The 72,089-nt window shown below is 42.5% G+C and overlaps 1 protein-coding gene, 1 non-coding gene and 1 pseudogene across 2 annotated transcripts; all 3 read left to right on the top strand.

Annotated features, from left to right (window-relative positions):
* The first annotated feature begins 16,447 nt into the window (after nucleotides 1–16,447).
* On the top strand, nucleotides 16,448–66,720 carry LOC145390713 (band 7 protein AGAP004871-like). Its single transcript, XM_080265506.1, has 7 exons — nucleotides 16,448–16,694; nucleotides 17,213–17,268; nucleotides 21,424–21,490; nucleotides 25,916–25,963; nucleotides 29,353–29,524; nucleotides 49,051–49,211; nucleotides 66,614–66,720. Exons 1-7 carry the CDS (start codon nucleotides 16,448–16,450, stop codon nucleotides 66,718–66,720), a joined length of 858 nt encoding a protein of 285 aa, XP_080121632.1.
* On the top strand, nucleotides 30,745–30,863 carry LOC145390806 (5S ribosomal RNA). The gene has a single exon (XR_013895720.1). It is a non-coding gene; the product is annotated as a 5S ribosomal RNA (ribosomal RNA).
* LOC145390760 (uncharacterized) lies at nucleotides 43,387–43,952 on the top strand (annotated as a pseudogene).
* Nucleotides 66,721–72,089: the final 5,369 nt, after the last annotated feature.

Genomic DNA, 72,089 nt, shown 5'->3' with positions numbered 1-72,089 from the left:
GAACGTGCCCTTTGTTTGGACTAACGACCAGTCACAGGCTTTCCAAAAGCTAAAGACAGCTCTTGTAAATGCCCCTGTTCTAGCATTCCCTGATTATACCACACCCTTCCTTCTCTGCACAGACGCCTCAGGCACTGGACTTAGTGCCATTTTGATGCAACGCGATGAAGCATCAAGGAAGTGCGTAATAGCGTATGCTAGTCGCACCCTTACAACCGCTGAACGTAACTACAGTGTCACAGATCTTGAAGCACTAGTGGTAGTCTAGTCTTTGAAACATTTCAGAGATATAGTCTATGGTTATCCAGTGCATATCCAAACAGACCACCTTCCACTATGTGATTTGTTCAAGAACCGCAACCTAACAGGTAGGCTAGCTAGATGGTCCGTCATCATCCAGGACTTCAATCCCACTTTTCAATATGTACCAGGCATGTTGAATGTAGTTGCAGACGCACTCTCACGTCACGTAGCAGCAGCTATAACATCACTGCAGCCCGAAGTAACTGAAAACACTACACTAACGTCAGAAGTTGTTTGAAACTTTCAGCGCCAAGACCCCATATGGTCCAAAGTCATTTATTTCCTAGAATCTGGCGATGCCTCGACCTTACCTACTCTGCCAGTATCACTAGATGAGTTCATGCTAGATGATGATCTCTTGTACAGGAAAACACTACTAACAGGCAAAGACATGCCCAATCGCAAAGTATGCCAACTTGTCCCCACTGCCCTGATACCAACGGTTCTTCACGTTGTTCATAATACCCCTCAAGCTTCCCATCCAGGTAAAGACCGATGCTTGCGCCAAACACGTCTCAAGTACTATTGGCCAACCATGAACCGCGATATCAATGCCCACTGTGACTCTTGCCTCTCCTGCCACCGCCACAAAGGATCAGCCGGCTTACCTGCACCGCTCTTACAATACCCAATCCTGTCACGACCATGGGAAACTTTCTCAATCGATCTCTTAAAACTACGTCTCACGGAATCCGGCGCTGAGTACTTGTTCGTAGCGGTCGACCACTTCTCCTGCTACTGTGTCCTCATACCCTCTCTGACAAGACCGCGAAGAGCATTGCACGTGCCTTTGTAGATCACGTAATTTGCCCATTCAGTACCCCTCATACCATTCTTACTGACAACGGTACAGAGTTCAACAATAGCCTTCTAGATGAGATCTGTCACTGCTTTCATATCAGTAAGTGCAATGTCGTGCCTAACCATCCAGCTTCCAATGGCCTTGTAGAACGCCACAATCGAAAAATCTTAGAGTGCCTTAGACATCTAGGCTCCCATAGTTCGTCCTGGGATGACTGGGTTCCCCAAGTGGCATCCTCAATCAATAGCTCCATCAATGCATCCATTGCCGAATCTCCCTTCTTCGTCCTCTTTGGTTTTGACAAGGACCTCCCATACTCTCTCTTATCCTCAAAGCCAGAACCCATCTACAACATGGATGATTATGTTAAACTAAAATTGGCCAACTTCCAGACAATCCACCAGTATGTCCAATCCACTTTGGCTTTCTCTCAGGAGGACATGCTGCAGCGCCAACATAAGTCCGCCTCTCCTATCACTATCAATGTAGGCGATCTTGTCTTTGCTCATTCCCATACGCGTTCCTCTAAGTTGGATGACAAATTTACAGGGCCCCACCGCGTCCTCACTCAACAAGGCAACAAATTTCACCTCCAGGACCTGTCCACTAAGGACACCAGATGGATCCACGTCGATGACTTAAAGTGAGCACCTCGTGGTCTCGTGTTGGAAGAGTCACTTACACAACCTCCTGACCCCCCTTCCCCTCCAAACATCCCTCAGTCTACTCCATCTCCACCTATCCCTCAGTGTCCTTCATCTCCACCTACACCTACTCATTCATCACCCACTCAATATCGGTCCAAACTGCGCTCTGCCCATCAACCTCTTCAAGGCCTCTCCCATTAACTCTACCCTGATTTGCTAGGTACGATGTTAGCGGTCTACCTGCTGGCAGTGCTGACCCTCCTGGGGTCTGGGTCGGGTCAGGACGATGGTGGAGTACGTCCTGGGGCCTTGGTCGGCTCAGGAGGCGAGGTAATGCTTATCGAAGATGTAGCCTCCTTGCACTACGATCTTGCGCCCCTGGCCGACGTAGCCATTGCCCTACCTGCCTACGCACACCAGCTCCACGGAATCAAGACCCATCTCACGGCCATCATGGGGACACACAACCCAAATCAGTATCTCTATAACCTTTTCCTACCACTCTCCTGGCAATTGCAATACATAAGTAACAAATTCACTGAGCTCAATGACACATTTTCCATTCAGACACCCGTTGGTCGTTCTCGTGTGAAACGAGGTCTCTTCGACTTCGGAGGTGAGATTCTGAGTGGCTTGTTTGGCGTTGCTACAGCCTGTGACATTACTGGCATCAAATCTGATCTCGCTTATTTAGCTTCAGCCCTAGAATCCCAATGCCGAGTCATCAAAATCCAACACACTATGTTACAGAAGATTACGGCCCACCTAAATGAAGTCACGTCCACTCTAAACAACTTCACTGATATCTTACAACGACATCTTTCAGATCTCAACGTTATCTCTCAGTTCTTCTACCTCAAACTCAACATGGATAATCTCCAACTGGCCATTGACTCTCTCCTGTCTCAAGTCTCTACCTTGGTTCGTATCCTGGTCGATGCTATCAATGGACGTGTCACTGCTGACTTAGTACCTGTCTCAGCTCTCCGTTCTGTCCTGGAATGGGCTCACTCCACCTTCAGTCTATCCCCAGTCCTCCCCTACTCCTCCCTCGAATATTATTATCCTGTTCTTGGAGCCACTCTTCTCACCAAATACGTCATCAACCATATTCCTCTCAGTTCTGGCATAACCTTTAACCTTTTCCACATCATTCCCTTCCCTTTCCACCTCAACAACTCCTTGTTACAAGTATCTGTTCCTTCCAAATATTTCCTCCTCCCCCATGATCATCTTTCAGTTGCCTTCCTTTCTTCCACAGACCTCCAGAAATGTTCCTCCCTTACTCCGACCTCTTGTCTCTGTGCTGCCCATCTTTTCGCCATCTTCCCTAGCACCGCAACACCGTGTGAGTCTGCTTTAGCTCGCAACCATTCCATCTACTCTGCCTGTTCCTTTGTACCAGCTCCTGAACTCCCGGTCCACCATGCTCACTTCAACCATGTCCAGTACTTCTTCTTTGCTGTTCCCATCTCTGTCACAATCATGTGTCCTGGTTCTTCGGTTCGATCCGTCCCCACTAGTGGTCTCTACAAAGCACCAGACTATTGTACCGTCAGATCAGAGTCCGTCATCACTTACGCCACTCGCTGTCACCAAGCTGTCCGTAAACACTCCTATGACATCTTTCAGCCAATCGACATGCCTTTAACCCTACCATCTGCCAACATTACCATCACCTCCCCTAACTTGCGCGTGCTAACATTCCTCAATGACAGTGACTTCATTATGGATCAATTTTCTCTGGCCTTCAGCCATTCATGGGTTCATCCAACAGTTGTGTTTCCCCCTGTGGTTATCGCTTTCATAGGTTTTCTACTCATCATATGTGCAGTGCATTGTTGTGTCAGGAAAATGGAACGCCGACTCCAAGAAATCAGAGTCGCTACAGGCATAGTACGCCCTACACACGACGTAGAAACTCCGTGTACAAACAGCTAGTTAAGGAGTTTATTACGAGCTCACAACAAAATAGTCTGCCCTTCTTGAGTGTCTGCTCTGAACTGACGCAGTAGCGCCGTCTTCCCAGGCTTGGGCTCTGAGAAAGCGTGCTAGGTCAGCAAGTTTAGTGGGGGCATGTATGCACTGGGGGGGGGGGGCATATATACATCGGGGGTAGACATATTGTAGGAGGTGGGTACAGTAAAAATACCTTAGAATTGGGTCTACTTTTATGGTCAAGGGTAAAAAAATTGAATTTCTCAGTATTTCTATGAGTGCCCGGTAAATGGTTAATTGACGCTACATACTAATTACCCTCTTGCACTCTCCTCACACACACACACACACACACACACACACACACACACACACACAGCATCTGTCAAAAACACTTTACTAGGCTCAAAGACTCAAAGAATAAAACCAGCTTCAGTACACTCAGCATCAAACACCTCAGAACGTTCAGTACAAGACACCATACCGAACAGAATAACAAAGGCAAAGAGATTAAATTTCCACATATAAATTCCACTCGACATAACCTGATTATAAACACCACCGCTAAGCATGCATGAACACTCCCACACAAACCCAAAGTGACTGTAAGAAGATTTTGTAGCTGTTATTTTTCCACCATAGTCTCCATGTCATCAGAGTTGTACAGAGAGAAGTAGCATAGTTTGCTCTCACTTGAGTCCTTAAACCACTTACCAAAGCCATAACAACACCACTAATCCACAAAATCGTCTACACCCATTTCTTAAAATAGTGATGTGAACAGTTTGAAATTTTCGCTATCTATTTCTTTTATCAGTATACCGTACTTCTACAGCTCTTCTGTGTACTGCCTTTCTTTCGTTCCTTACTTTAAGTCTGGAGCCTCAGGTACACCAGGTGGTAGGATGAGAGGTGGCTTTTAGGTTTGGTCCTCACCCACACCACCACCGACAGGTAACTACATTCTAGCAAGAGTAAGTAGGCGACAGTGAGAGGGTTCTTCACAAGGGAACTTGAAGAGATTGTCTTTTTTTTTATTTTTTTATTTATGACCTCTAGCAGACAGTGTTTGTGTGGGGGATGGGTATTTTGCGAGAGTGAGAGATTTCGATACTTAATGCGGACTCTAGCTGACAGTGAAAAGGTGTGTTATTATTTGACAATAGAGGATTCTCAGAGAAACTTAAGATATTGTCACTACTTGTAGCCTCTAACTGACACACTTAGTGAAGTGGTGATTATTCTGCGAGTGAGAAGTTTCATAAGAGAAATTGCACTCATTGCCGCCTCTTGTAAATAATGTCAATGATTAGGAGCAAAGAACAACGTACAGAGAAGTATTGTTGCTAATATACTTTACTGTCGTGCGGTACTTCCACAGAAAATATCCAACTTAACTCTTATCATGGCAGCATTGGATAAACAAAAATTCACTTTAACTTCTTTCATGACAATACAAGATACTTGGCACAACACAAGATTCTTGGCCATTTTTCATCACAGAATGTGAACAAAGTAAGTTTTGAATTTTCGTTTGGCTAATGAGAAGGTATAATTTAAACACAAAGTACTGATTATCTACTGAACATATGTAAACCCACTGTACATAATTATTTCACCAGGAACAGAGAATGAAGTCATCTATCTATCTATCTATAGCCCGACGCCCTAATCCCGCAAAGGGTGGCCGTAGACAAAACGCCTCCAAGTCGCTCTGTCACCCACCATTTGACTACCCTCCCCCTAACTCACCCCCCCTCCCTCATATACTTCTCAACTCCATCCCTCCACCTCATCCTCGGTCTCCCCTTCCCTCTCCCTCCCTCCACCTCACCTACATACACCCTCATAGTCAGTCTTTCGTTCTCCATTCTCTCCACATGTCCAAACCACCTCAGTGTATTTCTCCTAATCTTCTCAACCACATCCACATCCACCCCACAACGTTCCTTCACTTCTTCATTAGTCAACCTGTCCCTCCACGTCACTCCACATGCTCCTCTCAAGTAGCTCATTTCCACTGCTCTCACTGTTGACTTGTTCCCCTCTTGCAAGGTCCATCCCTCACTTCCATACGTCAGGGTAGGGATCACAATACAATAATGCAGTGACTTCTTAACTTCCATACTCACCTCCCTATTTCTCATCACTGCTTTCAGTGAACCAACAACCTTCCTTCCCTGCTGTACCCTTTCACGCACTTCATCCCCCAAGGTTCCATCCTTACTCATCACACTACCCAAGTACTTGAATGCATTCGCACTCTCAATATCCTCACCATCCAACCTCACTGTACATTCTGTGACTTCATTCCTCTCAAACACCATAACTTTACTTTTGTTTACATTAACTTTCAGCTTCCTCCTCCTACGCACTGTCCCAAATTCATTCACCAAACCTTGCAACTCCCATTCATCTTCACTCAACAATACTGTATCATCAGCAAACAGCAACACCGGAATCTTCCAAATCTCACCTCATTCATTAGAGCCACCCCCACATCCACTGCCCTACCCTGCACCTCCTTTACAACCCCATCCATGGCTTCGGCTTTCCTGTCATTCTCTGACTAAATATATCTGTGCTGTTTACTTATCCCCTAATTCTATTGACTATCAAAAATTCGTCGACTATCTTACTTCTACGATGGAACAAATTCTATCCATTTCTGCTTTCTCTGAAATCTCCATTCTAGGAGATTTCAATGTTCACCACCACCTTTGGCTCTCCTCTCCTTTCACTGATCCACCTAGTGAACAAGCCTACATCTTTTCTATCCTTAATGACCTAGAGCAGCTTGTACAGCACCCTACCCGTATCCCAGACCGCCTTGGAGAGAGCTCCAACATACTTGACCTCTTCTTTACAACTAATCCTTCTGCTTCCACTGTTAATCTTTTCTCTCTGTTGGGCTCCTCCGATCACAACCTTATCACCTTATCCTGTCCTATCACTCCGGTATGGCCTGTGGACCCTCCAGGGAAACGTCGTCTGTGGTATTTTGGAGCCGCGGATTGGGAGGCCCTCAGGCAATACTTCTTTGATTTTCTGTGGAATGATTATTGCTTCCATGGCCGGGAGCCATCTGAGTGTGCCTTGCGCATTACGGAGGTTATTCTCTCAGGCATGGAAGCATACATTCCTCTCTCATATCCTTTGACTAATGCAAGAAAGCCATGGTTTAATCATGCTTGTTCTCATGCTGTCCACAACAAGGAGAGGGCCTACAAAAGGTACCGGAGCCAACCCACCCCTGAATCACATCATCTTTACGTTTCTGCCCAGAATCGTGCTAAGTCTGTTCTACGCTCTGCTAAAAACAATTTCATCCGTACTAAATGCTCTCAACTCTCCAACTCGAATTCTTCCCGCTCCTTCTGGCACCTTGCCAAAAACCTTTCTAACAACTTTACCTCATCATCCTTCCCTCCTCTTTTCTACTCTGATGGTTCTGTAGCTATTTCTTCTACTGATAAAGCAGCTCTCTTTGCATAGACTTTCTCCTCCAATTCCACCTTAGACGATTCCAGTGCTGTTCCTCCATCACTTCCTGCCTCTGACTTCCTCATGGCTGACATTAAAATTTCTTCAACTGATGTATTTTCTACCATCACTGGCCTCAATACTATCAAGGCATACGGGCCTGATGGAGTCCCACCTGTTGTTCTCAAGAACTGTGCTTCCGTGCTTACACCCTGCCTAGGCAAACTCTTTCGCCTGTGTCTGTCAACTTGTACCTTTCCTTCTTGCTGGAAGTTTGCTCTCATTCAGCCAGTCCCAAAGAAGGGTGACCACTCCCAACCCTCCAACTATTGTCCAATTGCTTTAACATCCTGTATTTTAAAAGTTTTCGAGTCAATTCTCAATAGAAAAGTATTAAGGCATCTTTACTATCACAACCTTCTTTCTGATCGTCAGTACGGGTTCCGTCAGGGACGCTCCACTGGCGATCTTCTCACCTACCTTTCAGACTCCTGGTCATCCTCCTTTCGGGACTTTGGCGAAAGCTTTGCTATTGCACTTGACATCTCAAAGGCTTTCGATCGAGTCTGGCATTAATCTTTAATTTCCAAACTGCCCTCTTACGATTTCTATCCTTCTATCTGTGCCTTCATCTCTAGCTTCCTTTCTGGTCGTTCTATAGCCGCTGTTGTAGACGGCCATCGTTCTTCTCCTAGATCTATCAACAGTGGTGTTCCTCAGGGCTCTGTCCTATCACCAACTCTCTTCCTTTTATTCATCAATGACCTTCTAACCTGTACATCTAACCCTATCCACTCATACGCTGATGACTCTACCCTTTACCTTTCCATTCGGTTCCCGTAATGCCCATCTCAGCAGTTACTTCAACAGGCAAGGGATGAGGCTATGGCACACCTAATGTCTGACTTGGCTCGTATCTTTGACTGGGGTAAAAATAATCTGGTTGTTTTTAATGCATCTAAGACTCAGTTCTTACACCTATCAACCCGTCAAAATCTTCCACAGGTATACCCACTAATGTTTAATAATATTCAGCTTAATCATTCATCATCATTGAACATGCTTGGGGTTTCATTTACTCGGGACTTATCTTGGAAAGATCATATTACATCTCTTGTAAAATCTGCTTCCAAGAGATTGGGTGTGCTAAGCCGACTCCGTTCTTTCTTTACCCCTGCACAATTGTTGACTCTATACAGGGGTTTTATCCGCCCCTGTGTGGAGTACAACTCTCACGTGTGGGGAGGCTCCCCACATACAGCTCTTCTCAATAGGGTGGAGTCAAAGGCTTTTCGTCTCATTAACTCTCCTCCTCTTACTGACTCCCTTCAACCTCTGTCTCTTCGCCGCACTGTTGCATCTTTATCTCTTTTCTATCGCTACTTTAATGGTCGCTGCTCCTCTGAACTGTCTGCATGCATTCCTCCACCTTTACGACGGGCGCGTAGCACCCGTCTAGCAGCAAACTCTCATCCCTTTTCTGTCCGACTCTCTAGTGCAAGAGTGAACCGTTACTCCCAGTCCTTCATTTATGCAACAGGTCAACTTTGGAACTGTCTCACTCTGTCTGTATTTCCTGCTGCCTATGATCTCCAATCTTTCAAACGCAGTGTGTCCAGGCATCTCAAAATGATCGGATCTTGAATTTGGCTCTCTCTTGTATTTTGTTTTTCTCTTGGAGGGAACTGTTATTGCGGGCTCATGTCCTTTGGTTCCTTCTTTCTCGCATAAAAAAAAAATTATATATATATATATATATATATAGATAGATAGATAGATAGATATAGATATATATTAAACAGCCATGGAGACATCACACAACCCTGTTTCAGTCCCACACTGAGATCAAAGAACTCACTCAGCTCACCATCCACTCGCACCGTAGCCCTAGCTCCTTCTACATACTCTTCACAGCATTCAACAATTTCTCATCCACTCCATATATTCTTAATACCTTCCACATACCTTGCCTGAAGTCATACTTTTAGTAAATACATTTTGCCGATATTTCCGATGGTATATGCAGCTCATCACATCTGTTTAAGCTAACCAGAATAGATGCAACTACTAATCTTAAATTAATGAAGTCGTCTGGCGGTTGGAGGAACAAAACAATGTCGATTTCCCTTCTCCTGAATGAATTAACTGACAATATGAACCAAATATATGTTCTTCAGCTAACTAATGCACTGAATTTTACTTTCTTTGCAGTTATTAGGATAATGCATAACTTTACTGCCATTCGAAAAAGATGCATTTTGTAATGGTGAATTAAGTGGAATATCGAAGTACATGAGATGAGACTACTTATGCAGATTTTCTTTCTTTCTCTTTGTCTGCATTTCCTTTGTACATTTTTCTTATTTTTCTGGCTACATTCTTCTTCCTTTGTATCAGTCCTGTTACCACTCTTAACTAAGTTCTCTCTTATTAAAGATTTGCTAACTCTTATCCAAAGCAACTGTTAGGCAACCTAAATACCACACATTAACGATTATATCAACAATGAACTATGAAGGTATAAAACTCTACGCAAAAATCGCTAGCAACGAAAATCGCACTGATGTTTAGTGAGCCAGGTGTAAATAATACTACGCCTCACAAAGCTGAAAGAACATGAACCACACGTATGAAATACAACTCTCTCGACCACAACAGATCAAAGATATAGTGTCTGTGAATAATTTACAGTAACTGGTGTTAACCTCTTTTGGTTGGACGAAATATTGCTTCTTTCATTCTTGCTACCTTTACTCAGCTTAGATAAGAAATTTGGAACTATGAAGGTTAGATATAGCGTCTACTAGCTTCTTCATTACTAGGGTACCCTCCTAAGCTGAACAGAACCGATTAGAGGTGGTAAGAATACACCAGTACGTCACCTGATTAAAGGGGTTAAGATATATAGCGTATAGCTCGGCTAGAGAGAAGAAGAGAGAATTTTAAGGGGGGGAGTGGCTTCTCTCATAGCAGCCAGCCCTGGAGACGCCCCCTGTCAAAGGACGTCCCCCTGCCGCCACATCTAGCCTGAGAACCTTGTCAACCTACCTTCAGTGCTCATGACCGGAGACCCTTAGTCGCACTCTGTGGCCGGGCAACAGTTATAGAAGAAACATTTCAAATAAAGTACAAACGCAAAGTATCTTCCAAAAGTGATGCAAAATGGATTGGAACTGTGTTGCCGACTGCGCCACATATTGCGACCTAGTGCCTTGCAGTCCCGGCACTGACGGGGTCAACGCGTGCCGTGATCAGGGACCTGGAGCCTTGGGTGCCGGTTCAATAAGGGTCAAATTAAAGTCGGCAATGATATAAACCATAATTGCCTCTTAATTACCAAACAACCTGAAACTAATTGAAGAGGTTCCTACGGCTCTGAATTACTAATCACGTCACATTAGAAGCCGAAGGACTAAGAAGGTAAGTGGTGCCTGATATAATATTCTGTGTGTGTTTATTTCATATTACCTTTTCGCTCACTATTTTTATTTCCTCATAAACAAAACACCCTGGCTGCTACATGTTTGTTTATATACACCTGAATGAGCCTCTGCCGACAAGTTTTCCCGCAGGTTTTTAACGAAGAACCTCCCGCATTTAACTGCTTCCTTTATGCATATGTGTGTGTGTGTGCGTGAGTGTGTGTTTGTTCTTCCAATGCAGGTGGTGTTGATGGATGTGGACCCCGATGGTTAAGGGGTATAAAGGTAAAAACATTACAAACCCACATGGCTGTAAGTTAAACGTGTCATTTGTTTTGTCTCAAGGTTAAATATAAAAAATGATTTTTTTTTACTGTTAATGATGAGTCTTGAATTTCACACAGATAAACTCTTGTTATTGCTATGATTCCTTGTCCAAAAAAGTATTTTCACTTTTCGACCATTGAGAATTTCAGTATTAACTTAGGGAGTAATTGCATTTAAATTGGATTATCTTCTTTTTCACTTTCATTGGAATAATCATAATTGTTCATAACTAATCATTGCACATAACATTAGGGGTACATTTAACTCGAATTAAGATCTTTCTATCTTTTCCACCTTCACTCCAGTCATGATGGCTTGTCATGATTAATTATTTCACACAATATCACTATAGATCAAGCAGTAACAGTGACCCAGTTCTTATCAATAATCGGACGGAACTATTACCCTTTGTCACAAAACCCCGTCAACCGGAGCATGTTTTTTTCCTATTTTTCTTGCTACTTCTCAGATAATCTGATTGAGCTTTCGGGGACAAAAAGTGAGAAGATTAAAGATATCATTTTCAATCCCTTCACTGTCAGAGGTGTTCCCCAAGGTTTAAAAAAAAATCGTCTGGAGGTAGGAAGAAAAAGTAAGAGGTGTTCTAGGGGTGAAGGAATAAACACCAGCTAAAGCATCAGTAATATCTTCAGTCAACTACGAGTCTCAACATATCCACTCTCGCACAACAACCCTTGCTAAAAAAATATATATATATATATATATATATATATATATATATATATATATATATATATATATATATATATATATATATATATATATACAGTATATATATATATATATATATATATATATATATATATATATATATATATATATATATATATATATATATATATATATATATATATTTTGCCAATAACAATACATTTCCCTCTTCAGTATCACAAGCAAAATCTTAACACTATCAGTCTGATGACCTCTTTGGTTAATTTATTCTTGTTTCTGCCAAATGATTTTACTCGACTATGAACAGGCCTATATATATATATATATATATATACAGAAATGACAATGATTAGGTGGATGTGCAGTGCGTCCCTGCGTCCAAGGCCTGGAGGGGCTGGGTTTACAATGGAAGAGTTGAGAGGTAGGATGGGACTGGACTGTATTGGTGTTGTGATGAGGAGAGGTAGATTGAGGTGGTTTGGACATGTGGAGAGGATGGGGGATGATAGTTGGGTGGGGAAGGTGAGAAGTGTTAATATTGGGGGTGGGGTTGTGAGGGGTAGACCGAGAAAGACATGGGACGAGGTCATTAAGTGTGACCTTAGGGTTAAGGGACTGAGCAGGGAGGCTGCAATGGATCGTGCAGCATGGAGAGCCGCCATTAGGTGACCAAGGCCGACACATGCAAGCATGTTGGAGCCTTTAAAAACGAAACGAAAACGATTCATTCATTCATTCATTGCCAGAATCCATGTATCCCAAACGGGGTGGCCAAGGGCTTAGAATTAATTGTTTTACAGGGAGGGGCACTAATCCTCCACCAGCCCCACTTGACACGTATATATATATATATATATATATATATATATATATATATATATATACAATCTGGCCGCACAATAGGGTGTTACTACTACTGTGCGGCCATGTTGTGTTAGGAAGAATACTGCCACCGTTTTCCTTGCGTGTCGTACAAGGCGACCGAAAGGGGAGGGGTGAGGGGTCAAGGGACCCCCTCCTCTGTTTTTAGTTCCTAAAAAGAGACAGGCCAGAGAAAGGGATGGGGGATTGAGTTATCCCTGTACCCTGAAGATTGGATCTACGAATGTGCGTGGATGTAGTACGATTGAGGCTAAAAGGGAGGAGATTGGAACAATATTTGTGAGAAGAAAGTGGGATGTGTTAGTTTTGAGTGAAACGAAGATGAAAGGAGTCTATGTTTGGAAGTGTGATTGGAAGATTGATAGGTGTTGACAGAGGAAGGGCAAGAGAAGGTGTGGTCTTGTTAGTGAGTCCGGATGTACAGCAGTCTGTGACTGAATGGAAGGAGGTGTCATCGAGACTGATGTGAGTGAAAGCAAAATTTGAAAGTGAGTTGTGGGTTTTTGTGAGTGCATATGGGCCTGATAGTGAAAGGGATGAAGAAGAGAGGAAGTCTTTCTGGAATGATGTTGAGTGTCTGCAAAGTTTTGGAGCGAATGCGAATATGGTAATGATGGGAGATCTGAATGCTAGAGAGGGAAATGTAGCAGCTGAAAGTTCAGTTGGTATGCATGGTGTGCCTGGAAGAAATGAAAATAGGGAACGAATGATGGGGATGTGCATTAAGCGAGGGATGGTAATTGGAAATACGTTGTTTGAGAAGAAAGATATTTATAAGTATACATGGGTTAGACAGGAGGGTGAAAGGGTTGTTGACAGAGCATTGATGGGCTATGTGGTTGTGTCCAGGGATGATTGTTGGATGTGAGAGTTCTGAGAGGGGAGGGTGGAGGTATGTCTGACCACTACCTGGTGGAGGGAAAGTTAAGAGTAGGTAAGAGATGGGTGAGAGCTAGGAGAGTTAGGTGTGGCAGGGAGGTTTTGAAAGTGCATGAGTTGGATAAAAGAGAGAAAATGATAGAGTATCAGGAGAAATTGAAAGATGAGTGGAAAGCAGTGAAAGATCAGGAAAATGGCAGTGTGGAGGAGGAATGGCAGTTGTTTAAGAGTACTATGGTGGGGCATGCGGAAGAGGTGTGTGGTGTGAGACGAGTGGGTGGTGCTTTAAGGAAAGGAAGTGACTGGTGGTGCGAGGAAGTAAGTATGGCTGTGGCTGAGAAGAGAGGTGTGGCTGCAGAGGAAGGATGAGGTGTCATATGAGATGTATAAGGAAAAGAGGAATAGGGCGAGAAGGGCTGTGCGTGATGCTAAAATGGCAGAAGATGAGAGGTGGGGTAGGCGGTTGACTGAGAATTTTCAACAGAATAAGAAAAAGCTTTGGAAGGAGGTGAAAAGGGTGCAAAAGAGAAAGTCCAGGAAGGAAGAGGAAGTAAAAGCACAGGATGGAAGGATGTTAACTGAGATGGATGCAGTAAGGAAGATATGGGTGGAGTATTTTGAAAGATTGTTAAATATAGAGGAGGAAAGGAGGCTGAGATTGTGGCAGATGGAAGGGTGCAAGGAATAAATGTGTTGGGAGAGTTGAATGATTCTTTGATCACGAAGGAGGAAGTGTAGGAGGCAGTAAAGGAGATGAATACAGGGAAAGCTGCAGGTGTGGATGGGTGTGCTGTGGAATGCCTGAAGGGTAGTGGAGCGACTATTGTTGACTGGTTAGTAAGATTGTTGAATGTGTGCTTTGTGAGAGGTATGGTGCCAGTTGAGTGGGCAAGTGCTTGTGTGGTCCCACTGTTTAAAGGTAAGGATGATAAGTATGAATGTACTAGCTTTAGGGGTATAAGTCTGTTGAGTGATGTAGGTAAAATGTATGATAGAGTGTTCATTAAGAGAGTTAGAGAGGGTACAGAGGGAGTGATTGGTGATGAGCTGTGTGGCTTTAGGAGAGGGAGGGGATGTGTGGATCAGCTGTTTGCTGTGAGACAAGTGTGTGAAAAGTATTTAGCCAAAGGCAAGGATGTGTTTTGGGTGTTCATGGATTTAGAGAAGGCATATGATTAAATTGATAGGGAGGCTTTGTGGACTCTTTTAGAATTGTTTGGACTTGATGGCAGGTTACTAAAAGAAGTGAAAAACTTTTATGTACTGTGAGCGATTGGTTTCCCGTGAGAATGGGGCTGCGGCAGGGATCTGTGATGTCGCCTTGGTTGTTTAATATTTATATGGATGGTGTTGTGAAGGAAGTGAATGCAAGAGTGTTAGGTGGAGGTCTGAGTCTGGTGAATGTTGATAGTAGAGAGTGGAATCTGAAGCAGCTACTGTTTGCAGATGATACTGCACTGGTGGCTGATTCAAAGGAGAGATTAAGACAGTTGATAGAGGAGTTTGAAAGGGTGTGTGAAAGGAGGAAATTTAAAGTAAATGAGAATAAGAATAAAGTGATGAAGTGTGTGAGGTTGGTAGATGGTAGGAGGATGAATATGGTTTTGAATGCTGAGCTGCTTAAGGAGGTAGAGTGTTTTAAGTATTTAGGGTTACATGTTGGTGTGGATGGAAGAATAGATGCAGAAATGAAGTTTAGAATGAATGAAGTAGGAAAGGTGCTGGGAGGAATGAAAAAAGTGCTTAGGTGTCGTTCACTTAGAATGGATGTAAAGAGAAGGCTGTATGAGGGTGTTGTGGTACAGACCACGTTATATGGGGCTGAAACATGGAATATGGATGTAGCAGAGAGGAGAAGTTTGAATGTAATGGAGATGAGGTGTCAGAGGGGTATGTGTGGAGTGACGCGTATGGATCGAGTGAGAAATGACGTGCCAAGGAGAACTGGAGTTGTTCAGGAGATGACTGATCGAGTTGAGCAGAGGGTGTTGCAATGGTTTGGGCATATGGAGAGAATGGATAATGAGCGATTGTTGAAAAAGATAATTAGGTCTGATGTGAGAGATGTAAAGCTGAGAAGAAGACCACAAATAGGATGGATGGACAGTGTCAAGAGAGTGTTGGATGAGAGAGGGATGTCTGTTGAGCAAGGAAGAGTGGCTGTGCATGACAGAAATGAATGGAGAGAAATTGTGAATGAATAAATGATGATGCAGCCCTGAGGGGATAATCTCCCACATTTGTCTGATCAGCTGATCAAGTCACGTGCAGGTAAGGGGATGGGTCTATTATGATGTGGTAGGGGTAAACCAGCTCTGCTGTCAGGCCCTGCTGCAGATGTCACTGATTGCACTGCGCAATTGACCCTCGTGCGGTGTGGTGCAGTGAGGATCTTTCCCTTCTCCACTTTGGGGCTAAGATGCGAATGAATATGTTTGAGTGGATGAGTAAATTGGGAGTGTGTCGTCCCGTCTCGGCTACCTCCCTTTCCTTGGGGGAAGCAGCCTAGGTATGTATCTTCATCACCATGATCATCATCATCATCATCCGGACCTCCTTTCCCACCCATTGAAGGCAATTCTTTGCTCTTGCAACCATCTGGCAATTTTATTCAGTTTAAGGAAAGACGCCTTATGGCGAAGCAGTCCGTTATACATCCCACTGATATCTTTGTTATGAGAGATCAACATTTAGCTGAATAAAATTGTATGGCAGTGATGACAGTGATGATGGGTGTCATTGAACTGAATGGATTAGCTCTCTCCATGTTCAAGAACACATTCTGTCACATCAGGAACTGGACCTCTCACTGACATAACCCGGGGCGTCCCGTTGATGTATGGGTACGTCGCAACGTTTTGTCACAGCTAGTCCCATCGACATACTGGTACGTCGGGCAATTGCAAGGTTCATAATTTCCACAATTTTCAAGTATCGCCATTGATTTTGGGTACGTAGGGTCACGAGACCTTCCCCTACCTCCCACCAGGCAGGGACATTCGGCAACCCCGCACAACGCACGCTCACCCTCGGCTCGGTCACTCACCTGTTAGCAGGGACCCAGGTCAGGCATGGCGCACAGAGGTCTCTCAGAGGAGCAAATTCAAACCACCCTGGATGCCTTCACAGGTGACAGTGATTCGCCCCTCGATGACGAGGTGGCAGACAAGGATTGTGTCTTACTAGAGAAGGGGGAAAGTAGCAGCAGTGATGAGGAGGTCCCGTCCCCGAGGAAGCTGCGCTATGTCACATATCGTGCCACTAGAGAGGGCCAGCCTGCACCAAAACATCATGCAATAACCTCTCTGCAGCCCCTACGTGATGTGGAGCCTGAAACCGAGGATGAGGACTAGGACGAGGACGGAGCCATGGGACGTGCTGCCACGTGGTACTGCCACAAGATAATCACACTTCGCTGCCCCGAAAGCGCACAGCACGTCGTTCTGTCAGGGATGGGCCTAGTGTTTTACTTGGAGAGGGCGGAAGTGACATGGAGGGAGTGGGGAGTGAAATTGAAAGTGTTGAGACAGTCATTGAAAGTGAGAGTGGTGGGAGTGAGTCATTACTCTTCCATGGTGTTGTGAGGCAGCGAAGCGTATCACATGGGGCAGTGAGGTTGTGTGGTGAATCATGTGGTGTGGTGATGGAGCGGGGACGTGAGGAGGATCCACTCCCCAGGACATCTTATGCTCCTCAATATTCCCGGACTTCCTCCCCAAAGCCCCCTGATGTTCCCAAAGGCCGTAAGGGTAAGGGGGGGAAGGGTTAAGCCCGAGTGAAGAGGAGTGCAAGTGGGGAAGCCCTCTGCACTCCTCCTCCCCAACCTCCCCCACCAGCATCTCCTCCCCACCCCGATGAAGGCGACAATGGGGATGATGGGGGCGAGGGTTATGTGAGTTGGAATTGGGAAGATGGCAGTGATTTCTCTCCCATCATTCACCCCTTCACTGAGCAGGGACGCACTCGCTGCACAGCTCCTGGGATTCACCGTGGTTCCACCAGGCTGGATTTTTTCCACCTGTTCTTCGGTGAGGGTTTTGTGGAGCAGATTGTGGAATAAACCAACCGTTTTGCTAGCAGCCAGCGCCATGAGAGTGAACAACTGGGCACAAGGAGCAGGCATTTGATCATTTACGATTACCCTGTCTCCCTCACAGAGATGTTTTTATTTTTTGCCCTGGTACTTTTGATGGGTATTTTATGTAAAAACAGAATTCCGTCATACTGGACAATGGACCCTCTCATGCAGTCACCTATATTTGCCAAGATCATGAGCCGTAATTGGTTTCAGCAAATTCTTGGCCAGCTCCACTTTTAAGATGCTGATGATCCTGCCAGTGCAAATGACACTGATAAGATGAGGCGAATTAGGTTGGTTTTGGATCACCTATGGCAAACATTCCGTTCCTCATTTTATCCTGATAGAGACCTTGTCATAGACTAGAGTCTAGTGTTGTGGAGAGGCACTATTTACTTTCGCCAGTATATTCCCAGCAAAAGGCATCGTTTTGGGTTCAAGATCTTTGTTATGTGTGACTGTAGGACTGGTTATGTGCAAGACATAGTCTTGTACACCGGTGCACAGACAGACATAATAGAAGATCGGAGTACTGTACTGTCTGGAGCAGTGGTAAAGACAATGATTGAAGAGGGCCTTCATCGTGGTCATGCCCCCTACTTGGATTACTGGTACATTAGCCCTCTTCTCACTCGCTATCTATACCTGCATGACACGTGACTCTTTGGTACTGTCAAGGTGAGCCGGCGTAACATGGTCAAGGTGGGGCGGAAACTAGAAAAAAATGAGGTGGTCTTCTTCAAGGCTAACAACATCCTAGCTACAGTGTGGAACCACAACAGAGAAGTCTGCCTCTTGTCCACGGTTCACCCCCCACTGATGCACCATACAGAGTCCGTGGATTACCGCAGCGAGAGGAGGCACCGCATCTGGAAACCTGAGTGTGTGCTGGATTATAACATCAACATGCACCTGGTGGACCAGTCTACTCCATGATATCCACTGTCGAGTGTGCCAGGACCACGATGAAGTGGTACAAGAAGCTCTTCTTTCACCTGCTAGATATAACTGCCCTCAGTTGCCACCACCTGCACGCCATGACAACAGGAGTGCAGGAAACCTTTGAAGGGTTTGTGAGGGAGCTTGGCTGTGAGATTATAGCCCAGTATGCGGTCGAGAGGCCCCAACAACGCACATGCACTACCCCTACTGCCCAAACTCCCCTGACAAATTCTGCCTGCCATTTTCCCACTCCTATACCTCCCCAGCCAAATAGGCGTAGGCCCCAACGCAGGTGTCATGTGTGTGGTAATTCCCGTGTGAGACCCACCACTCAGAGAAAAGACACCCGCTATGAGTGCATTGAGTGTAACGTGGGTCTCTGCATTCACCCTTGTTTGAGTGAATATCACACCTTGATGCAGTACTAACATGGTGTGAATGCGATATGACGCTCATACTCAGGAAAAAATGGGACATACAGACGCTCAGTGTAAATATAAGGCCCGTAAATATGTAAATAATAGTATAAAGTGGAAAATTATTATCTAAGTGCCTAATTATATTCTAAGTCGAAACATTCCTAGCGAGTGTATATAGATGCGATATTCTGATGCTCAGTGTAATAAATAAGGCCCATAAATATGTAAATAGTAGTATAAAATGGAAACGGGTGTAATGTAAGTGGAAAATTATTATCTAAGTGCATAAATATATTCTAAGTCGAAACATTCTTAGTGAGTGTATATAGATGCGATATTCTGACGCTTTGTGTAATAAATAAGGGCCGTAAATATGTAAATAGTAGTATAAAGTGGAAACGGGTGTAATGTAAGTGGCGGGCGGAAATTCCCAGGGGAGTTTCGGCGGTAGGGGCAGTGCATGTGCATTGCTGGGGCCTCTCGACCGCAAACTTGGCTATTATCTCACTGTCAAGCTCCCTCACAAACCCTTCAAAGGTTTCCTGCACTCTGTTGTCATGGCGTGCAGGTGGTGGCAATTGAGGGCAGTTATACTGAACAGGTGAAAGAAGAGCTTCTTGTACCACTTAATTGTGGTCCTGGCACACTCGACAGTGGATATCATGGAGTCAGATTGGTCCACCACCTGTATGTTGATGTTATAATCCAGCACACACTCAGGTTTCCAGATGCGGCACCTTCTCTCGCTGCAGTAATCCACGGACTCTGTACGGTGCATCAATGGGGAATGAACCATGGACAAGAGGCAGACTTCTCTGTTGTGGTTCCACACTGTAGCTAAGAAGAAGACCACCTCATTTTTTTCTAGTTTCCGCCTCACCTTGACCATGTGACGCCGGCTCACCTTCAAGGTACCAGAGTCCCATGTCATGAAGGTGTAAATAACGAGTGAGAAGAGGGCCAGTGTACCAGTAATCCAGGTAGGGGATATGACCACGATGAAGGTACTCTTCAATCATTGTCTATATCACTGCTCCAGACAGTACAATACTCCGATCTTCTATTATGTCTGTCTGTGCACCGGTGTACAAGACTATGTCTTGCACATAACCAGTACTACAGTCACACATAACAAAGATCTTGAACCCAAAATGATGCCTTTTGCTGGGTATTTACTGGCGAAAGGAAATAGTGCCTCTCCACAACACGAGACTCTCGTCTATGACAAGGTCTCTATCGGGATAAAATGAGGAATGGAATGTTTGCGGTATGTGATCAAAAACCAACCTAATTCGCCTCATCTTATCAGTGTCATTTGCACTGGCAGGATCATCAGCATCTTAAAAGTGGAGCTGGCCAAGAATTTGCTGAAACCGATTACGGCTCATGATCTTGCAAAACGTAGGTGTCTGCATGAGAGGGTCCATTGTCCAGTATGATGGAAGTCTGTTTTTACATAAAATACCCATCAAAAGGACAAGGGCAAAAAATAAAAACATCTCTGTGAGGGAGACAGGGTAATCGTAAATGATCGAATGCCTGCTCCTTGTGCTCAGTCGTTCACTCTCACAGCGCTGGCTGCTAGCAAAATGGTTGGTTTGTTCCACAATCTGCTCCACAAAACCCTCACCGAAGAACAGGTGGAAAAAATCCAGCCTGGTGGAACCACAGTGAAACCCAGGAGCCGTGCAGCCAGTGCTCCCCTGCTCAGTGAAGAGGTGAATGATGGGAGAGAAATCACTGCCATCTTCCCAATTCCAACTCACATAATCCTCGCTCCCACCATCCCTATTGTCGCCTTCGTCGGGGTGGGGAGGAGATGCTGGTGGGGGAGGTTGGGGAGGAGGAATGCAGAGGGCTTTCCCACTCACACTCCTCTTCCCTCAGCCTTTACCCTTCCCCTTTCCCTTACCCTTACAGCCTTTGGGGAACATCAGGGGGCTGTGGGGAGGAAGTCTGGGAATACTGGGGAGCATAAGATGTGCTGGAGAGTGGCTCCTCCTCATCTCCCCGCTCCATCACCACACCACATGATTCACCACGCACCCTCACTACCCCACGTGATACGCTCCGCTGCCTCGCACCACCATGGAAGAGCGATGACTCATTCCCGCCACTCTCACTTTCAATAACCGCCCCTACACTTTCAATTTCACTCCCCACTCCCTCCACCCCACTTCCGCCCTCTCCAAATAAAACACTAGGCCCATACCTGATAGAACGACGTGATGTGGACTCAGGGCTGCTATGTGTGATTATCTCACGGCCGTACCACGTGGCAGCACGTCCCGCGGCTCCATCCTCATCCTCGTCCTCGGTTTCAGGCTCCACATCATATAGGGGCTGCAGAGAGGTTATTGCACAATATTTTGGTGCAGGCTGACCCTCTCTAGTGGCACGATATGTGACGTAGCGCCGTTTCCTCGGGGATGGGACCTCCTCATCACTGCTGCTACTTTCCTCCTTCTCTGGTAGGACGCAATCCTTGTCTGCCGCCTCGTCAATGAGGGGCGAATCACTGTTGCCTGTGAAGCTGTCCAGGGCGGCTTGAATTTGCTCCTCTGAGAGACCTCTGTGTGCCATGTCTGACCTTGGTCACTGCTAACAGGTGAATGACCGAGCCGAGGGTAAGCGTGGGTCACGCGGGGTCACCGAGTATCCCTGCCCAGTAGCAGGTAGGGGAAGGTCTTGCGACCCTACGTACCCAAAATCAAGCGTGAGATTTCAAAATTTTGCAAATTATGAACCTTGCAATTGCGCGACGTACAAGTACGTCAATGGGACTAGCTGTGACAAAACGTTGTGACATACCCATAGGTCGATGGGATGCCTCGGGTTATGTCAGTAAGAGATCCAGTTCCTAATGTGACAGACTGTGTTCCTGAGTGTGGAGGGAGCTAATCCTTTCAGTTCAATGACACCCATCTTCACTGTCGTCGCTGCCATACAATTTTATTTAGCTTAATGTTGGTCTCTCGTAACAAAAATATTAGTGGGATGTATTACAGACTGCTTCATTATGAGGCGACTTTCCTTAAACTGAATAAAATTGCCAGGTGGTTGCAAGAGCGAAGCATTGCCTTCAATGGGTGGGAAAGGAGGTCCGGATGATGATGATGATGGTGATGGTGATATATACCTAGGCTGCTTCCCCCAAGGAAAGGGAGATAACTGAGACAGGATGACACACTCCCAATTTACTCATCCACTCAATCATATTCATCCGCATCTTAGACCCAAAGGGGAGAAGGGACAGATCCTCACTGCACCACACCACATGAGGGTCAATTGCACAGTGCAATCAGTGACATCCGCAGCAGGGCCTGACAGCAGAGCTTGTTTACCCCTACCACATCATAATAGACCCATCCCCTTACCTGCACCTGACTTGATCAGCTGATCAGACAAATGTGGGAGATTATCATCTCAGGGCTGCATCATCATTTATTCATTCACAATTTTTCTCCATTCATTTCTGTCATGCACAGCCACTCTTCCTTGCTCAACAGACATCCCTCTCTCATCCAACACTCTCTTCACATTGTCCATCCATCCTATTTGTGGTCTTCTTCTCAGCTTTACATCTCTCACATCAGACCTAATTATCTTTTTCAACAATCGCTCATTATCCATTCTCTCCATATGCCCAAACCATCGCAACACCCTCTGCTCAACCCGATCAGCCATCTCCTAAACAGCTTCAGTTCTCCTTCGCACGTCATCATTTCTCACTTGATCCATACGCGTCACTCCACACATACCCCTCTGACACCTCATCTCCATTACATTCAAACTTTTCCTCTCTGCTACATCCATATTCCATGTTTCAGCCCCATATAACGTGGTCTGTACCACAACACCCTCATACAGCCTTCTCTTTACATCCATTCTAAGTGAACGATGCCTAAGCACTTTTTTCATTCCTCCCAGCACCTTTCCTACTTCATTCATTCTAAACTTCACTTCTGCATCTATTCTTCCATCCACAGCAACATGTGACCCTAAATACATAAAACACTCTACCTCCTCAAACAACTCAGCATTCAAAACTATATTCATCCTCCTACCATCTACCAACCTCATACATTTCATCATTTTACTCTTATTCTCATTTACTTTAAATTTCCTCCTTTCACACACCCTTTCAAACTCCTCTACCAACGGTTTAATCTCTCCTTTGAATCAGCCACCAGTGCAATATCATCTGCAAACAGCAGCTGCTTCAGACTCCACTCTCTACTATCAACATTCTCCAGACTCAGACCTACACCTAGCACTCTTGCATTCACCTCCCTCACAACACCATCCATATAAATATTAAACAACCAAGGTGACATCACAGATCCCTGCTGCAGCCCCACTCTCACGGGAAACCAATCGCTCACAGTACTTCCCACTCTTACACACGCTCTACTATTTACATAAAAACTTTTCACTTCTTTTAGTAACCTACCATGAAGTCCATACAACCCTAAAACAGTCCACAAAGCCTCCCTATCAATTCTATCATATGCCTTCTCTAAATCCATGAACGCCCAAATACATCCTTGCCTTTGGCTAAATACTTTTCACACACTTGTCTCACAGCAAACAGCTGATCCACACATCCCCTCCCTCTCCTAAAGCCACACAGCTCATCACCAATCACTCCCTCTGTACCCTCTCTAACTCTCTTAATTAACACTCTACCATACACTTTACCTACATCACTCAACAGACTTATACCCCTAAAGCTAGTACATTCATACTTATCATCCTTACCTTTAAACAGTGGGACCACACAAGCACTTGCCCAGTCAACTGGCACCATACCTCTCACAAAGCACACATTCATCAATCTTACTAACCAGTCAACAATAGTCACTCCACTACCCTTCAGGCATTCCACAGCACACCCATCCATACCTGCAGCTTTCCCTGTTTTCATCTCCTTTACTGCTTCCTACACTTCCTCCTTCTTGATCAAAGAATCATTCAACTCTCCCGACACATTCATTTCTTGCACCCATTCATCCGTCACAATCTCAGCCTCCTTTCCTCCTCTACATTTAACAATCTTTTAAAATACTCTACCCATCTCTTCCTTACTGCATCCATCTCAGTTAACATCCTTCCATCTTCTGCTTTTACTTGATCTTCCTTCCTGGACTCTCCCTTTTGCACCCTTTTCATCTCTTTCCAAAGCATTTTCTTATTCTGTTGAAAATTCTCAGTCTACCGCCTACCCCACCTCTCATCTGCTGCCACTTTAGCATCACGCACAGCCCGTCTCGCCCTATTCCTCTTTTCCTTATACCTCTCTTATGACACCTCATCCTTTCTCTGCAGCCACACCTCTCTTCTCAGCCACAGCCATACTTACTTCCTCGCACCACCAGTCACTTCCTTTCCTTAAAGCACCACCCACTCGTCTCACACCACACACCTCTTCCGCATGCCCCACCACAGTACTCTTAAACAACTGCCATTCCTCCTCCACACTGCCATTTTCCTGATCTTTCACTGCTTTCCACTCATCTTTCAATTTCTCCTGATACTCTATCATTTTCTCTCTTTTATCCAACTTATGCACTTTCAAAACCTCCCTGCCACACCTAACTCTCCTAGCTCTCACCCATCTCTTACCTACTCTTAACTTTCCCTCCACCAGGTAGTGGTCAGACATACCTCCACCCTCCCCTCTCAGAACTCTCACATCCAACAATCTTCCTATTACATTCCTGGACACAACCACATAGCCCATCAATGCTCTGTCAACAACCCTTTCACCCTCTTGTCTAACCCATGTATACTTATAAATATCTTTCTTCTCAAACAACGTATTTCCAGTTACCATCCCTCGCTCATTGCACATCCCTATCATTTGTTCCCCATTTTCATTTCTTCCAGGCACACCACGCATACCAACTGAACTTTTAACTGCTACATTTCCCACTCTAGCATTCAGATCTCCCATCATTATCACATTCGCATTAGCTCCAAAACTTTGCAGACACTCATCAACATCATTCCAGAAAGACTTCCTCTCTTCTTAATCCCTTTCACTACCAGGCCCATATGCACTCACAAAAACCCACAACTCACGTTCAAATTTCGCTTTCATCCACATCAGTCTCGCCGACACCTCCTTCCATTCAGTCACACACTGCTGTACTTCCGGACTCACTAACAAGGCCACACCTTCTCTTGCCCTTCCTCTGTCAACACCTATCAATCTTCCAATCACACTTCCAAACATAGCTCCTATCATCTTCGTTTCACTCAAAACTAACACATCCCACTTTCTTCTCACAAACATTCTCCCAATCTCCTCCCTTTTAGCCTCAATCGTACTACGTCCACGCACATTCATATACCCAATCTTCAGGGTACGGGGATAACTCAATCCCCCATCCCTTTCTCTGGCCTGTCTCTTTTTAGGAACTAAAAACAGAGGAGGGGGTCCCTAGTCCCCTCACCCCGCCCCTTTAGGTCGCCTTTTACGACACGCAAGGAAAACGGTGGCAGTATTAATCCTAACACAACCTGGCTGCACAGTAGTAGTAACACCCTATTGTGCGGCCAGATTGTGTATATATATATATATATATATATATATATATATATATATATCTATATCTATATCTATATCTATCTATATACCTAGGCTGCTTCCCCCAAGGAGAGGGAGGTAGCCGAGACAGGACGACTCACTCTCCATTTACTCATCCATTCAAACACATTCATTCGCATCTTAGCCCCAAAGGGGAGAACGGACAGATCCTCACCGCATCACACCGCACAAGGGTCAACTGCGCAATGCAAGCAGTGACATCCACAGCAGGGCCCGACAGCAGAACTGGTTTACCCCTGCCACATCATAACAGACCCATCCCCTTACCCGCACCTAACCTGACTAGCTGATCAGACCAAATGCGGGAGAATATCCCCTCAGGGCTGCGTCATCACTTATTCATTCACAATTTCTCTCCATTTATTTCTGTCACGCACAGCCACTCTTCCTTGCTCAACAGACATCCCTCTCGCATCCAGCTCTCTCTTCACACTGTCCATCCATCCTATTCGTGGTCTTCCTCTCAGTCTTACACCTCTCACATCAGATCTAGTTATCTTTTTCACCAATCGCTCATTATCCATTCTCTCCATATGCCCAAACCATTGCAACACCCTCTGCTCAACTCTACCAGCCATCTCCCGAACAACTCCAGTTCTCCTTCGCACTTCATCATTTCGCACTCGATCCATACGCGTCACTCCACACATACTCCTCAGACATCTCATCTCCATTACATTCAAACTTTTCATCTCTGCTACACCCATATTCCATGTTTCAGCCCCATATAACGCAGTCGGTACCACAACACCCTCATACAGCCTTCTCTTTACATCCATTCTAAGCGAACGACATTTAAACACTTTTTTCATTCCTCCCAGCACCTTTCCTACTTCATTTATTCTAAACTTCACTTCTGCATCTATTCTTCCATCCACAGCAACATGTGACCCTAGATATTTAAAACAATCTACCTCCTCAAGCAACTCACCATTCAAAACTATATTCATCCCCCTACCATCTATCAACCTCGTACACACACATACACACACGTCTTCGGTTTGAAGGGACTTTGCATCCTTGCTCTCTTCAAGTGATTTCATTCAGCCTAGAAGCACACTTTTCAACGGGGAGGGGGGGGGGTAGAGTTTGCCTTCTCTATCAACTTCAGCATGAAAGGCCTGTTCATGGTCGAGTAAAACCATTTGGCAGAAGCAACAATAAATTAACCAAAGAGGTCATCGGACTGATAGCATTAAGATTTTGCTTGTGATACTGAAGAGGGAAATGTATTATTATTGGCTTCAAAACCTTGAAGACCACACTGAACAACACTCTATGCATAATCTCTGTATGCACCAAAACCACTCCCACAGCTCACTTTCACTTTGGAAGTCCACCTTGTTAGTGAATATCTTGATATGAAAGCCACACCAGTCTAAGAGGCAGCCTGTGATGACACACAAGCCCTTGTCATTACATGACAGAGCTTCACAAGAAAACTAGGCACATCGAACAATTACCATATATGAATTAATAGACCCACTTCAGCAACATTTCATCTCCAGACATTCCAACACTAGCAGTGAAGAAGCACTAACATATTCAGTTCACATGCAAGGTAATACGACTGCTGAATCAGAAAACCGTATAACAAACCCCCCTCTCCTCTCTCTGGACAATCACCCAACAGAGGTATCCCTGAACAGAGTTAAAAAAAATCACCTACCTCGGCTTAGAACAGGACATCACCCAATTCACCTCAGTTACCAGATTAGATTCGGGTTGGGTGGAATCACAGACGACACGTGCCCTGCTTGTAGAACAGGACCATACAGCATACCGCATAATGGAATACTGCACTGCACATGCCACTCTAAGACGCAGACACATCAGCATTGTAAGGAACCTATTGGAACACCACAACGGGGCTGTTGTTTACTTGCGGTCGACGGGTTGGCCCAGCTAGGGGGATCTGGGTTATGCAACAACATCAGCAACAACAACAACAACCACACTCACCTCTATCACTATCCTTTATTCACCAACATTCTTCTGAACACAGACATCACAACCTTCTCTGTTCTCCGTTCATCTCTTTCATCCTATAAAACAAGTTTCCACACGGTGTACACCAGTGAAGCTGGCCACTATCATTATCACCAGCAAACTCATCCCCACCAACACTCTTACCTTCACCAACGCCCTCCTCACAATAGATATCACAAACTTCTCCATCTTTCCTTTACACTTACCAATATCACCACTTCGCTTACCACACTCACCTTCACCGGTTTCCGTCCACCTCACCAGACATCCTCCTCATCACAGTCATCTTACTCTCACTATCACTCATCATTTCCTTACCAGTCATCCTCCTCCTCACAGTTATATCCACTATCACAATCATCTTCATTTTCACTTAACCGTAAACACTATCATCCCCTCTGATCCCACCTTCATATCGTCAGTCTCCTTCACCATCATAGTCCATCTCCCTCCCTTTCACTTTCATCACCCTTCCTCTCACAGTCACCGCCACTATCACAATCACACTCTCACCGAAAACATATATCCTCATCATCCCCACGTCTAGTCTCCCCACGATCCGTCCAGCCATTTCAGGGGCCTTCTCATTAGAGTCACCTTACAGTTACTCTCTCCCACAGTCACTCATCCTTTCAGTCAATCACTCTCACTCCCTCAAAAAAACAAAACAAAAAAAGTTAGATCATCTAAACCCTCCTCCTTTCCCAACCAATCCACTCGCCTCCTTACCACGCTTATCCTCCTCTTCCTCAACAATGACATTATCACCCTCGCCAAGAATTTCATAATCCTCCTCACATAATCACAAACGTCAGTAATATCCACTTTGACCTACTTTCAACCCACTTGCCACTCCACAGAAACTCGCCCTCACTAACAATCACATTCACCACCACAGTCACAATCACCTGTACTCTCACCCAAACCACCACCACCACAGGCACTATTCTCACCTCCTTCCCTTCTCCCACCATACCAGTCACCATCACCACCACAGTCACCCTCACTGTCACCTCACCACAAGCTCCACTACTTGCAAGCCAGTCACCTTCATTTTCACCTTTACTCTCACATTTACCAAATCGCCACCATAACGCCAATCTCATCACATCTCAGCCACTTCATTCAATTCCTCACCAGTCACATTACAACCACTACCCTCCTCACTACAGTCATCTTCATCCTCTCCTCACAATCGCCATTACAGCCACAATCACTCTCATCCTCACTTTCACCCAATACATCACCATCACCTCTGCATCTACTCATCTCCACCCCTCCAGCGACTCCACTCGCCCCTCAAAACCACACTCACCACTACGATCACTCATCTCTCCTCACAGTCACCATCACAATCACTCCCATCCTCAGTCTCACCCAAAACACCACCACCACCACCACCACCACAAATACCCCGTTCACGTCACTTACACCCGTGCAGCTACTCTGCTCACCGTCTAGCAATCAGTTTCATCACTATAGTCATCCTCACTCTCACCTTAGTCACCCTCCTTCTCACAGTCACCTTAACACCTTCGCCGTGTCTCTCATCTTCACTCTCAACTCACCACAGACACCACCACCACCCGGTCTGATCTGGCCTCCATTTTCCATCCAGCCATTGCATATACTCGCAGTCTCTTCATCACCACAGTCACTCTCACCATCATCGTCTTCACCGTCACCCTCACTCTCACCCAGTACACCAAAACCACTACCTGTCTAATGTTATTTCCATTGTCACAATTACTGTCATCACTATAATCTTTACAGCAACCCTCACCTCACCTCCACATTCACCACAACAATCGCTGTCACACTACCATCACTTTCACAATGGCATTCACTCATCTCTACCCTATAATCAACCTCACCACCACAATCACAGCCACTTCCACCCGCAAACGCCACCATCGCCTCCAGTAATCTTCCGACCACCCGCCAGCCACTCCACTCGCCTCCTGGCCGCCACAACGCTGCGAAATGTGTTGGGTACCAAGAACCTGGCGGAGATCCTGAGCGAGAGGGAGAGCATTTCACACAACATGCAGAGTTCGCTAGACAAGGCCACGGATCCATGGGGTGTCAAGGTGGAAAGGGTTCAGATGTGAGTATGAAAATAATTACCTGTTTTTTGTCTCTTGAGGAGATACCACACTGAGTAAGAAGCAAACTGATTCCTGTAACCCACGAAACCACAGTACGTTGGGTCATGGAGTGAGTAGAGATGTGAGTACGAAAATAGTTACCTGCTTGTGCAATCTTTTGGTGACTGAACGCTGATGAGTTTTCTGTCATCTAGGAATTTAATACGCTGAGTAGTAATTATATCCAACAAATGAACGCCTGGTTGTCCAACTGGTTAAGGCCCTCCAACTGCACGTGACACATTAGGATTTAAATCCGAGGCACGAGTGGGGTTTATTATTTACGTAATATCACCCAGGAGTTTGCGACTGGCCACTGTCACCTTAAATGTCTGGACTGCGTAGCCCAGTTCCAGGCCCCTGCCCTCCTGATGAGCAATTAAGGACGAAACAACAAGAGAGAGTAAAATTATTAACTTCTAATGGCAGTGCAAAGCCCAGAACTGGTATAGGTAAATTTCACTCGCAGGATTGGTTGATTCATCCATTATTTGTTATGACTGAAGCAATGCTTCTCGGGAGTGACTCTGCATTAGAAACTGGTTGGAGTGTATAATAGACTCTTGGATATAATGGCTGTGATGGGGACACAGGAAGGAGCTCTTTCTTGTATGGGATATCCTCCAGTCTATTCCGTCCACATGTCACTAGAAATCACTCTGTATTATTATTCTGTTTATGAAGTTTTCCATCAGCATTTTTGTAATAGAATGAATACAAGGGGTCAATGTGGGCATCCATTGAGATGCTATGGTCAGTGTAAATGAATGTAAAGCAAATTATGGCATTTTTGGATCTTGAAAAGGTGTATGACAAGGTGTAGATGAAGAGACTGTGAAATATGCTAGGTGTGCAGCACAGTATGTGGTTTGGAGGGGAAAATGACAAAGGCTGTAAAGAGTTTTCATGGTGGCAGCGATGCATTTGAACAAGTGTACAGGTAAATGAACGTTTGGGCGAGTGGTCCAGTATCAGTGCTGGAGTGAGAATAGAAGTGATGTCTCCATGACTGTTTAGTAAGGATGGCTGTGAATGGGAGGACGGGGGGGGGGGGTAAAAAGTAAGAACGTTGAAAACTAGATTTGGTAAGATATAGTAAAAGACGGACTATTTCAAAACGTTATATCAGTGTTACCTACTGTGCGTGAACGGGATCTTGCAGAATGGTTCCGAGCTTTGTGAAAACGGCCATACCACGTTGAGTACACCGCTTCCCGTCCGATCAGCGAAGTTAAGCAACGTTGGGTCTGGTTAGTACTTGGATGGGTGACCGCCTGGGAACACCAGATGCTGTTGGCATCCCTACGTGTCAAGTGGGGTTGGTGGAGGATTAGTGCCCCTCCCTGTAAAACAATTAACTCTAAGCCGTTGGCCACCCCGTGTGGGATACATGGCGTCTGGCAATGAATGAATGAAAAATGTATGGGTAATACCGTGGATATTAAGAGAGGTGATTTACTGTGTCCTAAACCGGCGAATAAGGAAATACTAACAAGTGGTGGAACGTTCAGAACGATGACGTCTTTTACATTCTGTTGTTGCTACCTTTAGATAGTCTTTTCTCTGTTGAATTTTCTTTCCCTTACTGGAGGGGTTATTTACAGCCACCATTATCCCCTTCAGTATGGAAGGTTTTCCCTAAGCTTAATATAATAATCGTCTGGAGGTAATAATAATACAAAAAAGACGACATCGGGTTCAAGGGATTAAATGACTTTGAAAGTGTGAAAAGGGAGTGGAGAGCAGAGTGGCACGAGAAAGAAAGGTTGTAAGTGCTATGAAAGCTTGGTACGAAGACGTTGCAACAGGACTGCATAAAATTTTCTGTTTTAGCTTTTTTATCTTATCTTGGCCCTAGTTTTTGTCCTTCACTATCGCTTTACATCCTCTCCACAGCACTTCTTCGTGACTGGCATCATAAATATATTATTGTGCAGATCTGTTATTATGACTCAGTATTCAAGTTAGAGGTATGGTAGTTTTAGGACAAGTAAGAGTGAAAAGCGTGTAGTTTCCGTATTGATATATCAGTGTGAGTCACTTCTATGGCATGACTATAGTACGCTTGGTGAAAGGAATGTACCGGTATTTACGGGACAGTTGTGGAATATACTGTAATTATATAAGGCGCGCATATTGAACAGGATAAAAATGACTGAGATACGTGAAAGATAAAGGGTGAGGAAGTACGCTGATTGCAGGATATAAGTGAGAGATGTTAGATAATGGAGAGACAAAAAAAATGATGTAGGTAGGATGCTATGTACGATATACTGTATATTTATGTACGGTATATACTGTACGGCTGGATTACACACATCTGAGATGAGCAGGCAACTCCACTATTCACATTCAGAAAGAATATTACTGGTCCTGATAGGAAGTTTATCTACAGTAGAGACAATACCACTTTCTCTCATTGGAGAAGTGTTCTGCCCCAACTCATGCATGAATAAAAATGTGAGAGACTTTCGAAGTGTAAAGGGAGGAAAACACGTAGGAAGTTTATACAGTCTACAGCTGAAATTCGTCTGAGCCTTTTTGTAAATGACATGAGCCTGTGATCTGGTAACACTGTAGGGCAAAAAGTGAAAAATGAGTTTTATATAACAATGATTATTGTTCATTATCTAACAAAATAAAATTTGCTATGTAAGAAACTAGCAGGCTCATACAATGAGAGGAGGATTGAAGCGAATGTCTGCTGTCGAGAATACTGGAGTGGTTGAGCTTGTAAGAGTGGCTGTATGTCATTATGAAAGCATCAGCAGGACGACAACACCTGAGAACATATCTGACGGCACAGTAATGTGTGTGTGCATTTAGATTTTCGTCCCTTGACTGTGGTCAAATCTAAATTTAGGTTACTGTCAGATACCACACACACCCGACCAGTTGGGGAGTAAAAAGGTATATGAAGGTAATTTTAACTGCGGGAAAAGACGAAAACAGCCAAAAAAGAATACTTGTTGTAGTAAGTGAAAATATGACAAAGCGCATTATGAGTGATGAAATAAAATAACTAGTGAGACACAGAAATGGATGAACGAAACATATGAGGACATATCATAGCAAAGATGTTGCCCCATTTATAATCTGGAGATCATGGGAATACTTCTCCCCCTGCAGGTGTTGCCAGAAGACCACTGGTGTTGGCTGGAGCTGAAAAATTGAAAGATTTAAATGATGAGTGACTAAAGGTTTGGAGTTTGCTGGGCACCGTGAGACTAACTCTCTTAAGTCTGTGGTTTCTCTTTCTTGATTCTGAATCCCACCCATCTCATTTATTACAGTGGTAATGGTGCTGATGATTCATCTGCTGTATGTCTTTAGCACAGCAAGTACAGTAAAAGCTTGATATAAAGAATGCGGGATAAAACGGAAGCTTGAGAAAACGGAACAACTTTTTTCTGTAAGGTACTCGCAGCATACCAGAAGTTTTCCATTCTGTCGCAAGGCGTCGGGTTGCCGTAATGGAAACAAGTCGGCTCCGTGGCCGTGGAAAAATCCCGTTGCACCGAACATTTCAGGTCGATCACGAGGCGCGGGATTTTGTCACAGGCCGCGACAACAAGCCGCTTTGTCCCATGCCAGGTGAGGCTGCTCACCTCGCGGTAGTCTACCAGCAACCCCCGCACCGTTCAAATCTCTCCAAGTGTGATCACCTTGGCATTACCCAATTTTTTGTGCCTTTTCTGTTGAAAATAACCAAACCAATTGTTTGCCACGCTTAAAGCGCGGGGAAAAAAAAAAGAAAGGGTGAGGCTTTCTCTGGGCCAGATATTAGAAATAATCGCGAAAAGTGAGCGTGGTATACAGTGAAGACGATCTTGACTGACTATGGGGTCAAGAAAACGTAAGTGCATGAGATTCGCAAGCATAAAGAAGAAATGAAGAAATTGAAAGTGCTGCCAGATGCGAGTGTTAATTCCTTTAAGATATCAGCATTTTTGGAAAGGCGGTATCAGAAGAAGCCAAAATATGAAAAACATGAGGAGGTTGTGTTAAAGTGGTACCAGGAGCAGCAAGCCCAGGGTATGCCAGTGCGAGGGCCTGAGATAAAGAATGCTTCGTTAAGGTTCACTGAAAAACTAGAAATAGAAGATTTCCATGTGAGTAATGGCTGGATATCTAACCTTTCAAAGTGGCACGACATCGTGCATAAGAAGGCAGTGGGTGAGCGTTGCAGTGCTGATGTCACGAGTGTGGAACCATTCATCGAAAAAATAAAGGCAATACATAGTGAAACTGGCCTTAAGCCCTGGCAGATATATAATGCTAATGAGACTGGCCTCTTTTGGAAGGCACTGCCAGACAGCACACGTGCCTCAAGAAACCAGTCCAGTGTCCCAGGCCACAAACAAAGTAAGGCTCGAGTGTCGGTGTTGCTGTGTTCCCACTCAGACACAACCCACAGACTGCAGCCTATGGTGGTGGGGACCGCAAAGCGACCATGTGCGATGCGGCTTATGATAGACAATATGCCCGTGGACTATGATAGTAATGCCAAGGCCTGGTTTACAGGCACCATTACCAGGTCTTGGTTCTTCACTAAATATGTCGAGTCTGTGAAGAACTATCAGACGCATGTGCACAATGTGCAGCCAGGGCAGGTTAAGGCTCTCCTCCTCCTGGATCAGGCCCCAGCGCACCCCTCAGAGGAGATCCTGGTGACGCACGACGGGCAGATTTGGACCATGTTCCTCTCTGCCAACACCACTTCCATCTTGTAGCCCATGGACCAAGCTATCATCAATACCTTCAAGAGACATTACAGGAGGCTGATGCTGGAGGATATCCTGGTGGTGGAGATGAAGCCTGAGACAGGAGACGAAGATACGAGGGGAAGGAGGAGTGTGGAGGCATGGAAGAAGTTCTACACGCACAATACAGTTATCAACATCCGAAAAGCCTGGGAAACCGTATCAAACAGGACAATCATTTATGGGTGGAATGCCTTTTTCAAGGAGAGGGACGTGGCTCAGAGGGTGGAGGATGAGGATGCCAACTTCGAAGGGTTCACTGCAGAGGAGTGCAGGCAAGCCTTTCAACGTGCAGGAGAGGCTGAGGTGGAAATGGAGGAGATCCAGGAGTGGCTGAACCTCGATGCTGGTGACTCTGGCTTCCACATGCAGACCGAGGACGAGATCGTGGCCGAAGTGACAGCAGAGGAGCCTACATTCGTCGAAGACGTGACGGAGTTCACCAATCCTAAGAAAAGAGCCTCCCATGCCTCAGATTGTGTAAAAGCTCTGCTGGACTACATCCTCGACTCGAACTATGAAGATCACCAGAGTTTCTACCCCGATCTGAGGGAGATGAGAACAAGAATAAAGAAGGTACAAAGGGAACTGTACGAGCCACGGCAGACAAAGATCAAGGACTTCTTTAAGCCACCTACGTCACGTCAACCAGGGAAAGGAAGGAAAGCTGGACTTCAGACATTTCATTACCATCCACCAGCAGCCTTCCCTCCACAGCATCTGATGTTTCCCTTCCTTGCACCTCTACCAAAGGGACACCGCCTGTGACCCCATCACCGACACCATCCCTGATGATCCCCAGCCCCACCATCACCCCAGTGCCTCCCCCAGTGCTGTTGGAGGGGGACTCAGACAGTGAATAGGGAAGCATCACGCCTGACACATGTTTGGGGGGATGTGTCAGGCATAATTCAACAAACAAGTCATATCCCCCCCATTTGGAGGTGAGTTTTTTACTGTTTTATTTATTATTATTATTATTATTATTATTATTGCGGGTTCTGACTGCTCTGTGTGTATCATTATGACTAGCATAGGCAGCATGTGTGTGTTTAGCAAAAGAAGCTATTTAGTGGCAACTGTGTATAGGCTTCAGGTCACGAATTAGGGAAGAAATATCGGAAAAATCGCAATTTTCCGGAATAATCCGTTCCATCAATGGTTATGGAATGGAAGCTTGATAAAACGGAATATTTGATAAAACGGAATAGGGGAATTAGTCCCTTATATCAAGCTTTTACTGTATATATAGCAGTTACATATTCATTCATGTCACACACACACACACACACACACACACACACACACACACACACACACACACACACACACACACACACACACACACACACACACACACACACACACACACACACACACATATACATACTCACAATTTTATATATAAATATGTAAATATAGTGTAAAATATATATATATATATATATATATATATATATATATATATATATATATATATATATATATATGTAATGAAACTTTTATGACATCATCAATTTCAATGCAGACCTGGACGGGCTTGGATGCCAATGAATTATTAAAACCACTTCGGTTCTAAACTTTCCCAGGCGGGTGCTTTGACCCGGGTGAAGTAGGTTTTATCTGTTACTCTAAAAGAGCTACGTAGGTCAGAATCCCAAAGTTGCACATTCTGCTGGACGTGTTTCAGTTTGTCATCAGTGGTCTTTATCTGATATTATTGTAGATTCACTCATTAGCAGGGAAAATTGCTAATACACAATGATCTAATGACGACATAAGGAACTGCACTACATCAGTGTCACATGGTCCTCCACAAGCTTAATATCTTAATATTGCAATCTCCAGACGATTTTATTCAGCTCAGGGGAGATTTTTCGAACAGGAGGAGTTGATTTATAGGTTTTCTTAGCCCCTTCACAACTAGGATGTTCTCCTATATTGAATACTCTTGTTTGTAACGAGTAAAATATGAAATATGTGTCCTCAGACTGAAAGGGCTAATATAACCCTGCATATAAATTAATTTAGAAAGAAAAAATCGGGTAACAGAGCTTGAAATAGTGTCACTTTGTGGAAGAAGGTAGGTTACTGATCTGCTTCCTCGTAGGGGTGTCTCTGCTGAGTATAGTCGTGTGCAAGCAGGGAGGAAGACTCCTGCACCCAACCTCTGGTAAATTGTCAAATGGGGCGCGGTAGAAAAGAGGGAATGGCATTGGTCATCAGATTTGTTTCCCTCGTGTCCTCGTTCACCCAGCGGAATTAGTGACGTACATGTAAACAGGTTATTGGGACTTGTGGTGGGAGACTGAGACAGCAGGAAATGACTGTCTGCTTTCATGACCCTCCGACCGTCGATGGGTGAAAACCTAAGCATAATAATAATAATAATAATAATAATAATAATAATAATAATAATAATAACAACCCCCCTACCCCTGGGGGTAGGGGGGTTTTCAAGAATACTCCCCTGCTTGTCGTATGAGGCGACTAAAAGGGTTGGCGGAGGGTTAGTGCCCCTCCACTAACTAAAAAGACAAACAAGAAGCCTCGGACAAGGACCGACCAAAAGATGAAGACCAAAGAACGGACAATGGACATGGTACGGATCGCAAAATGGAATGTAAGGGGTGAGAATGATGAGGTAAAAGAGAGATTGTCCAGGTGCTTGAGGGTGCGAAAGTGAATGTATGTGAAGTAACTGAAACTAAACGGAGAGGAAAGAGTGTGAGAGAATTGGAGTATGGATGGGGTATATGTGCAGGAGTAGGTGAGAATGAGAGGGCAAGGAGTGTGTATTGTTGTGAGTAAAAGATGAAAGAAGAACATAAGACAGTATGAATCAGTTGGGTCAAGGATTGTGTGGATAAGATTGAAAGTTGGAATACACATGTGAGTGATTGTATGCATGTATGCTCCAACGCAAGATTGTGCAAGCAGAGTGAGAGAAGAGTTCTGGACAAATGTGGAAGTGTGCATGGAAAAGTTTGGAAGGAATGAGAGAGTGTTTTTGATCGGTGATACGAATGGTAAAGTAGGGAATGTGAGAGAGGATGGAATAGTTGGTGAGTGGGGTGTGCCTGCTGAGATAGATGAGAATGGCAGTGTATTAGTGGACATTTGTGCCGGGAGGGGGTTGGTGATAGCCAATACCCTCTTCAGGCACAAAATGATCCACAGGTATACATGGCGAGTGACGAGAAGGGTGGGTGGTGAACTAAATGAAAGGAAGGCAATGATTGATTATGTGTGTGTGGATAATAGGATGCAAAGATGAGTAAAGGATGGAAGGGCTTATAGAGGTTGGGGGAGTGGACTTTCTGACCACTACTTGGTGGTGGCCAGAATCAAGATCCATGTAAGATGGAGAAATAGAAGAAGGGATGGCCGGGAAGAAGGAGTTGTTGCAAGGAGAGTGGACAGGTTACAAGAGGATGAGAAAAAGGCAGAATATAAGAGAGAAGTGGAGGAACGATTAGGTAAATATGAATTGGAGCAGATGGGGAACGTGGAAGGTGTGTGCAGGATATTCACAGAAGAAATATGTACAACATGTGATGTGGTGTGTGGGTGAAGAGAAGACTGCAGGGGGTGCAAGGAACAGCGTGGTGGAATGAAGAGGTGTGACAGGCTGAGACACAAAAGAAGAAAGCATACAATGAATGGATGAGAAATAGGGGCGTGGAAGAAGTTGAGAGACAGAAGAGTGAGTTATATGTAGAAAGGAAGAAAGAGGAGAAAAGATTAGTAAGAGAGAGTAAGAAGAGGGTGGATGAGGAATTTGGAAGGAATTGGAGTGTAAAGTGGAGGGACTGTAAGTAAATGTTCTGGAAAGAGGTGAAGAAAGTAAGAGAGGGTGGCAGTGAAATTAGCAGGGGAGTGAAAGATAAAGATGGTAGATTACTAATGGAGAAGGGAGAAAAAGTGTGCAGATGGAGAGAATACTTTAAGGAATTGCTGAACATAGAGGATGGAAGTAATGCGAGTATAAGTGGCTGGGGAATGGCTGGGAGAAGGAGGGAGGTGAGAAGACAGGAAGAAAATAGTAGGATAGAAGTTGTGGAAGCAATGAAGAAAGTCAAATTGGAGAAAGCCCCAGGAACTGATGGAGTGTGTGGTGAAATGCTGAAGCATTGGGGAGAGGTAGTAGTAGAATGGATGTGGAAGATGTGCAGATTGGCCTGGGAGGAAGGTAGAGTCCCGGAGGATTGGAAGTCAGGTATAATTATTCCCTTGTACAAAGGAAAAGGGGAAAAAGAAGTGTGTGGTAATCACAGGGGAATTTGTCTTCTTAGTGTAATAGGAAAAGTGTATGGTAGGATACTTATTGACAGAGTTAGGGAAAGAACAGAGGAATTAATTGGAGAAGAACAGGGAGGCTTTAGTAAGGGAAGAGGTTGTGTAGATCAGATATTCATTCTTAGATCTTTAGTGGAAAAGTTTCTAGAGAAGGGAAAGAAGTTGTATGCGGCTTTCAATGATCTGGAAAAAGCATATGACAGGGTGGATAGACAAGAATTGTGGAAAGTATTAAGAATATATGGAGTAGATGGGAAGTTGTTGAATGCTGTGAAGAGTATGTATGATGGTGCTAAGGCTGCAGTGCGTTTGGATGGTGAACTGAGTGAATTTTTCTCTTTGCGGGTTGGTGTGAAACAGGGATGTGTCATGTCTCCACGGCTATTCAGTCTGTACATGGATGGAGTAATAAAAGAGGTACAAGGTAGGGCAGTGGATGTTGGAGTGGCCCTGGTGAGAGAGGGTAGTGTTTGGCAACTCCCTGTACTGTTGTTTGCAGATGATACTGTGTTGTTGAGTGAAGACGAAGGGGAGCTGCAAGGCTTGGTGAATGAGTTTGGGTGAGTGTGTAAGAAACGGAATCTAAAGGTGAGTGTAGGGAAGAGTAAAGTGATGGTCTTTGAGAGAGGTGAATTCAGTGAATGTACAGTAAGGCTGGATGGTGAGGAACTGGAAAATGTGAGTACGTTTAAGTACATGGATAGTGTGATGAGTAAGGATAGAAGTTTGGAGGGTGAAATGCTTGAAAGGGTACAACAAGGAAGAAAGGTTGTTGGTTCCTTGAAAGCAGTGATAAGAAATAGGGAAGTGAGCATGGAAGTGAAAAAATTACTACATGACAGTATTGTGATACCAACTCTAACGTATGGAAATGAAGCTTGGACGTTGTTGGAAGGACACAAGTGAAGAGTGAGAGCAGTGGAAATGAGTTATTTAAGAGGAGCTTGTGGAGTCACATGGAGAGACAGGCTGACAAATGAGGATATAAAGGAGCGTTGTGGTGTGGATGTGGATGTGATAGGAAGCGTTAGGAGGAACACTCTGAGGTAATTTGGCCATGTGGAGAGGATGGAGGGTGAGAGACTGATGAGGAGAGTGTATGTGAGTGAGGTGGAGGGGGGGGGAAAGGGGGGGAAGGCCGAGGATGAATTGGAGGGATAGGGTGGAGAGGTATATGAGAGAGGGGTGTGTGAGTTGGGAGCAGGGCAGTGAAATGGCGGGGGACAGGACGACGTGGAGGCGATTTGTTTGTGGCCACCCCGTACGGGATTGAAGCGTCTGGCAATAGATAATAATTATAGTAATAATAATAATAATAATAATAATCCTAACAATCCTAATAATCATAATAATATAATAATAATAATAATAATAATAATAATAATAATAATAATATTATTATTATTATTATTATTATTATTATTATTATTATTAATTTATGATTATTATTATCATTAAAATTATTAGAGTTATGGAAAACAGTGTATTGCCCTAATGAGGGCAGTCACCAAATGTCAGATAATATATATGATAAATTTCTGAGGCCATGTAAGCAAACAGAACTACACAAATTAAATCTCCTGGGAGGTAAGAAGAAAAAACACTTTAGTCGTGAGTAATAGCGCAGCCAAAAAGGATCACATTAGTAACCCCAAATATCATGGCACATTTTTTTTTTTTACACATGTATTTATTTCATTTCAAGGGGGATTTAGGAAGGGAAGAGGGTGTGTAGATCAGATATTTGTTCTAAGATGTTTAGTGGAGAAGTATCTAGAGAAGAGAAAGAAAGTGTATGCTACCTTCATGGACTTGGAGATAGCTTATGACAGAATAGATAGACAAGGTATGTGGAAAGTACTGAGAATATATGGAGTGGAGAGGAAATTGTTGAGTGCTGTGAAGCGTATGTACAATGGAGCTAGGGCTACGGTGCGAGTGGATGGTGAGCTGAGTGAATTCTTTGATCTCAGTGTGGGACTGAAACAAGGTTGTGTGATGTCTCTATGGCTGTTTAAAATATACATGGATGGCGTTGTAACGGAGATGCAAGGTAGGGCAGTGGATGTGGGGCTGGCTCTAATGATTGAGGGTGAGATTAGGAAGATTCAGGTGTTGCTGTTTACTGATGATACAGTATTGTTGAGTGATGATGAATGGGAGTTGCAAGGTTTGGTGAATGAATTAGGGACAGTGCATAGGAGGAGGAAGCTGAAAGTTAATGTAAACAAAAGTAAAGTTATGGTGTTTGAGAGGAATGAAGTCACAGAGTGTGCAGTGAGGTTGGATGGTGAGGATATGGAGAATGTGAGTGCATTCAAGTACTTGGGTAGTGTGATGAGTAAGGATGGAACCTTGGGGGATGAAGTGCGTGACAGGGTACAGCAGGGAAGGAAGGTTGTTGGTTCACTGAAAGCAGTGATGTGAATTAGGGAGGTGAGTATGGAAGTTAAGAAGTCACTGCATGATAGTATTGTGATCCCTACCCTGACGTATGGAAGTGAGGCATGGACCTTGCAAGAGGGGAACAAGTCAAGAGTGAGAGCAATGGAAATGAGCTACTTGAGAGGAGCATGTGGAGTGACATGGAGGGACAGGTTGACGAATGAAGAAGTGAAAGAACGTTGTGGGGTGGATGTAGATGTGGTTGAGAAGATTAGGAGAAATACATTGAGGTGGTTTGGACATGTGGAGAGAATGGAGAATGAAGGACTGACTAAGAGGGTGTATGTAGGTGAGGTGGAGAGAGGGAGAGGGAGGGGAAGACCGAGAATGAGGTGAAGGGATGGAGTTGAGAGGTATATGAGGGAGGGGGGAGTGAGCTGTGGGGAGGGTAGTCAAATGATGGGTGACAGAGCGACTTGGAGGCGTTTTGTGTGCAGCCACCCTTTGCGGGATTAGGGAGTCGGGCTATAGATAGATAGAGAGATAGACATTATTTCTCAATGGAAAATAAGAAATGTGTGGGTAAGCGAGATGGCGGGCGATCACTTAAGGGGTCTTGGCTGTGAGTTATTTACGAAGGGGGTCCACGCTCCCCCTGATAGCTATATATATTCTGCTGGGGAGTTCGACCTTTGACTCTGCTACTTTTCTTCCTTCAGTACAAGTGCTTCATTTATATTTTATTCTTTCTTCTTCCATGTGAAGTTCCTCACCACCCACTCGATGCAGTGTTGCTCTTAGGTGCCTGCCTCTTCCTCTCTTTCTTTCTGCTTTCATTCCTTCACTTCTATCTTTATTTCATTCATTCTTTCCTCTTCCTTCTGCCTACTGCTGACTCTACACTGAGTGAGAAGCCAAATGGTTTCTTGTACACCAGGAGACCATTTACAACACTGAGCGGTAACCATATAGCCAAATTATTGCTCCTGGCGGTTTAGTGGGCATATTAAGGCGCTCCAATCGGACTGAGCCGGTGCGGGTTTATATCCAAGGGATAGTTGGGGTTTATGGCTCACGTAATGCCACTCAGAGATGAGTGAGGCTGGTCACTCTCATCTTAAATGTCAGGACCAATTTGCCTAGCCCCGGGCTCCTAAGCTCCTCATGGGCCTACACTGGATTAGACGATGAATGAATGAATGAGAAACGATCTCTCGAACTAAAGAAATAAATATTTGATGGCCATATCTAGCTCACCCAATTCGACACTTCTTACATAAGCTGTGTAAAATTATCTGTACCGTATTAAAGTCCTTTCACCGCAAGAAGTCTGTTCAGGGTGGGGCCCACCTGGTGAATCACCTCTAGCGATGCTGCCAAATCAACCGTAGTACATGCCTCTCTCTCTTTTATTTCCCATCTATGTGCTATTTGAAATTGTTTTTTATATTCTGTATATAGTAAAGGAAGCTATATAGTACATTGAGTATCACTTTTTAGAATTATAACAACGATTTGAATTAATTCTATGACACGTGGCAGAGCTTTTTTCCCATGTTGCCACGCCGAGGTCGGCGAGGGACCCAGGGTCACTCCCTGTCTAGCCACCACCCAGGATGGAAGGTCCCACAACTCCCACCCGCTCCTGCTCGAGAGTGCTGCATAGCAGGGAAAAGGAGTTGATATACAATGTTAACAAGTACTTCTCAGAAGAAAAGGCTTGTAATGGATTCATAATCCCGCCTTCAAAAGCATCTGCTCGCACTGCGAAAGTTACCAACGTTTCTGAGAAAATAGTTCAACGAATTTGCTTGAAACGGACACTGACGTCACCAGAACGGCCTATGTTTTTATCACCACGGAAGAGGAAATGTGCTGCACCTGTTACGAGTCTTGACGATTTTGATAAATGTGCAATAAGAAGAATAGTCTTGGGATTTTATGAAAGGCATGAAATCCCAACTCTGCAAAGAATTCAAGAAGACCTTAAGGCAAAAATATCCTTCAGTGGTGGCATAACCTCCCTTCACAAGATTCTGCAGGAGATTGGCTTCAAATATGCCAAGGTTAATGGCCGCAAATTCCTTATGGAGAGGAATGATGTTGTGGCTGCTCGCACAAAGTTTTTGCGAGAAATAAAGCAAGTAAGACAGTCCTCCCATAATATCGTGTATCTGGACGAGACTTGGGTGAACCAAAATTACACGGTTGGAAAATGTTGGACAGACACCACATCACCACAAGCCACTGGAGTACGACAGCCAACAGGAAAAGGAAGTCGTCTGATCATTCTTCATGCTGGAACGAAAAATGGCTTTGTAGACAACGCCGAGTTAGTGTTCCAAGCCAAAAACGACGGGGATTATCATAACCAGATGAACTCAACACTTTTTGAGGAATGGTTCAGGAATCAGTTGCTTCTAAACATTTCATCAAACTCGGTAATCGTGATGGATAACGCTTCCTATCATTCAGTCAAGCTTGAAAAAATTCCTACTTCATCATGGAGAAAATCGGACTTGCGAGACTGGCTGATAAAGAAGGGAGTGCAGCCCCAAGATAACTTACCTAAAGCAGAGCTGCATGAGCTTGCCAAGAAGTTGGATATCGCCACAAACTACATAATCAACAAGATTGCGGAAGAAGCAGGGCATCGGGTTTTGAGATTACCACCATACCACTGTCAATATAACCCGATTGAGCTCATTTGGGCTCAGGTGAAGACTCATATAGCCAAGAAGAACACCTTAAAATGGCTAACCTTAAAGTTCTTGTCAAAGAGGCTCTGAGTCTTATCACACCACAAAGTTGGATGGAATTAGTGCGACATGCCGAACAAGTACAAGATGAAGATGCACAAGACATAGCAGCTGAACATTTCGTAGAGTCATTCGTCGTCAATATAACAGAAAATTCTGATGACGAAGAAGATTATGATTAAAGATCAGAGAGAGGATTAGGCCTACAGGGGAAACCTCTTAAAATAAAACGCGCCTAGACTTTTACCTCATAGGTGGTGTGGAAAAAAAGTTGAAAACAAATAACATATATATATATATATAAATATATATATATATATATATATATATATATATATATATATATATATATATATATATATATATATATATATATATATATATATATACACACACCCAGAGAGAGAGAGAGAGGGAGAGGGAGGGAGAAACAGGTGGGATGGGGGTAGGTAGGGAGACAGAGTGATAATCCGATAATTGGTCAAATTGGCATCGTCGCACTCGGGGAAATTCCAACTTCTGCCACACCCTGAACAGACTTCTTGCTGCGAAAGGAGTGTAGTTCTAATCTGACAAAGATCCGTAATCCTTTTGCAGCTCGAATGACCGCCAAGTCTAGTAATATTAGAGAGTAAATCTGGAGAGTAACCAAGGAGACCCATTCGTAACTCATAGCTAAGGCTCTTTACACTTAAGTAATCAAGACTTTATGTTTGAGATGTGAAAAATACTACTTCCGACAGATGAAAACAGTCCATCTTTATTTGTTAGCACGACTCACTGTATGATAACAACACCGTTACCTTTTCGGAGTTAAAAAGAGGATTGGTTGTGAGTTCTTTATGGCAGGGATTGACCCTTCCCATGTACGGAATATTCTGGTGGAGATCGACCTTTGTATCTACCTCTTTTACCACAGCCCGCTTGGCGACACAGGGAGAATTCTGCTCAGGAGAAGAAAGAAGGCAATAGTATTACGAACATAGAAAGGCTTGTGGAAGGAAAGATTAGAGTCTTTTCAGGCGAAGATGGACATGTACAATGGCACAATAATGGCGTCAGTGCTGTATGGAAGAAAGGGGTAGAAAAAGGGTAGAAATGATGGAAATGCAATGCCTAAGGTCTAAATATGGGGTAAGATGTTCGGCGAGGCAAGAAAATGACACCGTATGCTAGAGGAGTGAAAGCTGAGGTAGCGAAGCTGAAAGCATGTGCAACAGCAGTACAATATAGTCACACTGGGAGAATGAATAATGAGAATCTGATGGTGTTAAGATCAGAAGTGGAGTGAGTGAAAGGAGGAAGGAGCCCTAGAAGGTGGAAGGACGTTGAGAATGATCTTAAATCATTGACGTGCGAGCCTCCAGGAAGGTGTAAGGCTTGGTATGAAATGGCTAATGTAAGGATGGCTCACTATCAATGATATATAACAGAAAAGAAATGAAGCGACTGGAGTAAACAGGAAATCAGGATGGTATGCTCATAGATATTTAAAAATGCTTTGTGCAGACCATTACTTACGACTGAATGTGTGAGGCTGCTTTCTCCTGTTTTCCTACGCTACCTCGCTGGAGCTGGTAACAGTGAATATGTAACGAAAATATACTGCAAACATCAGTCTCTTCAATGACCTATTTTCCTGCGTCTTGGAACAACAGATACACGAGAGTTTATTGTTGTTGATGATGTTATTCTATGAAAATTTTGCAACATCCATTACCAAAGTCGGCTCACCCACAATGCTCATCTTCACAGGACGTCTTACTCCCGTACCTTCTCCCTAAGCACTACCATCCCTGTTCCTCCGACACCCACTCCTCTCCGCTCACTCCATCCATTTTCTACTCCCACACCCCTCTCATGCCTCGTACTACATTTCTGGCCGAATCTGTCCCCCATCACCAACACCTTCCCTCACACAACGCCCATCCTCGTTGGATGTACGTTTTTTTTTTTTTTTTTTTCTAAGTGGAGATGATGAACCTGGCATGATTTGTAAGGACCTAAATTGCACGATAATGTCCCCGCGTGGGTTTGAACGTGGTTAAAATGAAGTAGAAGGACTGGAATGGATATAAACTGACTTTAATTGATGTGACGACCTGAAATTATTGGATCTAACTGGACCTGCATGGCTCAGAAAGGCCATGAACTCTCTGATTGAGCCTAAATGGACCTTGATTACATAAATGGGTCTGGCTGGATTGCAGTGGAGATAGCTGACTTAAATGACACCCAACTGAACCTGAATGGCGTTGAACGGATGTGAACCGAGATGGCGGGGTCTGAATGGATATGAATGGCCCGAAGTGGTCTAAATAACCCGAACATGTGTCAATAGACCTGAATGACCCTGAGTGGACCTAAATGAAACGAATCACCCAGAGTGGACCTAAAAGACACAAATCACCCTGAGTGGACCTAAATGAAACGAATCACCCTGAGTGGACCTAAATGAAACGAATCACCCTGAGTGGACCTAAATGAGACGAATCACCCAGAGTCGACCTAAATGAAACGAATCACCCTCAATGGACCTAAATGACACGAATCGCCCTGAGTGGACTTTAGTGACACGATTCATCCTGAGTGGACCTAAACGACACGAATCACTCTGAGTAGACATAAATGACACAAATGGACTTAACTGGAGGTGAGTGGACCTAACTTCACATGGATGAACCTAAAAGACCTTGAATGGACCAAAACTGACCTAACTGAGCCTATGAGAACAACCTGAGTCGACTTAAATGACCTGAAAAAGCCAAAGTGAATCAAAATGGACTTAATTAGATCTTATTTACGCCAACTGGACTTGAAGGCCCCTAAAAAGACATGAGGTTACCTGACTGGGCCAGAACAGGTGTGAATGACCTAAAGAGGGTAAAGGACATGAATGGGATGGACAGAACTGGAGATGAGGCGACTTAACTGGGCCTGGATTGATGTAACTGGGCCTGGATTGATGTAACTGGGCCTGGATTGATGTAACTGGGCCTGGATTAATGTAACTGGGCCTGGATTAATGTAACTGGGCCTGAACGATCCTAAATAACATAGCTGAGAGTACGGTTTTTTAACGCTTGTCGTCTTAAATGTCTGAGTTCAATAACCTAGCCCCGGACCCTTACGCTCCTGATGGTGTAATATGATGATGGCTGAAAGGATATAGCTGATGTATAATATAGTTTACATAAACACACACACACATCTATATACAGTATATATATATATATATATATATATATATATATATATATATATATATATATATATATATATATATATATATATAGATATATATATATAGATATATATATATATATATATATATATATTGATGTGTGTGTGTGTGTGTGTGTGTGTGTGTGTGTGTTTCTGTAGTATTATCTGCATACAACCTCGTTCGCAAGAGTGTTTCCCCACCAGCTAATTGTAATACCAAAGAATGAGTTTCTCGCTTTAATAGGAGACTTCATTTGCCGGTGTCTTGTTTTGCTTGTTACACTTCATTATTCTCTTGCATGCAACCTATATATTTTCACTGGAGAAAGACATCACGTGCAGAGAAGTGACCCACGCTCATCTGACTTTTCGCCAAAGAAAGTTTTTCGGGACTGGTCTGAATGAATCTGCTCGGGGAAATGTCAGATAAACTAGAGGAGCTTCATAGTAGTTAAAGTTTGTCTGCATCTTTTTTGAAAGAATATGATTATTATCAGTAACGTACACATCAGCGTACTGTTCTAACTTCGAAGACTCACATGATAATATTTTTATTTATTTCTTTTTTTTCGAGGCTTGAAAATCAAAATTCTCAGATGACAGAATGCCTTCCCTGGTACTAGCCCCCAGGCCTCCTCCGTGTCAGCTGGACGAGTGGTTTTCGAGATGGCACGCTCAGGGAAATTACTGTCTTTCTAAAAGTTTAGTGAACACATCGAGGCAAAAGTCGAACCATCAGAGGCACGTATTAGCCCAGTTAATCCCTTCAATTACATGACGCCCGGTACATTTTGTAAAGTGCAAAGGGAAAAGTAAGTGTGTGTGTGTGTGTGTGTGTGTGTGTGTGTGTGTGTGTGTGTGTTTTAGAGCTGGAGTTAGTGTTCACATCAGTAATAGTTGCCACGTCTTCACCACTTATTTCTTATCCGATTAGACACACTCACTACGCATCTGCCTAGGCGTAATACCTCGAGATGCTTTTTTCAGATTTTCATTTACGCCTTTGAAGTTAACTCAAAGCACGTAAAAAGACGAGTGTGGTGTCATCAGAAGACGAGCATGAAACCACCAGCTGCCAAAGCAACCACCCCACTAGAGGCGCGTGTTGTGTTCGGTTTTCATCAGTAACAGCACAGGACGAGTCTGATTCGAATGTGTTTTCTAGCCTGTTATGCAAGCAGGAGGGATAAAAACGGATCTTCTATATTGTCAAAAGGGGGATATTAGACCAGAAGTAATGTTTGGGAAATGGCATGCATTTACTTGCAAATGCTGATCCTTAGTCAGTTTTATTAGTGTTTTGGCCAGATTATTTTATTTAGCATAAGAGAGCTCCTTTTTGCGAAATTGTTCATGAAAGCTATCTGTAATCCTGACCATTTAAATAATCTCACCTAAGCTGAAGAAAACGGTCTGTACGTAACGAGAATATAACGAACACATGCTGGGAATGAAGGGGTTAAGCCCTTGGTGTGATTCGCTGGCCTTATATAAGCTTCAGACGAAACAGGGATACTTGATTGTCTGGAAACTTTGAGAACAATAACCTCCTCCATAAAATGCTATTCAATCGTTTATTGTTTCGAGACATCTTCAAACATCTGCCAGCTTTTATTTGAAAAAAAAAAAAAAAAAAAAAAAAAAAAAGCTTTCAATGAAATGGTAAATATACTGTAAAATTAGGCTACAAAATACATAGGCTATTTAGCTGGAAGACACCAGTAATACCATATCACCGTACTTGAATGCGATACCTCTCTCATATCACGAGTATTTGTGCCCAAATGTCAGGTGACATGTGAGGGCTGCCAAGGGATCAGTCCTGTGTGTGTGTGTGTGTGTGTGTGTGTGTGTGTGTGTGTGTGTGTGTGTGTGTGTGTGTGTGATAATAGAAGCTGTTTGTAGTTGTACTTATTGGCCACCCTATTTCTGTTTCTAGATTCGACCTACCGCATCCATTTCTCTAGCTGGAAACTGATTCTGGATAGTGATGACAATGTTGGTGTTGATGATGATAATGATGATGGCACGGACTAACATACGATAACCTTACAGCAAGGACGTTAGCCTTCCGGTCCAACTGCAACGAGCCATGGCAGCAAAAGCCGAGGCAGCCCGAGAGGCTAGAGCCAAGGTGATAGCGGCTGAAGGAGAGCAGGGGATATCCAGGGCACTGAAGGAAGCTGCCGAAGTCATCAATGAGTCTCCTGCAGCCCTTCAGGTAAGACATCACTAACACACACATCACCACATAATCATCATTGCCAACACACTTCACATCAAAATCTTTGCCAATCATACTTCATTACATCATCACCTTTGTCAACACACTTCATTATATTGTCATATTTGCCAACACATGTCATCACTCGCTCATCTTACTGGCACACTTTACTTTGCACACACCCATAAAACATCATCACCTCTGCCAACAAACACTTCATCACCTGTTCATCTTACTAACACACTTTACTTTGCATGTAGTCCTACACTAACACACCACACCTCAGCATAACTTTCCCTATCACGCTGTACAGAACGCACACAAGACTGAGCTTCGCCTTTCAGGTAACACACACACACACACACACACACACACACACACACACACACACACACACACACACACGTATTCATGCAGGCTTTGGGGGCTCTGTAGCACCTATACCTTACTGGGTTACATGTCGATTCAGTGCTGCTCTCGGGTGTCTGCCCTTTCCTCTCTTCCATCCTTCTTTCCTTCCATCCTCTTCTGTCTTTCCTTCATTCTTCCCTTTTCCTTCTGTCTACGGGTGACTTTACTGAATGACAAGCCAAATGGTTTCCTGTACACCAGGAAACAATTTACTACGCTGGGTGGTAACCATATAGCCAAATTTTGGCGCCTGGTGGTTAAGTGGGAAATTATGGCGCTCCAGTCGGATTGAGCCGGTGAAGGTTTATATCCAAGGAATGGTTGGGGTTCATTGCTCACGTAATGCCACTCATGGATGAGTGAGGCTGGTCACTCTCATCTCAAATGTCTAGAAGAACTGCCTAACCCCGGGCTCCTACGCTCCTCATGGGGCAATATAGGATTGGATGATGGATGGATGGATGTTTTTTTTATACAAACCATGTCTATATTAAAAATCACAGACGGTCGCCCGAGAGATATTGAGAAACTTCAGTAGGCTTTTCTGTGACTCGTAATCGGTTCAGTTCTCAGGGATATTTTAAAGCTGCAGTTACTGATGACCTTAAATGATGACCACGAAGTGATTACAGTATTTCCACCTTAAAGCTGGCCCAGATTTTTATCCTTTTGCAACGTATTTCACATAACTCAGTGGCAGATAAAAAACGAAGCTCTAGCCCTCCATCCTTTTCAAAGCACATCCTCATGAATATCATCATGGTATGGTGTCAATCTCTTCTTACAACGTAGCATTCAAAACGGAGAAATAGCAGTTGTAGGCCGTTAGTTAAAAAAAAAAAAAAAAAGTATACATGTGCCTGTAATGTCATCAGTAACTGTCGCTCCTTAGTGGTTAAGAATTGGACCTACGTTACTATGGCGTTTTCTTCAAAACTGTGAGCAAAGAAAACCTGCGGTGTCCCCCAAATCTCGCTAGAACTCTATAAACAACATAAAAGAATAATAGAGTGCAATATGCAAGATCAAGATTACTTAAAATGAGGTGCATGGGAGCCGTCTAAGCCTGCTAGATTACAGCCCATCATGCGCGAGAAGCTTGGGCTTGGAAACTGAAACTGTTCCACATTATACCAGCCCTGTCAGTATTATGGTTTCATTTTATCTGCGGACTTCTCTGTTAATCCCTTCATAGTGTGGTCTTTTGCATTACATACTTGCTATCTCTAGACGAAATGGCCTTCACTAAACACTTCATGAACAGGAAGATCTCGGAAACCGAATAAAATCGTCTAGAAGGAGCAAGAATAAGTGAAAATGATGTACAGCGGAGCTCACGATTCCCTGACCACTTATGGTGACACCTGACAGTCCTGGATTTTTTGTGTTTTACTTTAGGAAACAGAAAACTTTCATGAATGATTGTTTTCATTTATTTATTTATTTTTATTCGTTGTCTAGCTGACGCAGAATATTAATTTTCCATTTACGGTAGTGTATAAAGAGAAACTATGTTTTAGTTGAAGAACGTTTACACAAACCAGTATTGGTACTGGTAATTTATTACATTTATATTGAAAAGAGAGTATTATAAGATTGTATCCTGTACGTCGCGGTACTTGTTGCAGTAAAATCGAAACGAAGAGTTATCCCAATAGCTGGAAGTATTCTACCTGGGTTAGTTACAACGCATAAGAGCATCCACTTAACCGAATAAAAATATAAACAAGAAATATTTGCTTTACTACGTCGTTTGGTATTTATTCCACCGCTAAATGCAAGTCTCGTATATAAGGAGTTACCTGGCATCTTGTAGAAAACTTTCTCGCTTCCCTGTGATTATTTAGTGACCCCCGCCAAGAGAGAGAAGCATTATAGACGACATCAAGTTGTTTGTGCTTAGTGGGGTAGGGAGTCTGACCGCCTCGCCTGCACGATTCAAACAGTGCCTTTCACCCATCCTTCTTTTCTCCCAATCTCCTAGTGTCTATCTATCTATCTAGGTAGCTAGGTGTGTGTGTGTGTGTGTGTGTGTGTGTGTGTGTGTGTGTGTTATCGTAAAAGTTCGTTGAAACGTCGAGAACGACGCGTAGACAGACAAAGCGGTTAACTAAAAGCAGCTAAACACTTCCTGGGTTTTATTCCTTCAAGGCACAGTTGTGGTACACCTGCAAACCACTGAGACTTTCCTCTTTCACGCAGCCTCCACTGCCTCCCACTACTACATACTCACTGCCTGTTCACTGACGCACTGACTCCAGCTTATTGACTCTGACTGACCCCTCCATCCTTCACTAATTGGCTCTCACTGTCTAACTCACTGTCACTGACTTTCACTGTCCGTCCACCACTGACTCGCCGACTGTCCCACTGTTCACTGACTGTTACTGACTCTTGAACTCTCACTAAACTGCCACTGCCGCGCACTAACTCACTCACTCTGTAACTGACTAAAACTGAACTCATTCAACTCTGGCCTGTGCTGCACTCACTGACTCCGTCTGTTACTCCCCAGACAACTCAATTGAACTGTCTGCCACAAGTCAGGCAGGCCCCTTAATATGCCCCTAGAATACTCTACAGCCTAGCAGATAACTCACATTTGTTCACTCAATAATGCACTTAAATTAACAACACAATAACAGTAATGACTAGAACAACTTCCTAAGGTGAGAGAGAAGGTAAACAAAACAGCCATGCCGCAATCTCCAGATATAAAACGTTAACCCAATGCTATGGCATAACAATTTTTAGATGTTCCTCACATCTCCAAATACAAAACACTAACCTAACCCTATGGCTCAATGCCTAATTTCTAAAATGTTTCTCACGTCTTAAGATATTGACCACTGACCTACTAGCATTATATATATATCTATCTATATATATACTTTATATATATATATATATATATATATATATATATATATATATATATATATATATACAGGGTGTCCCGGGAGTTAAGTCCAAAACTTAGGGAAATGATAGATGAGGGAATTCTAAGCATAAAGTATTTATGAACATGTGTCCAAATCTCAACTGTTATGGAGCTCCAATTACTGATGACCTTATGGGCGAATTATGAAGGAGACCATTTTCGCCCATAAGGTCTTCAGTAACTGTAGCTCTGTAATGGTTGAGACTTGGACACACGTTCATATAACATTTTTTGCTTAGAATTCCCTCATCTGTCATTTCTCAAAGTTTTGACTTACCTCCAGGGACACCCTGTATATATATATATATATATATATATATATATATATATATATATATATATATATATATATATATACTCTGAGAGAGAGAGAGAGAGAGAGAGAATATATATATATATATATATATATATATATATATATATATAATATATATGAGCCTCAGTGGTACAGTGTGCGTTTCGCACACGGGTGGGCCAGGGTTCGCGCCCCGCCGGGGTAATAAACTTTGGGAGTGTTCACCCGGCCACGTACTGCACTGGCGGACACAAAGGGTGCTGTGGTTGAACCAGTGTCGCTTACTGTAAAGTATGCTTGCACCCAGTCGGCTTGCGCGGGCCGATTACACTTGGTTCACAGACTACACACACATCCAAAGCTACCCCAACACTACAATTACACTTACAAGCACTTCTCACCCTACAGACAATCTCTACCAGACAGCCTAAGCCACTTGGTAGAGATACATTGGCTGTATCGTCCCGACTTCGGTCGGGATAGGCCGGTCCTGCAGTGGATACTCAAACGGCTGATGATGGTGATATACATATATATATATATATATCCAATCCTACATTGCCCCATGAGGAGCGTAGGAGCCCGGGGCTAGGCAGTTGCTCCCGACATTTCAGATGAGTGACCAGCCTCACTCATCCCTGAGTGGCATTTTTTGAGCAATCAACCCCAACCAACCCTTGGATATAAACCTTCACCGGCTCAATCCGACTGGAGCGCAGTAATTACCCACAAAACCACCAGGCGCCAAAATTTGGTTATATGGTTACCAACCAGCGCAGTAAATGGTTTCCTGGTGCACAGGAAACCATTTGGCAGGTCACTCAGTGCAGAGTCACCCACAGGCTAAAGGAAGTAGAAAGAATGAAGGAAAGACAGAAAGGGAGTGTAAAGTCACCCGTAGGCAGAAGGACAATGAAAGAATGAATGAAAGACAGAAGAGAATGGAAGGAAAGAAGGATGGAGAGGAAAGGGCAGACACCCGAGAGCAGCACTACATCGAGTGGATGGTGTTATATATATATATATATATATATATATATATATATATATATATATATATGTGTGTGTGTGTTTTTATATAGTATATATATGTATATATACGGTATATTATATATATATATATATATATATATATATATATATATATATATATATATATATATATATATATATATATAAATATTGTTACGGAACAGAGAAAGATAACGTACACTTTAAGTGAGAATGCTAAAAATCACTACTGTCCCGTAAAGTTCCAGGTTCAAAACAAAAGAGTTAGGTAAAATTACAAGTTAAAGTTTAATGCTCAAACTAACAACAAAACATTCAGGACTCATAAGGATAATGTAATGGCAAATAAACAGGTTAAATATATGGTTAACTGCAATAGCCTCTATTAACACGAAATTAGCAAGAATAAATTTATCTAAGTCAGCCCTGATAAAATGAGATACCAGGTAATACTCAGTGAATGCCAGATAAATAATTACAGATACAAACTATTATCAAAAATGACTGACAAAGAACCCCACACGAATTACAAAAACTTCACTAGGCCTACAAATTAAACTTATGCTATACAGTACAAGAAAAAATGCAACAACAGTTATACTCAAATTACACACAGCTGCTAGATGGTTGGAGATTTCTTGAGCACTCACAATAATAATATCTGTACAGGGGAGGACAGAGATGTGAACAAAATGAGGAGCAGATCTAAGTGGCAATGATGCAGAGACCGAGCTCATTATATAGGGGCCGGCAGAGCTTGACACAACTTGCAATAAGGACGCGCAAATGAAGCCATGGGGACATAGAGTTGACAATCCCGCTCTGGACAACAGAGAGAACGACTTACTCTACTATAACGGTAGAAGGGGGGGACTGAGGCAGAACACGCTCGTGATCAAACATGCAGCACACTGTGCGTTAAAAATTACACAAAGGATGATGAAATCATAGGCTATGTAACACCTCCCCACAAAGAAAAAAGAAATTTACAAAGGAAATTTCTTATTACTCTAAAACAATCTGTACATGGCATTACAGAACATGCAAATGTCTTTCCTAATGTTACAAAACATGAGATCTCCCTAGCACGTTCAGTCATAGGTACTTGCCAGTATCCCATTAACAAATCAAACTTACTTATGTACCTAGCCTTTCCGATCTTGTCTATGCAATCTTCCACACGAGGGAGAGGGTAAGTGTCTGTTTTGGTTATCTGATTAACACGTCTGTAGTCAATGCAAAGCCGCTGTGACCCACCTGGCTTAGGGTCCAACAGGTAGCCAAGCTCCTTCTGGATGAGAGGAACTTTCACTGGGTTCACACGGTAAGGAGGCAATTTAATTGGCTTTGCGTCTCCAACATCGACATCATGCATCAACACAGTGATTCTTCCTGGAGTGGCACGGAACACTTGCGGGTACTCCTGCAGTAATGCCGAAAACTCCTGCCCTTCCTTGGGAGGTAGATGAGAAAGCTTAGTCTGGAGATCATTCATGATATCAGGATTCTTCCCCAAACTATCACTCAGGCTCATACTGCATGGGAGAGCTTCACTTGCAGACTCGGGTGGAACAGCTACAGTGCAGACTGGATTATTTTCGTCCCGCCTGTGATATAACTTTAGCATGTTGATGTGACATAGTTGCTTGCTCTTTCTACGATCTGGTGTGGCGATGACATAGCTGACATCACTGAGTTTCTTCTCCACGAAATAAGGGCCACTAAACTTGGCTTGAAGAGGTTGCCCATGAACTGGTAGCAGAATCAAAACCTGATCTCCTGGCTGAAAGTGGCGTAACCTGGACTTCTTATCATACCAAGTCTTCATCTTCTCCTGAGCAGCTCCTAAATTCTTTCTCGCCAGCTGTAAAGCAGTGGACAGCCGTTCTTTGAAATTCATCACATACTCCAGCAGGTTGACGTCATCTTCCTCCGACAGCCAGCATTCCTTGAGTAGCTTAAGGGGTCCTCTTACTTCATGGCCAAACAGTAGTTCAAAAGGTGAGAAGCCCAATGATTCATTTGGAGATTCTCTTGCAGCAAACACAACGAATGGAAGACCTTTATCCCAGTCTTTCTGATGTTCCAAACAGTATTTCTTGAGCATCGATTTGAGTGTTTGATGATATCTCTCCAACGCTCCTTGGGTCTGGGGATGGCAAGCTGAAGATGCGATCTGGGTGATGCCCAACTCTTTCAGAGACTGCTTGAAAACATTTGACATGAAATTACTTCCCCGGTCTGACTGTACCTCCTTGGGCAGACCAAACTTTGTGAAGAACCCTAGCATTTCCTTAACCACGTTCTTTGCTGAGATATTTCTAAGTGGAATGGCTTCAGGATAACGAGTAGCCATATCAATCATGGTCAACACAAGAAAATCCTGAAGAAGTCTTAGGAAGAGGGCCCACAATATCCACCAACACACGGGTGAAAAGCTCCTCAAAAGGAGGAATGGGAACTAGAGGTGCAACCTTTTCGGTCTGATTACACTTCCCCACAACTTGACAGGTGTGACAAGACTTACAATACCAGGAAACATCCCTGAAGATACCTGGCCAGTAGAAGTGTTTCAAAATGCGTGCCACAGTCTTCCTCACTCCAAGGTGTCCTGCCAAACTGGAATCATGAGCCACTCTAATGATATCCTGCCTACAAACACGAGGGATGACAACTTGATGTACAACCTCCCATTCACAGTCGGCTGATGCTGTTGGGGGTCTCCACTTCCTCACAAGTACTCCTGACTTTACATAATAACAAGTAGAAGCACCGGCTGACTCTTCTTCACTGTAAGCAGAGTTAGCTAGACCTTTCAACTCAGGGTCAGCAACCTGCAACTCAACCAACTCTTGACGAGACAAATTATCAACACTACGGGGTACTGCCTCATCTGGTGAGTGGTCCAAATTAGCAAGAAAAGTGTCAGCTAGGATAACATCATCATCATCATTATCCTCTAAATCACCAGTAACTTTAGACTTAGCCCTAGTGACAGCACATGCAGGGAACACATCAGGGACATCACAATCCTGGGACGCAGCCACTGGCTCACCAGACAACTGAGGAGCTGGACACACTTGACTTCCACCAATATCATTTCCAAGTAAGAAAGTTACACCTGACATTGGGAGTGTCTCAACCAACCCAACCATAACGGAACCATTAACAAAACCAGACTCTAAATTCACTCTGCACAGAGGGACAGAGAAGTAATTATTCCCTACACCTTGTAAGATTACAGTTTCATCAGAGGAATTAACATTAGAGCCTAGAACACTGGTCAGCATAAGGGATTGGCAAGCACCTGTATCACGATATATTTGAACTGATTTCCTGTCATTACTGTCCAGAGGACTGACAAAACCATCAGACAGGAAATTAGCACATGAACTCTTGAGAGTGTCACCCACGTTACTGCTCAAAAGAGGAGCTCCATCATGAGAATTTAAGTTACCCCTCAAAGCAGGTTCAGTTAACTCAGTTAAAGAATTCTGGGAACTCTCAAGAGTGGACACTAGACCAATTGACTGAATATTTAAAGACTCCTTTTGTTCACATCACGCTGTCTCCTGAAACATCTCTCCGTAGTATGACCAAGCTTACTACAATAAGTACATTTACTTTTCTGAAATCTAGAGGTGAAGCTGGTATTTACTTCCTGAGAAACATCATCCTTATTCTCTTTCCTGTTACCTGTACTCTGAGTAGAGGCAACGTACTGACTCTCAGCTTTCCTTTTTCCTCTAAAATATCTCTTGTGAGTGAGAACATATTCATCAGCTAAAACTGCAGCATCAGACAAATTATCTATTCTTTTCTCATCAAGATATAGGCTTACATCTCTACTAATACACCTTTTGAAATCCTCCAGCAAAATCATCTGCTTAAATTTACCAAAATCAGAATCCACATTCTTAGAATTTAACCACTGCTCTAACAGATCTTTGATTTTTGCATACTCAACATGGGATTGCTTATCTTGCTTATAAGTTGTCCTAAATTTTACTCTATAAGCTTCAGGAACAAGCTCATAGGCCTTAAGAATCAAGCTCTTAACTACATCATAATTATCAGACTGATCCTGAGGCAAAGATGCATAAGTTACTTGAGCTTTACCGGTGAGAACAGTCTGAAGGAGTACTGGCCAATACTCCTTAGGCCAATTAAAACCTGTAGCTACCCTCTCAAACAACTGAAAATACTTTGTTAAATCAGATTCATTAAAAGGAGGGACAAGTTTAACATTTTTAGCCACATCAAAACCATCAGAGCTAGATGATCCAGTTCCACCTTGTTTCATGCGATACTCATGGTCTGCCTGAATCCTAGCAATTTCAACTTGTGCCTCAGCCTCCTTAGCTTTTGCCTGAAATTCAGCTTCCTTCACACGAGACTCCGCCTCCTTAGCCTTAGCCTCCTGCAGGGCTAGCTGTAACTTAGCTAATTCAATCTGCGTTTGCTCATTTGGAGGAGTTACATTAAACAAGCTTTTTATTAATCATGCCAACAATTTGATCTTTAGAATGATGAGAGTGAACTGCAATTCCCAATTGTTGAGCAACAAGCTTAAGTTCATTCTTTGTTCTGTTTTCTATATCACACACTGTTTGCACATTTGACAAAAAATCTTTGGCTTCATCAAGTGTAGAAATAGTAGCCATCATGAATATATCACAGTCACAAAATATCAAACAATATCCTTATGATAATATCCTGAATATCCTGGCGAGGTCGCCAAATTTATGTTACGGAACAGAGAAAGATAACGTACACTTTAAGTGAGAATGCTAAAAATCACTACTGTCCCGTAAAGTTCCAGGTTCAAAACAAAAGAGTTAGGTAAAATTACAAGTTAAAGTTTAATGCTCAAACTAACAACAAAACATTCAGGACTCATAAGGATAATGTAATGGCAAATAAACAGGTTAAATATATGGTTAACTGCAATAGCCTCTATTAACACGAAATTAGCAAGAATAAATTTATCTAAGTCAGCCCTGATAAAATGAGATACCAGGTAATACTCAGTGAATGCCAGATAAATAATTACAGATACAAACTATTATCAAAAATGACTGACAAAGAACCCCACACGAATTACAAAAACTTCACTAGGCCTACAAATTAAACTTATGCTATACAGTACAAGAAAAAATGCAACAACAGTTATACTCAAATTACACACAGCTGCTAGATGGTTGGAGATTTCTTGAGCACTCACAATAATAATATCTGTACAGGGGAGGACAGAGATGTGAACAAAATGAGGAGCAGATCTAAGTGGCAATGATGCAGAGACCGAGCTCATTATATAGGGGCCGGCAGAGCTTGACACAACTTGCAATAAGGACGCGCAAATGAAGCCATGGGGACATAGAGTTGACAATCCCGCTCTGGACAACAGAGAGAACGACTTACTCTACTATAACGGTAGAAGGGGGGGACTGAGGCAGAACACGCTCGTGATCAAACATGCAGCACACTGTGCGTTAAAAATTACACAAAGGATGATGAAATCATAGGCTATGTAACAATATATATATATATATATATATATATATATATATATACGGTGTGTGTGTGTGTGTGTGTGTGTGATACGTCAGAGAAGGAAACTTCAGTCTCGTTAAATTATTATTACTTTCAACAGATGCATGGATTGTATATTTAAAGATTTACTCGGCTTTAACTGAAATCCAGTACAAATTAATAGAAACGTAAGATAATGAAGTATTCTAGGCATGGTGGTAATAGTGTAAATAATTGGTGTTTCTCCAACCAGTCTTTGTTTATCCCTTTGTTGGCTACTCGCATTTATGCTGCCATCCTTTACTTCGCTAACATTATATTATGCCACAGCGTGGGCGAGGATCTGTAATTCAAGTATCTGCAGATGATGAATCCAGAAGTGAAAAAACATACCAGAAGAGAGTAATGCAATTATATCATGTTTATTTTTGTATCTGAATCTTTTGATGCATTAGTGATAAATTTTGTATGTACGAGGCTTCCAGCTACTTGGATAATTCTCTCATTATTTCTACATCATTGCAACTAGTACAGCGATGATACAGGATTCAAGATTATCTGTTCCACTTTCTGTAAAGTTGCAAAATTTACCAGCACCAATAAGGGTTTTGTGTAAATATCCGTCAGCTAAAAACATGGTTTCTGGTTATGTTAATGGAACTTTATTATACTGGGTCCGGTCAGCCCATCAGCGATCACAGTGCAACATAAAACGTTTTCATGTAAAGAATTTTACTACTTGCTACAGAGACCAAAGTTCAGGAATGCCAAATACCTCCAGAAGCATTCAGGAAAACACGAATTCTACTGTCTATGGACTGAAGGAGTTTTTATTTATTTATTTTCTTTTTAAGCAACAGTTTCCATCGCAACAAAATGCGGTAAAAAGTCATGGCGTATGTAGAAAATCTGAGTTGATCGAGATACTGCTACAACGTGAAAATAATCATCTTGTAATAAACTTTACACAGCTTTCTGTTTCTGCCAACTGTTTCATCTCTGTCGACAGAAAAGCCATTTACTCAACCGCTACATTCTAATGCCCTGTTCTATAATTTTTGTACTGCTCCCGATTAATGACCTCATCCACCTTTGGTGAGGCTCTTCGAATTGGAAGGGTTAGTTACAGCCTTCACTGACCTCTTCACAACTAAAAGTCCGTCCTAAGTTCAATGAAGTCGTTTGTGGAGGGAAAAATAGCAAAATATTGGATTGAAGGGGTTAGCTCACTTACGTCTTCCGTTCACTTGAGCCCTCTGCCTAACCTAGAAATATAAACATGAGCAACTGACACTGAGCATATGCACATGACACAGATAAATGTTTCTCATACTTTTTACATACAAATTTAGCATAAAGAGGGAAGCCCATCACCCGAGCCATAAAAACCATAACTACATGATCAGATCTTACAAAACACAAATAACAATCTCATCTCTATACTGTTAATATTACAGATTGATCAAATAATGATCTGGTTGTTCTGTACAAATCACAACACAAAGTACACTGCCGTTTTTCTGTTCATTATCTATCAGTATAGATAAATATACAATAGCATTATGCCAGCTATTCATGCTTTACACTGACGGAAAGTAGTGTGTGTCATCCATTAATATTAAAACAATTTTGCACAGAACTGCATTGCTGTGCTAATGTATAGCAATTTGATATGACAAACACTGGGTATATGTGTCATTCAATTGCTTCAGAAAGTATGGTGCATAAAACTAACTCATATCTAACAGTGTTTCATACATGTTTCCGTGGTTGATCGATTTATGTCAACTGTGTATTGTTCAAGATTACAATATTCTATCATCGAATGGAGTGCATGATAGCAATGTGTTTGTTCATGTCAGAGTAAAAGAAGTTAGTCCTGGGAATACATACAAAATACCGTCCTTTTATCCATGTCTGTGTGTGGCTCGTGTCTGGTCTTGTGGCGTTCATAATAATGTTAATAATCAGCTCTTGACCTGAGCCGCCATCATTCTTACAGATATGAAGTATATGCTATTAAACATTGTTATGTCTTGCATAGTATGTTCTAATGTTACTGATGCACGACATCAAAGTTCCAGGCTAAGATAAACCCTTAAAACAATTCACTGTAAACTTATTGCCGATATTACAAAAAGAGTCGCAGCAAATGCAGAGTTAACTATATGCGCTGAGCCTAAAAGTAGGAATGAAAAAGTACTCCAGTCATACCAAGTATCGTAAGCCACAAAATTCCTTAAAATGACTGGAGGATAAAAAGTATATCAGTAATGCAAACTGATGCTGAATATTTTGAAGCCTCCATGACAGCAATATTGTGTTGTCAGTACTGCAGCAGTTTCAAGTGCTTGCATCTTTTTGGTTAGTACACTTTGAAGTCGACCAACTGTATTTTTTTATTTGTCATACATAAGCCATTACTACCACTGCATTTGCATCATTTATCCAGTACACATTTTCATTTATCAATAAGTTTTAATAGCAGTTGTATAGAGAACTACAACTTCGGCCGTTTCAAGAACGTTCTGCTTAGTGCAACCATTAACTCTGGTAAAACAATTAGTAACTTACAGTCCTATTCGCTGATGTTCTTCATAAGGTTTTCATTCTCCTTAGCTTATTCTGAAGTTCACAGAGATTAGTGAACACTGCAAGTTTCATCACAATACCTCTATTTTATCTGTTAGCTTGAGGGTCACATTCCACTATATTGACGATCATATAAAATCATGTCCAGTAACCCATGATTTAAAATTGCAAGGATTTAGAGAGTGCACGTTCCCTCTGTCCCTTTATCCACCATTAGTGCGTATTAGAGACCCTGCAATATATGACTGTACACCTCTGACATTTTGGCTCTAGATGAATGTGACTGGCTGAGAGTTTCCCTTTGTATCTGAACGCCAGTCGGGTGCACCTAGAGTGAAAATGGCCGTTCTGTCCAACCTCCTATACAGCAGGGCATCTAGTGTGTGTGGATTCATGAACCATTAGCGCCCGTAGTTGTCAGTGTAGCCGTGTGTGTGCCAAGCTATAGGAAGCAAAAAAGATATATTTCGCAGTCCCACCAATAGCTCGACTTGCATTAGCATTATAGTGGTACATCATAAAAGAGAATAAGTACATGTATTGATTATTCTACCGGCATATAGATATAGCTGTCACATCTCCATTGTCACTATCACAATGCTTCATACTGAATTAAACATGCTAATGGAATTACTTACATTATTAGTTTGCAGTTATTCATGAATTGCACAATCCTGACTTCCTCTACCTTTAGCTACCGATACTAATCGAAGATAGTACCTCTTTCTCTCTCTTAGACACACGGGAAGGGAAACCATATGTCACAGTCCACCATTAGTAATTCTTGCCAGCGGTACCCAGCCTTCCAACTGTTGCTTACTTTAATGGGCTCTTGACGCTAGAGTTTAGTGTCTATTCTTATTCCTCTTAACACAGTAGAAATAGGGTCATCTTTGATCAGTGTCAAAATTGACTTTTTTATGTAAATCCTTCCAGAATTATTTCCAGTCAGTTCTGTAAAAATACTTTGCCACCACGATCGTCAGTTAATTGTCAAGCTGGTTAGCTGGGGTAACCTTGAAATATATTTACAGGAACAGGTCTCCTAAACAAGATCCCAAAAGTTTAATATTGTTACCTAAAGTAATTCATAAATAATGTGAAAATTTTTCTACCTAATTTTTCCCTCAATGTCTCTGAACAGATTAATGCTTCGACTGCAGTTACTTGTGGATAAATTATTGGGTACTTTTTTTTTTTTCGTATCTGATCAGTGCATCGATGTGATAGTCCAGCAGTCATCACTGTCAGACCGTCGCAGGAATAAATTAGGGCACAGTCTGGCTAACGGCTTGTGCACAAGTTCATCGTTTGAATATTATTGAACCAAAATAACAGTGATCAATATATGAGATATCTGAGATGCCAGTCTTCAGTAGCTTTGTTAAGGGCTGGTATAAAGGTTTTGAAATGGTCAGTCTAAAAAACACTACTTACCATGAGAGATGTCAGTCCTCTGTTCTCTGTCAATTTTTATTATTATTATTATTATTATTATTAGGCTGTGAGGTGCAAAGGTTAGGAAGGTCCTCAGGTTCTATGTTTGTCGGTTACTTTATTTGAATCGCTATTTCCCCACAGTAGCACTTGACGGTATGACTTAAGTGATAATATTATAACTAGGTCAGTATTACATTAGCCTGATTAGTACAAACTACACCATACGATGTCCTACATAGAATTATTTTACTAATCACCGAATGTGTAATGAGGGGGCATTGGTAGATCTTCATCAAAGAAAATAATGCAATTTCGCCGTACAGTAACTTTTAAGTGTCTGACAGCTATACTTTATGGCTATTCCCAAATAATCTCTATCTTCTGACAAAGTTGCAGCTTCTTCACGTATCAGGAACCAGTGGCATGATAATCCAGCATCCAGTTTGTCCCATGGTGAAAATATTTGACCCACATATGTCTCTTGTCCCTTGCTTCATTTTTTCTTGGAATAATTTTTAATGAACATGAATATCTGAGTGACCCACTTAAAATCTCCCTGATGTATGCTATTAAACCCATGATTCTCACAGTTTACTAATTATTTTGGTGTCCTTATGTGGATGAGTTATTAGTTGCACAATGCCATTTTACTAAGAAAAGCACAAGAAGCACTTGCACAGAACAGTAACTTAGCACTTTTTAATTAATAATGCCATGATATTTTCAAATACAGCATGATCTGCCTCAGTCATCCTAGCTGTCAGATATACATTTTTTTCCAAGATAGTTGAAAGTGATAGGATCAAGTATAGGCTATACCCCAGCTCATATAAGACTGACTGTGGATGTAAGGACTGATCACCTCGCTCTAGGTAGCTTTCACCATAGGCACTTCTTTGAATTGTATTTTATAAGGAGCAGCCTCCGGCATGTTAAAGAACACAGTAATGCAGTAGTAAGTCATTTACCATAAAGGGTTCTTTCTAAAGCCAGGCACAGAAGGGAGGATTAGTGCCATTTTTCTTGCAACATTTTAGCCATTATCACATTACTTATTTGTCATTGTCAACAATATAAAATATAGTATTTTAAGATAACCTTTTTGTCAGCTGCACAAAATGAAACTACCTAATGCTAATTTCGAGTACCAAATGAAGCTGATGGCACACAGCTGAGGAGACAATGAGCATGAAACTGTTGATATACTGACAACCAAAAAGCTACTAACTTTCCAGATTTGTAGAAAAACATTACAGAGATGTTTCAGCTCTGCTAGATCCCTGGCTGTGTTTTACAGTGCCATGATTGGACTATGTGTGCTAACCAAATCACAATCCAAACGAATTTTAATCTGGAAATTAAATTTTTTCCTTCCACAACAAACTTCTCTTGCCATGTGAGTTTGTTAATTCTCATAGTTAGATAAAACTATCCAGATATGCAGTACTTCCAGCCCTGTTAGATACTTAGACAAAACTAACCACGTCTACAATACTTCCAGCTACGCTACTTGCAAACGCGCTGTCAAATTCGGCAGAGAAGAACTCCACCATCGTTTTCCCTCTTCCAATTGACTTAATCAACAATCTTGTTTCAAAGTAGGAAAGGTGGGTTGGAGCTAAGTAAGGATACTACTTGTACTTTTTTTTACTTTTGTTTAAACGCAGTTATTCAAAGTTTTGCAACCCCTTAAATAAGTATATTTGCAACCTTAGACGAAGGTGAAGTGTGGCTATAGTACACGAATATTGAGCAAAATTGATATCAGCCGACAGTAGCTCTTTGTGGCCTTCAGAATATAAAGCATAATCAGAATATTGTAGAACGCTGCCAAACTGCTGTACAGCAAAGTCCAATCTTCTTACCACGGTACTGATGATACAGAGTAATGTATACACTAAATACCTAACAAACTTGTCGACCAAGTTGTTAGAACTCAAAGTGTTCTTTCAGATTCATGAACCAATCCGGCTATCTCTAGCCATTCCTCATTAAATAGAAGTAGTAACAAAGTAGTCCAGTGATCATCATACTCTGTATATAAAAACAATACATTCGTACTCATTTTATTTCACACGGATATTTGCATCTGTTCAAGAGCTTGTTGTACACAACGGCATTTCGAAATCTTAGTTCTACTAATAGACTGTGCTTGCTTATAGCTCAGGAATCTGAGGAGGTAAGAGAGCAGAGCAAGTCTGACGGAGTAACTTATACAAACTCAGCCCTTTCGCCTATCCTCAGGCGCCTGTAGTTAACTACAGACCTTACAATGGTGGAAGGCCTAAGTAAACAAGCTTCAGTGTGACTGTTCACAGATGGCTGTTCAGAACTGATTTTTTATAATTTGGAGTCACTTGCATAATTACCTATATAGCTTTAAATTATGCTACTTGTTCATTTAATGTTTAGTGGTCGTACATTTCACTTGTTGCTATCCGGTATGTTTTACCGACAGTATTTTTTTTTTTGCCATTTTTTGCTTTCACAACCTGGAAGCTTAAACATCAGTCACTAACAAGAGCATCCTGATACAATACATCAATATCTATATCTCACTTTCATTAGCCTGCACACATTTCAAGGGTTTTGTTGAAATCTTTTATTTTTGCTGCTCCTGCATGACCTGTTTTTAGCTGGTGTTGAACTCAGCGTTTTGTTTGTCTTTGTTTCTGTGTTTGCGCGTTACAATATTTGTAATTATAAAGTACAGTATACGTATTTGTACAGTCATTCAGAAGTAAAGGGACGATCACTACAGAATGTACAGGTAATTATGGTTCTATGTACCATTACTTCCTTAGAGCCCTGTACAATTACAAAGGGTTATGGCTTACCTTTAATAATATTACAAATGGAGAACATATTAGAGTTAGTCCAGTGAGTTTTATTTTCTTGGTAAAATTCGACAGGGTACCAGAAATACACTTGGGATGTACCTTAACTCTGTACTCCTATTTGTAATTAGCATAACCACTTTCTTATCTATAGTGAACAGACACCCGTCCACTTTACGTAAGATCATTGTACATTAATCAAGCTAAGACTTAAATTCCCACCCCCTAAAGTGCAAGATATTCATTCAGGTCATTACCCATCTGGTAAGAAAAACATGACCTCAAGATGATTTTGTAATAAAGAACCCATAATTCATTTGTCGTTCGATTTCCTTTCCAACTGCGCTACCTACAGACCCTCAACACTGTCTCTGCAGAGAAGAACTCAACCATCATCTTCCCGGTTCCCATCGACATCATCCAGCATTACATGAGGAAATAGTCCACTCAGTTTCTCAGTGATTGGAGAAATCCCAAGTATCATTTCGATATTTTAAGGGTTTCGATTGCTACTTACTCTCAGATCAGAAGACTTTGGAGGGTAAATCTGTAATGCTGTTCAACCTGTAGTAGTAACAACCTTCTTTAGTTCTTGAACAGGTGTAACTTTTGTCTTAATTCCTAACCAACAAACTTAACTCCCATGGGAAGACAATTATTGATCAATGAAGTGTAGTGTATATAAGTGGATTTTTAATTACTAGATATTCCAGATATTATCTTGCCTTTGAAATGGTTGGAATAAATATAACATGGATAGCATCTGTAAGAATGATTTCATTTGAACTCCATTACTAAAATAGTAATTATTAAGTAGACAAAAAAAATAGTTCCCTAAATATACAGTCAGTATTGTTAGAGACACTTGGACAATATAGTGTTAGATTAATAATAATGTGATGATTAATATATCAAAGTACAGTCATAAGAAAAACTATCGTTACCCTTCAGAGCTATGCACTATGACACAACGACGAAGTGTTGTGGAATGACGCGACAGGAAAGTTTGTACCTCAAACCGGTCAATGTCGGATATGTGAGACACAGTTATTAGAATTTGTGCTAGAGAAAAAAAAAAAAAAAAAGCTAATTTGATCGTTTGGCCTCTGTGCATAGAGACAATACGTTTTTCTTATCTGGCACAGAAGTTATTAAATAAAAATATAACCGAATGGTCCGAAGTCGGCAACACACATGCAGACAGGCAATGAGTATGTGCACCCATGCCATACGTATGATAGTACTTCAGCCAATACAAGCCAAGTCAGTAAATTTCAGTATAATAATAAGTATTGCTTTCTACATACAGTATAATAAATGTTGAGTAGAAGGAAATTAATAATACATGTTCAGTCTCATTGCTTTAATATTTTGTATACCCACCCCCTGCTTCGAAAACAGCCTCTAGAAGTCTGAAGCATCCATCTGAAGCATTTAACCACCCATCTAAAGCAATCAAATGAACTCGTGCACCCCTGCTAGACTACCATTAAACACACACACACACACACACACACACACACACACACACACAGTCGATGCCTATAGATTTAATACCATTCAAAATAATTTATCTGTTGTATTCTATAGATAATAAGTGTTGAACAATAGGAAAATAATAAGCCTGCCGAGTTTCATTATTAATCCCCGGTGGGGCACTCAGGGTAACGCAAACACGTCCTATATATTTCCCCGCCAGGTAGCTCATTCTTGCTCTTTATTCCAAGTCTTGTAATGGGATTGTGATATGGCAACACTAGATAGGGGAGGGGCGAAAAGCAAGGACCCGCCCACATAGCCCAGCTAACGTTCGTTTAGCATCGAGCAGTCCTGGGGGTAACGATACTTTTTCTTATGACTGTACACCCAAAGCCTTCTACATGCCCATATCCAATGTATTATACATGAAGTGAAGATAATATACTGCATTAGTCATGCTCAACAAGATAATTGTATTTTTACTCCTCTGAGCCCGTTGATCATATAAGATCAGATTGTACCACATAAATCCATACTGCAAATTAATGTTGCTTAGCATTTTCATTGGCATTTTAACTGAAACAGATATACAAATTATGAAAATTTCATCCTTGTGCAGACAAATGAGGATGAAATGGACTATTTTCTGTAAACCAGTATCTTAGTGACAGGAAAATAAGAGTAAAAGTAGATGATGTATATTCAAATTTCCACTCAATTAACTCCGGCGTGCCGCAGGGATCAGTTCTGGTGCCAACCCTATTTCTGGTTCATATTAATGATCTCTTATCTGTCACTCACAATCCCATTCACTCATATGCAGATGACTCAACACTACATAGTTCATTCACACTCAGACATCCAATTACAAAGTCTAATATCTCTACCTCTCAACTCAGTACAGCCATCTCCATAAATCAAGATCTATCTACAATCAGTGAATGGGGACAAAACAACCTTGTCTCTTTTAATGCTAGTAAAACTAAATATATACAGTTTACTAATAGACAGATATTGCCAGATTCGTACATTACCTTCAGTGCTACTAATATTCCCATCTCCTAAAGTATTGAAATTCTTGGTGTCTCACTTAACAGTGCCCTCAGCTGGACCTCTCACGTCAGATCACTTGCTAAAACCGCCTCAAAGAAACTTGGATTATTGTACAGAGTCCGTAACTTCTTCGCCGATGAGCAGTTGGCTATAATTTATAAGAGTCATGTGCGCTCTCAGCTTGAATATTGCTCACCCTTGTGGGATGGTTGTGGAGAGGTTGCATTAAGACAACTAGACAAAATTCAAAATAAAGCTGTTAGAATCATGAACAACCCTGCCATTACATATAAACTACCTCCCCTGCAAGTAAGAAGGAATGTTGCCTCCCTTGCATTATTTTACAGATATTTTTTTGGCAAATGCTCAGACGAAGTTGTGACCATGGTGCCACCTCTCCATGCCTTCCCTCGTGCTACACGGGCATCTGGTAGCGCTCATGACTGGAATGTCACTCAACCATATTGCAGAACTTCTGCCTATCAGAATTCTTTCATTCCCCGAACTGCATCTCTCTGGAACTCGCTTCCCCAGAGTTGTTTTCCTCCAAATTTCAACCTACAACTGTTCAAGTCTAACTGTTACAGATATTTTATGAACAGAGGACACCAGTAATCTGGTGTATGGATTATTTTTTTTCCCCATTTGTTTTTCCTTCCTCCGTTCTGTTATTAAAAAAAAAAAAAAAAAAGAATAAAGAGCTAGCTTCAGAGTTGTGCTATATTTGTACCATGAATGGATATAGGAGGAAAAGATGAAATACTGTCACTACTGAAAACCTGCATTTTTTGTCGAACATTGACTCGCTATAGCACAACCATGGAACTAGAATCTAAGGAGTTTTGTATAGAGAACTATGTGCTGTTAACTCTTAGAAGCCCAGGAGAAGCCTTGGGAAATTTGTAATTATTACTGAAATTTCAAGTACCCAGTATGAATATCCATACCAGTGGTTGATCTTTTTGGAATGTAAGGAATAATATCATATATTAATCTTTCTTGTACTAAAGACACTGTTATTTATATTTCTTGGAAATGTAGAGTTAATTCCCAGCTTGTATAAATGTTTCATTACATTGGCCCTCCAATATAGATGAATGAATATTCAAATACTGATTAGACTGAGATGTATATTTACACAGTTCTAGGTATAATTCTCACTTTGTGTAGCTGACATTGATTATGTGCATACCTGTATTAAATTCAGTTTAAAGAGTTTCAAGAATGCCTGCCAATGATGCATATTTAGCCTTGGCAGATTAGTGTATATTTAGTCTGGTGCAGGTGCTTGTTTGCCTACTGTCTGGGTCGAATACCTTGCGTGCTTATATTCTACCGCCCTGTTCCTTATATGGCTGATATTCATGCACTGCAGTTCAAACATTAGCCAAGAACAGGGTGGCACTGCAGTGGCAAGGTATGACGCTTGGGGCTCGCATTCAAATTAAACTGCACATAATATGTTGAACAGTAATGATGCACTAACAGACAACAAACTGCTGAGAGTCATGATAAAGATAGATGCCATATTCAGGAGTATGTAAATCCTTCCTGGGTGCAACTATCATTGTTACATGTTGTAAATAGGTATGGCCTATATAGAGTATGAGAATATCAAATGTGAGCCATGATGTCACCATGAGTTGTAAATTTCCTCAACTAACGTTTTAGTATACGTAACTTTTGTTCACAGGTCCAGCTGCAATATTGATAGTTACTGTACCCTTTGTAAGAAGTGCTTATACAAACAACTGGTGAATGATATCTTACTGAACTTTGCTCTACGTATTTCCATACTGACGCCGGTGAACCGCATTTAGAATTTTGTATTTCATTATATTACTTAAGCATAGCACATATGCATAAATGAGCAGATGTTAAGATAAATTACTATGTGAACGGCATTCACAATAAAGCATACTAATTAGTAAGGTGTATTCACCAACATTATTCATACGCAGATAAAAAAAAAAAAAAAATCCATTCAAACTATTAACCCGTCACGTCCCGAGGTTTTCCGCACCTCCGACATCCCCCAGTCCCGAGGTATTTTCGATTTTTTTTTTTTTTTTGGCTAAAACCTTCGCTTTTGGTGAGAAACATCGAAAATTCATAGAGAAATCGCTCACCTGAGGTTTAAAGTGCCCAATCCAGGTAGGAGTTCCTCCTTACCTGAGTGGGTTCTCTAACATGCTGGCACCAAAGAAAACGAGTTCTATGGGAGGGTAACTATTTTATCCACTCATAAACGGTATTTATTTATTTACTTGGTACGAATGTATATGTAGTATGACAGTATATTGGTTTTCAAGCAGTAATAAAGGCATTATAAGCATTGTTTCACTCACTAACTAATCACCATACCTGACCTATTTTTGCCACACTACCTGATCATTGTTTCTGGCTGTTTCTTCTTCTAATGCTATGTAAACATTGTCCTCCACATTGTCATCGATTGGGGAATCACTCTGGCCCTGAATAACTTTACTAGCCAGGTCACTGGTAACAGGTCCTTTGCCTAGACAATGTCTTGAGGGGGGGAGGGGGGAGGTTATGCAGTGTAAGGCATTGTCCCTGCTTGGTATCTTGTACAGGAATAGAGGAAGGTGTCCCGTGTATACATACGAAAAATCACGTGCGAAAATTGAAATTGTGCAAATTAGCGACCTTGCAATTGCACGACGTACTGGTACGTTGCCGGGACTGGCAAATGCAAATCGTTGCAACGTACCCATACGTCGTCGGGATGGGGCGGGTTAAACATAGCTACAAAGCGCTATTTTCCAACAGCATCATTGCAGCTCAGCAAGAAATGGATCTTACATGACGGCGTAGCTTTGAGCAGTTTGTAGTCTGAGAGCAACTTAGTGCATCTTTCTCACTGACCTGATGATTTACAAGTCATTATATTTTAAGATATTACACAGTATATTCTATTAATTTCTAACCATAACATATGTTTTACAGTTAGACTTAAGTGAAGTATGGAAGTTTAGAACTTATCTTGTTCCCTATTTTGTTTTTGTAATCTTAGAGAGTAAAGTACACAAATTGAAATAAATATTGTCCTTAGAGTAGATTTAAGGCTCTCTGAAACTACTGTCACGATTAAGTGATTTTGGGTAGGGGAATCTGGGGGACACTTAACCCTGCCAGAAATCCCGGTTATATGGTTACCACCCAGCGTAATAAATGGTTTCCTGAGTACAGGAAACCATTTGGCTTGTCACTCAATGTAGAGCTCATGTGGCATCACTCTACATTGAGTGAATGGACGAT

The sequence above is a fragment of the Coenobita brevimanus genome, chromosome 15 (genome assembly GCF_032717465.1).
Source record: "Coenobita brevimanus isolate Jiangsu-jjx chromosome 15, ASM3271746v2, whole genome shotgun sequence".
NCBI lineage: Eukaryota > Metazoa > Arthropoda > Malacostraca > Decapoda > Coenobitidae > Coenobita > Coenobita brevimanus.
Note: the sequence above shows the minus strand (reverse complement) of the source record. Positions and strands in the feature narration are given on the sequence as shown.

Bases quoted from the DNA above. Each gene is read 5' to 3' on its own strand.
- LOC145390713 (XM_080265506.1), top strand. From the start codon at position 16,448: ATGGCGCACAGAGGTCTCTCAGAGGAGCAAATTCAAACCACCCTGGAT. The intron at 25,964-29,352 runs GCCCAAACCATT...TAATCTTCCGAC, and splicing joins ATTATCCATTCTCTCCATAT to CACCCGCCAGCCACTCCACT. The intron at 49,212-66,613 runs TTCAGGTAAGAC...TTCGATTTCCTT, and splicing joins CAATGAGTCTCCTGCAGCCC to TCCAACTGCGCTACCTACAG.